The sequence below is a fragment of the Nelumbo lutea genome, chromosome 3 (genome assembly GCF_056320005.1).
Source record: "Nelumbo lutea isolate HS-2025 chromosome 3, American lotus-T2T, whole genome shotgun sequence".
NCBI classification, from domain to species: Eukaryota; Viridiplantae; Streptophyta; class Magnoliopsida; order Proteales; family Nelumbonaceae; genus Nelumbo; species Nelumbo lutea.
In genome coordinates this window covers 15,385,737-15,446,684 of record NC_142686.1, presented here as the reverse complement: position 1 = coordinate 15,446,684, position 60,948 = coordinate 15,385,737, and the positions used below count along the sequence as shown (strand labels likewise).

At 35.2% G+C, this 60,948-nt stretch overlaps 4 protein-coding genes across 6 annotated transcripts; 2 read left to right on the top strand and 2 right to left on the bottom strand.

The window, feature by feature from the left end:
• The first annotated feature begins 205 nt into the window (after positions 1-205).
• Positions 206-5,616, top strand: LOC148863142 (uncharacterized). 2 transcript variants are annotated; one of them, XR_016109424.1, is made up of 9 exons: positions 206-320; positions 868-1,182; positions 2,250-2,321; positions 3,439-3,506; positions 3,791-3,944; positions 4,729-4,812; positions 4,960-5,049; positions 5,209-5,418; positions 5,520-5,616. XR_016109424.1 is itself a non-coding variant. In XM_088975800.1 (8 exons), exons 2-8 carry the CDS (start codon positions 907-909, stop codon positions 5,329-5,331), a joined length of 867 nt encoding a protein of 288 aa, XP_088831926.1. In that variant the 5' UTR covers positions 206-320; positions 868-906; the 3' UTR covers positions 5,332-5,616. The 2 variants fall into 2 exon arrangements, 1 of the variants encoding a protein (XP_088831926.1); XM_088975800.1 differs by having other exon boundaries at positions 5,209-5,616.
• Positions 5,617-13,232: 7,616 nt separating this feature from the next.
• On the bottom strand, positions 13,233-17,374 carry LOC148863141 (putative arabinosyltransferase ARAD1). Its single transcript, XM_088981690.1, has 3 exons — positions 17,049-17,374; positions 15,382-16,788; positions 13,233-14,272 (listed from the first exon to the last, which is right to left on the bottom strand). The coding sequence occupies exons 2-3, from the start codon at positions 16,354-16,356 to the stop codon at positions 13,751-13,753; spliced, it is 1,497 nt and encodes a 498-aa protein (XP_088837816.1). The 5' UTR covers positions 16,357-16,788; positions 17,049-17,374; the 3' UTR covers positions 13,233-13,750.
• A 10,210-nt stretch (positions 17,375-27,584) lies between these two features.
• On the top strand, positions 27,585-39,841 carry LOC148863140 (putative CRM domain-containing protein At3g25440, chloroplastic). Of its 2 annotated transcripts, XR_016108996.1 has the most exons (6): positions 28,549-28,805; positions 32,058-32,532; positions 32,894-33,295; positions 35,075-35,229; positions 38,875-39,062; positions 39,314-39,841. XR_016108996.1 is itself a non-coding variant. In XM_088974534.1 (5 exons), exons 1-4 carry the CDS (start codon positions 28,699-28,701, stop codon positions 35,225-35,227), a joined length of 1,137 nt encoding a protein of 378 aa, XP_088830660.1. In that variant the 5' UTR covers positions 27,585-28,698; the 3' UTR covers positions 35,228-35,229; positions 38,875-39,148. The 2 variants fall into 2 exon arrangements, 1 of the variants encoding a protein (XP_088830660.1); XM_088974534.1 differs by lacking the exon at positions 39,314-39,841 and having other exon boundaries at positions 27,585-28,805; positions 38,875-39,148.
• Positions 39,842-41,455: 1,614 nt separating this feature from the next.
• On the bottom strand, positions 41,456-43,433 carry LOC148863139 (gibberellin-regulated protein 6-like). Its single transcript, XM_088974532.1, has 4 exons — positions 42,737-43,433; positions 42,544-42,579; positions 42,362-42,395; positions 41,456-42,091 (listed from the first exon to the last, which is right to left on the bottom strand). Exons 1-4 carry the CDS (start codon positions 42,806-42,808, stop codon positions 41,910-41,912), a joined length of 324 nt encoding a protein of 107 aa, XP_088830658.1. The 5' UTR covers positions 42,809-43,433; the 3' UTR covers positions 41,456-41,909.
• Between the last annotated feature and the right edge of the window lie 17,515 nt (positions 43,434-60,948).

Genomic DNA, 60,948 nt, shown 5'->3' with positions numbered 1-60,948 from the left:
TTCGCGAAAAAGACATATAAAGGAAGGCAACGCTAAATCAAGTCAACAACGCGGCAAAGTTCATTAGCGGAAACGGCAGCGGATTAACGTCGGTTAGCAAAGACTAAAAGAGTTCGAAACTTGACAAAATGTTACTTTGGAGCTTTGGACGGACGTTACCGAGCCTAGAGACGAGGTTCGGTTGAGCCGAGCCTAAGGCTCATATCGGAGCTATAAATGGAAGTCCCGATAGAGAATTTTCAAAGCAAAGTCGCGGAGGAGAGGATTCCTTTGAAGCAATTTGGACGCCCGAACGCGCTAACCAACGACGAACATATCAGGTACCCTTCCTCCCTCTTCCCTCTTCCTCTTCCTGTTCTTCTTCTCTTTTTCTCGTGCCTGATTTTGATTCATTTGTTTTCTTTTTTTGTGATTGTTTTGGCCGAAGAAATCCTTCGATGTGTTGAAGTTTTCATCGGCGTCTTTGATGCCTAGGGTTCGATTCTAGGATTATTCTGTGTTTAGTTTCTGCAAAATTGTGCTTTCCTCTCTTTAAATGCTGTATTTTCCGGGTAGGCTTGTTTAATTTTGTATGGATAATCGAAAGTAGTCGTTTTTTTAAGAGAAAGATGCTTTTTTTTTACTTTAATTTTGTCATGTGTGGGTTCAGGGAAAATGATTTTGATGGATTGGGGGAAATGTTGCTTAATCTAGAATATTCTACGTTTTATTCTGGTTTTTGAAGGTTTTGTCAGATTCCTTTTCTCCGTAAAATCTGAAAATCTTCTTATTTACACAAATGGATCTAGAGCTCTGACTTAGAATAGGTCAAAGTTGATCAGAAGGTCTTCTTTTTTATTTGATCTTGGTGAACTTGTGGTAAAGCAGGAGTTCTTATTTGAGCAAGGAAGGAAATTTTATCAAGGAATGGGGGATCACTTGGTTTTGTATGTTGATCGCCTCATGACACCTGCGGCTTTACACTCCACGGTAGGAGATGAAGCTCCGGGACCTTCCGGAGAAGGCCCTAGTGCCCAAATTGCAGTTTCATCCGGTTTTTCCAGTGAAGATAACAAAGTTGAGGAACATGAGGTCTCTGGTGAGGAGGAACCTCTTCTTCAGACCATCGAATGCCGCATTTGTCAAGAGGAGGACCACATCAACAACCTGGAAGCGCCTTGTGCTTGTAGTGGCAGTTTGAAGGTATCCATCTTATGAGTCTTTCTGCCCTTCAATTTCTAATATAAGAATATTATGCCTTGTTCTTGTTCTCCGTATTCGCTTGATATGTTGTTGCCTCTTTGATGTTAGATTGTAGAATGACATAAAACCCAATCAAGTTCTGTTTCCTATGTTGAACGACAGAGAAGAACATTTTATAGTAAAGTCAAAACCTTGCGCAGTGGTTAGAATAGCATGCAATTAGTACAAATAGGTCCTAAGAGTTAATCTTCTGTTTCATTCAACATAACTATTGTTCTTTCTATGAATCTTCTATTCGAAAATTTCTGAACTCCCACATATCTTTTTCAAGTAAAGGGTTATATGCTCACCCCATCTTTGAACGAAGTACTTTCCATGTATTGTAGAGAGGATTAATTTATGAATTCAAGAAGGATTCAGAAGCGCTTCTATGTTCTTAAAATCATGATTGGTTTCTATCTTTCCCATTGAGCTGATGAATTCTGCTATACTATTTTTTATTCATCAATATGCACAATTATTGATTTGGTCAAAAGGTATAAATTCTTCTTGATGCTTGCATTTAGGTTGTTCCTTACCTTTATGTCTTTTCCTCTTCGGAAATGAGTTGGGCATCTTAATATCAGAAGTGAAAACTGAACTTGGAGGAAATTTTGTAGTATTAAACTGTGATTTTCCCAAATCTTTTATCTGTTCTGGATAATAACAGCTTTGCTTTCGGTTTTCTGATAAAAAATGCTAATGAGGATTTATTAACATTTAAAATATTTAGAAGGGGAACCTTTAGCACAGTGATACCAAGTAATGATTGCCATTCTTCTTCATGCACAAGTAGTTCTAATTTTGTAGTCTTTCTATTATTTGGCTCTAGCAGGGAAGATATCATCTGGTATTTGCTTTGATCTCATAAAATTGTTCCGATGGCTGTTTTTCAAATGCATTTTTTTGTTGTCCATTCTTTTCCATTTTCCCATCTCTGTTTGAGATATGTTTTATTGTCTAGTTTTTCTTTCTGGGGGTTTTATCTCTTGGCTTGGACACTGATATTAGAGTGAGATATTATGCAGTATGCTCACAGGAAGTGTGTTCAGCGATGGTGCAATGAGAAAGGGGATATAACTTGTGAGATCTGCCATCAGGTATGACAATTTCTTCTTAATACCTTGACAAATGCTAGTTTTGTTTTCACACTTTGCATAAGGGGATTTCTCCTACTTCTTGGAAATATAACTCCTATTATTTTATTTTCTCCAATAGTGTAATTATAACTATATGTTGGTTTCCTCTTCTAATTTATTTATATGATTTTAGTTTACCTACCATATTGTCTTGCATAAATATCATAATATGCTGGGATAATGTTATCAGGAAGAGGCAATATTATTTCCTATTTAACTTTCATATGTGATAACAATTTTGCCTCTAGGTGGTAACATAGGTTTTGCTATGGTCGAATTTTTCTTAAGATGGCAAAGTTTTGTGATCTCACCGGCTTCTAAGTTGCTATGAAATATGGTCTTTTGGGATTGTTTGACAACAAATAGGCCATTCAATATGGTGTAGGTTGAAATAAAACTCTAAAATTCTTGGGATTATTTTCCACTTCATCCATCCCTTAATCAGCATGTATCTATGCATAAAACATGAACTTTGCCAGCAATACATGTAAGTGATCAATGATTTAATTTCTTGCAGCAATATATCATATACCCACACTTCTTTTAATTTCAAAATAATGTAAATTACATATGGAATGAAGTTGGATCATTCATTTATTTTTTAATTACTGACGAATAGTCTAGACAGATGAATAATCTATTTTTAAAGTACTACATAAATGGTCCTTATCTTGTTAGTGTAGAAACATGTTGTTACCTTGCTCATCATTGTTCTTCTCTCGCTCTATGTGTCTAATTTTGTCTATCTGTATGTCTGTATGTGTATATGCATTACCACTTATCTGTTTACTAAATAAAGTTATTTAATCATCAAACCAGATTTCTAATTGTATATAAGAATATTCTTTCACGTTCATCTCTGTTAGAAAATATATTGAGCATGAACATATGATAGCATTTGCCTATTTAAAAGGAAAACAATTTGCTATTTTATATTGTTTTATGCTCTGTCAGACATAAAGAAAGTACCTACCCTAGTTGATTCTATAGCCCATCTATTTTCATAATTTTTGCACGTGTATTGCAAAATGATTTTTTGTTATCTGACTGCAATTGTGGAACTTTTCTTCCTATACAGCCTTATCAACCGGATTATACTGCACCACCGCCTCCACCACAGTCTGAAGATACCACAATTAATATCAGGTAAGTTTAATATGTAATCTTCAGTAGATTTCTTGCATTTGGATGATGATGATTGGAGTTGTCACTTTGGAATTTGGAAATGCTACTAAGGCCATCACCCATTGTTGGTACCAACTATTCTGGTGTCTTGGTAGGGGTTGACGGGATACGTACCTGATCTTTGGCACTTTTTGCACAATATGGATATGGGTGCTCTTATTTTTGTGTTTGTGGCTTTGACATTTGAAGTTGGAATGGTTTTTAATAGTCATCATTTCTTTTTATCCTTTTTTTTTTTGTAATAGTGGTTGGACAATCTCTGGTGCCCCTGTGGAGTTGCATGATCCTCGACTCTTGGCAATGGCAGCAGCTGAACGCCATTTTCTGGAAGCTGAATATGATGAATATGCTGCTACAAATGCTAGTGGGGCTGCATTTTGCCGCTCGGCTGCTCTAATTGTAAGTAATTATAATAACTGTCCATCAAAAGTAATTGTAAGTAATTATAATTATTGTTTACTTGTAAACCAAGGGAGGTGGAATGATGCATGGACTACCAAAAGGTAAAAAGAAAATTTTATTTTATTTTATTTTTTATTTTGCTATTAATCTGAACGATCTGGAGCTATGATTTGTAAAGAAGAGAATATTTATATTTAGGAGGAAAACAATGCCATGCTGCTAAAGTGTTGTCAGTGTTTTCAAAACTGGACCGGACTGGAAAAACTGGGAACCAGTCACCTGACCAGTTCCATTTCACCCAAACACCGCTTTTTGGCCAAAAACCATTGATTTGGTCAGTGAACCATTGACCCAGGTGGTCGAACTGTCAAACCGGACAATGGTTTTTGGCCCTTTTTTGTTTTTATTTTTTATTTTTTATTTTTTTGTCAGAGTGGGCTGTCAGTTTGGTCCAACTCGGACTGTTCAACCTGGGAACCAGACCCCAGAACAGTTCCTTGTTCGGTCCAGTTGTAAACCTTGGTTGTTGTAATGCATCATGTCGATTGTAGTCGTTTTAAATAAAATAGAACATCTACCATTCTGAGGTGTTTATTGCATATATTGCAAAATGCAAACCAAAATGAAAGAAAGAAAAACAAACATCTCCCCCCTTCAACTTTTGTATATCCATCTATCGGGTTTTCCTCCTTTCAATTTTTGTCATATTGGTTGTTATTTTCATTAGTAGTTCTTGCATGTTCATACTCTGAATTTAAACTTTTTTGTTTTCCCATTGCAGTTAATGGCACTTTTGCTCTTGAGGCATGCATTATCTATCACCAATGGGGATGGGGATGAGGATGATGCCTCCACCTTCTTCTCTGTAAGCAGGATTAGCAACCCAGTCCATCTTTAAATGGGTTTATTTGTTTTTTCATTGTTCCTTGCCATAGTTTAGATGATATTTGGCTAGGCATCTTAATACATTTTTACCAATAAAAAGGGTAACTATTTTTTGTTTTCTCAACAGCTTTTCCTGCTCCGTGCTGCTGGGTTTCTTTTGCCATGTTACATTATGGCTTGGGCCATCAGTATTTTGCAGCGCCGAAGACAAAGACAGGTTAGTGGATCCCCCCAACATTTATACTTTCTTAGTGTATATAGGGGAGCGCATCCCTGTGGTGCTTCGTGTTTCATTTGGCAAGGAGAAATTCTTCTAGGTTACAAGATGTATGTTAGCTTGGTTGATATGGTAATTAATACCTACTTTGTGAATCAGGAAGCTGCAGCTCTTGCAGCAACAGAGGTCGCATTTGTACTGCAGTCGGGGCAACGTAGAGGTTTACAGTTCACCATAGCGCCAGGACCTGCAGTGACTCCTCATCAGGAACCACTGCAATAGTAGGGACATTTGAATGTTAAAAAGAGGATATTCGTTTACTGATGAACTAGTATGGAAGAGGCGAGAGAGGTTCATCAATTCTCATTTGTAATTTCTACACCTTTCACTCAGCTTTGTTGTTGTATAAACAATTAGATTTTTGCTATTTTCTCAATAGATATATGTACATAAACTTGTGATTTTCGCAGCAACAGTGAGATTCCCGTGAAACTGATGATCTGCGGGAAATGTTTCCCTGACAAATGAGAATTGAGAAATAATCATGGCCATGGGGCTATTTATGAATCATCCGCTCCAACCGGACCCACCCGGAACACAGTTGTAATTAATTATTCATTTTTCAAATTTATTTGCTTGCATGATCCGATATTGTTGGTCTTTGGTTCTCTATGGATACGGTAGAGATTGCCATTTTTTTTAGAGAATTAATTCTGATGAATTTTTTGATTCCAATATTTGTTTTTCTAAACTTTGTTATATGAAAATTGTTTAAATTATTTCTTTCATTTTTTTTATTCAAAACACGTTTTATGAATCGATTCTTTTGGAGATGAAAGATTTAATTTCAAAGAAGAAACCGATCCTAAGTTTCTCTATTTGAAGCAGGATTTAATTTCAAAGATTTAATTTTATTCCCGATGCAAGGTTACAAGAGACTGTTGGGACAGTATGAGCACAGGCTAGTCCTGACCGAAGCTGATCTCAGTAAATTCAGGTCCGCCTTTTTGAAGAAACTCAACCAATCCAATTAACATCCGGCTGGCCTAATTTTTTGTTGCTCTCATTTCCTCTAACTCCAATGCTACTAAAATGGCCATTCATCTAGGGCTGCAAATGGATCCAGTTAGATCTTATCAATTGGATTTTTATTGGATTCGATTGTAATTAGATATTCAATAGTATACATAAATTAAACTAAAAAAGTTCAAAATATTATATAGTATATAATAAAATGAACTAAAATTTGCTCTTTTTATTTAAGGTCTGATGAGGCAAGATTCATTAATTGGAGCTTAAATTACAGTCTTGAATGATACAAGAAGGAATCGAGGACATGAGGCCATGAGGCCCAAGTCTGTGGCCTAGAAACCTTCAACCCAAATCAATGCATTAATTGGAAATCAATTAAAAACGATATTGATATTATATTTTATGAACAAAATTAATTAAAAATTACTCGTATGAAACTTGAGCTATAGAAAATTAAGCAAAACAATAACATTAAAATCAACTTAATTTACTAATATATACAATATATACGTTTTAAGTATATATGAACATATATGTATATATTTAAATAAAATTGATTCCATTATATCATATTGGACGAGGGTGGATCTATTGGAATTCGGGTCACCCTTGATAGGATGGAAGAACTCAAATTCAAATTCGGACAATTGAATACTGTTTGCAATCATACAGTCAGTCAGGTTCACTTCTCTTGGTCTCCTACCACTAGAGAAACAATATCTACACAAGCCTTTGATTTGGCTATCCGAGTTACTGCCTGCCCCTACCCTATGTATTAAAGCTGACCTTCAACAAGGCTCACTGCATGAGAAAACTATAACCCTGTGAGCTTTTGGTTTAACAATTTCGTTCACACTTGAGGTACATAAGCTCTCGAAATTACATGAAGAATTGAATAAGCGAAGAGGATAAAAAATTAAAGTAGATTCCTCATCATTTTGGAGTGCACAATCTAGAGAATGTGTCCTTCTGGTACCTTAAGTCTTAAGGATCTATTAACTAACTTGGGGAAAAAAAAAGCAAGACAGCATATATTCTCCAAAAGAAAAATATGTAATATAGCCTGTACAGTACTACTGTCATTACTCTTTTTCTTAACATTATTATTTATGAGGGCCAAGGCATGGATGAATTAAAACAACCCCAAAAGCGAAACAAAGCAAACATGTTCTTTATGCTTTAACATAACTGTGCTTTTTGACATGCCATTTGCAGCCCATTACCATTGTGTGTCAACCATTACATTTGACATACCAAAAAACATTAAGTGGGCCATTAGGCCCATGACTAAACCTTGGGTAACTTTGTTGCATTTGTTTATTCGGTAAGATTTAGGGCTGCAAATGGTATAAGCATACATTAATTTAATTCAAATTCCGTCTATTTATAATTGGATCAATTATAAATCTACATAGAATTAATACGCATTTATTTTCAATTTTGGCTTAAAAGTCATAGGTTTAAATGTGGTAAAAGCTATTTTCAAGTCATTTTGTTTATGATAACACTATTAAATTCATTTTCAATTTATTTTTTTAGTGGCATATAATACCTTAATAAAGCTATTTTAGTTTATTAATTAAACAATATATTCAAAAAATGAATGTGGTAGAAATACATATACTGAGATGGATGGACAGAAAAACTAAAACGAACGAGATCAAAAGTGAAGATTTGAAGAACCTTAGGAGTGGCTCCAATAGATAATAAAATGAGAGAAGATAAACTAAGAAGGTTTGATCACATGTATAGAAGACCATCAATAATAACACCTTTAAGAGTGATTTATTGCAAGTTGAAGGGCTAGAAGGACTAGGTTGCTAGGTATAGACCAATGACATGAGTCCAACTACTAAGAGATGATCTAATCATCCATAATTTAACAATGGAAATGGCATTAAAGAAAACATGACGGCTAACAGGATTCATGTACCCGACCCCATATGGTTTGGATGATGTCATGGCGAAGAATAGAAGATGATGAACTAAACTCATTATCTGAATCAGATCCAAGTCAGATTGTTGTTGCTGTTTGGTATCGTTGCCGTTTTCTGGAACACCAGCGTCAAAATTGTTGTTGCTCCAGGAAACGTCCTACCTGGCAGCAACGATTTCAAGCAAAAATAAAGGAACCATTTTCTAAGAAAACGGTGCTCCAAGTGACACATCAAGAGCACCGTTTTCTCATGCAACTGTAGCATCAATGCTAAATATATACTTAATGAATCAAATTAACTTGCACAATGTTGTGCCAGCTCTTTTAAACAAAACCATACACGTTGGATAACACTCCCTTAATTTTTGTATAATTTCCAAATAATATACGATGCAAATAGTAGGGCTAACAAGAGTACTTCATGAGAGTGTTCCCAAACTTCCATGCAGACTTGGATTGGGCTGGATGCTCAAAACAATGCATGACCCAATGAGCTTTCTGGTTCTCTGTCTTTTTTTTTTTTATTTGACGGTTTTCATAGGCTAAATAATCGAGATCTTGGTAAAATCGTACTTGTGATGGAAGACAAGGTCGATAAGTTCCTAAAAGCTAAAACCATCACTTCTAATGTCCCTAAAAACAAACATGGTCACAGACGCCCCTAACACTACTCTGTTTTAAATCAGCAGCTCACAATAGCCAAAAGCATCTAACGAGAGAGAGAGAGAGAGAGAATAAGCAAATATAGAAATGCCAAGTGAGAAGAGAATAGTGCAAAGTTCAGGTAATGACCTGTAACAACAGCGATTGAGGGTTGCTTTAATTTCTTTTTCACTCTTTTCTTAATTCTTTCTCATATTCCGGGACTAATTTTGTATGAAGAGGTAGAACCCAGCCTAGGCTAACAGTGTTAGGGTAAGGCGGGAGCTGGAACCTGACGAAGTGGGTCTTTGTTTAAGTTTAAATAAAAGTTCAGAAGACTACAACTTTAAGACCAATCCGGAGAATCTACAAAGACCTCTCAAGTCTCAACTATAAGCCCCCATTATTTTCTTCTTCTTCTTCTCCTCCTCCTCCTTTTACAAATCTGTACAGGGCCTTTAGACTCCCATTCTCCTTAGAATAACAACTTTATGAAGAGGTAACTAAGTGGGGTATCCTTCTAAGTACCAAACCTTAAAAAGTACATAGCCAAGCAAGGGACCCACCTACACCTATCCATTTCCCTATTCAGCATATCCTCTGTTTCAATCTTTTGATAGATTGGCCCTTTTAAAGATATCCAACGTTCTATAACTCTACACGTGGCATTGTTCTTGCCATCTCCATAATACTCCTACTTCCCATGTTTTACTTTTTATCTCGACAGTCTCTACCACAATACAAAGTTAATCTCTTCACCTTTCATTTTTCTTCATTTTTCCTATTTTTTAATTAAAAAAAATCAGGCTTTGAGTGCCATTACTTGGAAAAGGTCCAATTGTTGGAAGGGAGGGGACATACATTCTGGATATCTAATTAAAAAAAATCCACAGAATTGGATAAATAAAATGGGCTAATTTGAATGATGAATATTAATTGTCGTGTTAATGGGTTAATGAATTTGTAAATTTCTTCATTCAAGCCTTACCAATATTCTTATTTTTATTCATATAAGAAACAGGATGGTCAATTAGTGAATTTCCTACATAAATCCACCAATTTCAACCACGCACACGGACGAATCCTATGGTTGATTGAAATCACTCATCAGATAGGGGATGAAGCAAAGATGTGGGGGACCTCCTTATAACTATTTTCAGTTGTACTCATTAGAATAATAATCAATATAGGAAAACCTAAATGCATTGACAGTAGAGAAATTTCAGGTTTTATCTATGGATATGCATGTCCACTAGAGATTGGCTACAACTCATATCAGTCATATTTCCTGCCTTGTATTGATGGTTCTTACAACTAATATTAGCCATTCGAAGTTTAATTTTGCAACAGGAAACCTAAAACCCCCACCTATTAAAAAAGGGCTTCTTTTACACGTGGCAAAGTCTTTGAAGGCAAAGCCTTTTCTATGAACAAGAGAAGAATGAAAGGAATTTTGGAGGCTCCATTTGAACTCCTAAATAATTTCCCATTTGAAAGATCCATGGGTCATTAAGGCAAGCTCATTATTCATTAGATAGCCCAACCCAACTAGTATTCATTTCTATAGTTTTTAATATCAGACCGGACTGGATGGTCAGACCAGAAAAATCGAGAACCAGTCAGGTGATTGGTTCCGTTTTACCCTAGAACTGTTATTCCCTAAAACCGTTGATTTGGTCAGCAAACCCCTGACTCAGGTAGTCGAATTGTTCGAACCATTCAATAGTTTGGCCATTTTTTATTTTTTTGTCAGAACAGGCCAACTGTTCGACCCGAGAACTGGACCCCTGACCAGTTTGTTGTCCGCTTCACTTTTAAAAACCTTGTTCATTTCCTTAATCTTATGAGGATTTTATGCGTCTCTATTTTTGGTATTGACATGTTATAAAGAATTTATACGTAATATTATTGAACTGATGTAATATTAACTCGAAATTTATAAACTAAGAAAAGAAGAATATGTATAAATGATGAGAATGAGGTAGAGTGGAGGTATACATACAATGCCAACGGATAATCTGTAGTAGCTCTTAAAGGGGGGAGTTGAACCTTGTGGCGTATGAGGAAGAGTAGAAAGCAACAGCTCCCCACTGTTCTTTTACTTTAATTGAAAGCTAAAAGCAAATGCCCACCTATTAATAACATGCTATCAAAGCCGCGGCATTCTGCTTGGACCACGACCAGTCCAATTCCACCGTCTTAAGACACCACAAAATTTAACCCTAAATTTAATAAAGTGTGAGAATCGATGCTTTTGGAAAATTTTTCCTTAGTTGCATGTGATTTTATAAATTAATAGAAGATAAAAATAAAGGGAAAGAAGGTCTACATGGATAACCGAGAAAACAAATTAAAGAAAAATAAAGAAAGAGATGGGGGAGGGGAGATAATGAGAATATGAGATGGTGAGAGGTGAGAGGTGAGATGTGGAGAGGCTTGTAGTGGGTCTTCTTTGAAACTTTGAATGTGGGGTTTGGAGCTGAACAATCCAAAGAAACAGCAAAGAAAAGCATAAAGAAACCCATTCAGCACACGAAACCAAAGGACTGTTATTTTGTTGCATGGAGAGAAGAGCTTGGAATTCTAAAGTGAGAGAAGATCTCAGAATGGCATAAAGCAAGTATTTGGTTTTCTTGAGGGGGTTCCATTCCCCACCCTTCCTCCCAGTTCTTCTCTCTACTTTATGGCTTGCTTGTAACTGTAGCAATCTTGATCTTTGGCTCATAGCTAGCTTTTGGCTTTCCAGCCACACCAGAGACTAGACTAGTCACTAGTATTTGCCCATTGTTTTTTCTTTTTCAATAACAAATATTAAAGGGTAATAATCCCAAGATGACAACAACGACCCACCTAAGTCCTAACACTTCTTAGTTTTTGAATCTTGAGTATTCCGATGACCCATTTCTTACTTTGATTATTTTAGTTTTTGTTGGAAAAATGCTCATCTATCAGGCCTTTACCTAGGAAAATGCTCAGTCACAGACTCATAGGCCGTTTATTGGACAAGACCCCCCCTGGCCCCTAGATATGAGATATCTTTGCTTGTCAAGCCAAGCCAAGCCAAGCCAAGCCAAGCAATTGAAGAAGCCAGAAGGGACACACCTTGCGAGCAGGAGTTTGGATAGAGAAGTATAAGAGAGGCTACACAGCTTGTACATGTCAGCATGGTCGGGTGATGTGGCAAGTCGGTCCAAAAGACCGGGTTGTCCTTGTTTACTGGACAAAAGCAAGGCCAAATGATAGGGATGTAGGGAACCAACGAAAAGATGCTTAGCTTCTCAAGGGTGGTGTTCCGAGCTCTTTATTCATAACTGTCAGAGACTTCTAAAACAGCCTTAATTTGCTTCGATTGCAGGCTTATGATTGAGGTGAATCTAAAATTTCTCTAGGTGTTATGGGGCCCTCTGCTTTACGCTTTTAAGCTCCCTAAATAACACATCAGATAAACCATAGGCTTATATGTACAGGAATGGGACACAAGCATAGAAGGATTACAGTCTCAGAGCCGCTTATTTTCTCATTACTCTAAACAAGAGATACTTCCATTCCTCTTGTTTCTGAGTGTTGAAACCATGGTTTTCTGTGCTTATAGGATGTTTGTCCTTGTTATCTGTATTGGGTTCTTGGTTGTTCAACCACAAAAGGTTTCTGGTCTCAGCAGTATAGACCTTGTCCTCAGATGGAAGAAAGAAGAACAGGCACTTACGCCCAAGAACTCACGTTTCCTTGTGGCTGTTGAAGTAGAGGAGCTAAACACCAAGAAGAAATCAGTGCCCCCATCCTCAAGGCTAGACCCCAATAGGTCAAGCAAAAGAAGAGTTCGAAGAGGATCAGATCCAATTCACAACAGGTGTTGACACGTTTATTGAAGTTCTTGCTTCAACTACAGAATCAAGCAACAATGAAGCTGAATGACAGAAAGTGATTGCTTTTCTCCATTCCTGAAACAAAGAGAAACCAGAGGGTGGTGGACATTTTCTGCTTCAGTCAGAGTTTTTATCCTGTGGGTTGGTTGGTTTTCTCTATTTTGTTTGATATTTAGAGGTTTTGTTACAGAGATGTGTATACATAGAGCTGCACTAGAGTGGCCCTTAAAGCCATACAGCGTTATCTCCATATTGTAAACTGAGATCCTAACCAATTATAGAAGAGAAAAGATACTGTAAGGATCATGATGCAGGTTATCGAAAGCAAAATTACAATACAGTGGGGTTTCTTCTTTTTCTTTGAAGAAAAAGACTTGTATCTGTCTGCATTTGCAACTCTAGTTTTGCAGATTATACTGAAATTCTTTCACATCATTCCAGATTTCAAATTTTTCTGTATAAAGAGCCTAAGTTGTGTCTTAACTTCCTCCAAGTACTGATCATTTTCCCTCTTCATGATCATATCCCCGTCCTTGATGAAGTTCTTTTTCCTGTCTTGCCATTTTCTTTTGCACCACGTGCTTGCAAATGTCCCTGAGTTTTCAGCAACAAAGAGTAAACTTAAATATCTCGCACTTCTTTTTCAAATGCATATTTTTCTTTTCAGGAACTTCATATTTATTCTGGTGGATTCTGGAATTCATTGCTTGCTTGTGCAAATGAGCAGAATGCGCATTTGCTAGAAATGCTTCTTTATAAGTGTTTTGAAGGGACAATGTTGTAGTACATTACAAGGAGTTCAAATGAAATAACAAAAAAGAGAGGAAAAGAGAAGGATCAAACAGATAAAGCTCTTCTTTCAATTTACATGTATCTCACTCAAAAACCAAGGAATCAAATAGATCTCTAGATGTATTGCAGATAAAGCTCATCATTTTGAGTATCAAATAGTTCTAGGAGCTTCATGACAGTCTGTCAAATAAATTCCACATTCAAGGAACGTTGCTGCTGCTGCTGCTTATACTTTGACATAGTTTGCTTCTACCAGATTATACACTGTAACGTGGACTAGTACTCCTGATTTTCTTGGGGAAAGTATCTTAAAGGAGTTGTACGCTGAATTGTGACATCAACTTTAGGACTTTCCAAAAAGAAACTCTAGGCAAGGATCCGCACTGGTTACAGGTGAGAAATATATAAAACTTTCATGGACATTCTTGTAATCCTATATAATCTTCCCAATGTGCTCAAATGGACGGAATCTGTTCTCACGGTGCACCCTAAGTCGAATTGATGGTACCTTACGGGAAACTGCTTTCCAAATCATTTCTACAGCATCCCCTGGCTGAGATGGATACCGATACTCAAAATGATGTTCAACCTCCTTTAGTTTTTCCCACATTATGTTCCAATGCTGGTGCTTAATTCCCCTGAGTAGATCAAGTAGGAACCCCTTCTTTAGAGCATCAGATTCCCGTACAAATATACAGAATTCTGAGTAGTCCAAGACATCCTCATATGGGAGCTCAATCTCGTCACTAATGATCACAGGGACACAGTGGCTTGCAATGGCATCAAAGAGACGATTTGAGGAAGGGGTGTCTCCAGCAATGTTCAGACAGAATTTGGATGATGTCATCCCTTGACCCACTTTACTGATCCCATTATCATGAACACTTCCATATGTGAAGTGAACATCCTTCTCATCTTTGAGAAGATGGTAGAGTTTTTGACGAATGACTCCTCCCTGAAACATAAATCCATCATAACAATGCAGAGTGTAGAAGCTCATAATGACAAGGAACTCAAATAAATCAATCTTTTGCATATTATGTGTAGACAAAATGTATGATTTTGAAGCTTATTGCAAAAAGTGGGGAATAGAGAGGGTAGCTGCTGATGAAAAGGCCAGGAAGTAGAGTATCTGAAAAGCTTATGTTGGATATTATGTTAGGGTTTCAAAATGTTTTTTTATACTTCATAAAATAGTAACTGTTTCCACTAATTTGTTAAAAGGACTACCACATTCAATACAGGAGTAACACTTACAGCATTTTTCATGCTGTAAACATGGCAAAGATGAAAGTTAAATCCAACCAGATTCAAAGAGTCTGACCTAGGAAATCTCTTAGATAAACAAAATAGAAATGCAGGATCTCTTATGACTTGTGAGGCCACAAAACCAAAGGTCCAAAGAGGCATTGTAGTTGGCCACATGATCTACTCCAGGTGGAGGGAGCCCTTAAAATTTTATTGGTGATCCAAAAAGGTGCAGACAATGTTGGATCCTTGTATAGACCCCATATGTAGAAGAGGATATGAAGAGAATTTTATAGACATAAAATTACTGCACCAAGTCTTGAGCTTAGAACCTATCATAAAAAGGCATCAATTCCCCGATCCAATGATCATTTTTTTAGGGGGGTAAAAGATCCTCCCTACAACAAACAAGAAAAGAGGATTTTTTTTTTGTCAACTTTGAGAAGAGTATTTACAAACTAAAATACCAATTACCTAACTTTACTTTTTGAATCTTCACTATTTCTTCCTTTCAATTTGATCTCTTGATATTGCTAAGAAACAAGAAAAAAAAGGATAAAAAAACTCCCATTGCCATTCTTTATCATACACGAGCATTTATCAGCTCAAGATAATCTCTCAGCATTTAGGTAAATGGACTAAATCAAACAACTTTTTGGTGGAAAACTGGAAAAGATTTCTGATGATGTACTTCATCACAGGTATTATCATTAATCCACAAAGCAGGGAGATCTTGTTTTTAATGTGATATAATAACAAATCATGAATACAAGCTGAGAGTAATACAAAACTGGATAGAAGAACAGAAATACTTACATCTTTTCTATAAATTGCTCCTTGAAAATACACCAAGGTTGGGCGTTCCTCAAATGGCACAGAGTTACCACCAATCCGCACAACATGCTTGTATGGAGCAATTATATCCTTATCTAAGTTTGCTATCTGAGCTGAATATCTCCCAAAATCTGCAAGCACAAACATGGCAGAACCAAGCTTCTTCCTAGAATCCAACATGCTATTTGGATGGTGTGATACAATTAGATGATCCTTCCCACCAGATCTCTTCCACTCATCACGATGCATCAGAAACTGCACCAACTTACTCTGCAAAATCTTGTTCATATTAACTTTCTCTGTTCCATGTAGCTTGGAATGTCTATTGTAGCTCAAAGATGAGAAGAAGGGCACAAAAATTATATCTGCCTGACTGACATTGTTCACTCTAACTGCACTACAAGGCCTTTCCACACCTGGGGTGCTCGATGAGAGAAGATCCAATGTGAGCCAATACTCCATACTGTGTTGTACGTTCAATCCACCAGGGTATGATGGGATGTCAGTGGGGTTGCTCAAATCTGGCCATATTTGACCAATTTTCCCATTCCAACCCAACAAACCGAAGTGAAATTGAGGAGGCAAGTCATACATAAACACCCTGAGGATGACTTGATTTGGGTCACAGGTTTTCTTGCTTCCTTGTTGCAAAAGTCTCATCTCATCATTATTAGAATTGCAATCTTGACAAACATTATTTTGGGTACTTGATTTGGGTTTTCTAATATTTGTTGGAAAAGACAAAAGAAGGTTATTAGGAAGCTCATCACTTCTACTAACACTGTTGGAATTGAAGTAAACTGATGTTTTATTAAGGACTATCCCAAAAAATGATCCAGGTAACGATGAACTGAAACTTGATTGAAGCAGGAAGACATAAGAAGAGATCAAAACAAATATGGAGACGGTTATCATGCACAAAAGGAACCTTGAAGGTTGCATACTCTTTTCAAGCATGGAGAAATCTTGAGAAGCCAGAAACAACAAGCATAATAAATTTTCAAGACAATTAAAACAAAATTACATTGCAAAAATTCAATGTGCATCTCACAGTGCTGACAGACTGATAGGTGTTTCAACTCCTACCAAATAACGATAGCAGCTTGTGCTTGGCAAAAAAGAGAAATAAATATACTACACATAGAACAAAAGGGAAGGCCATAACTACAATTGAAGTAGCTTAACCCAAATTCCTTTTTTTAGAACCCTAAAGGGGTTGTCCTCCAATAAGAAGACCTTCTCCTGGCATTGATTGATATTCTCAACATAATTCGATCCCCAAAAGGAGAACTTTCTTTTCTAAGGAAAACCTTCTCCCCCTGAATATTTGTCTGATTCTCTCAAAAAGCCAGAAGATTCTCTACCATAATCTGGACGGCAAAAATCAATCTACAGACAAAAAGGGAACATAATTAAATTAACAGTCTTCAGCTATTAAAACATAAAAGCAGCATGCTTTATGTTTTGTTTATTTCGAGCTTAAAAACAGTCTGAAAACTCTGTCAAACTGAAAATGGAAAACAGAGAAGCAAGAGAGGAGAACGAAGATAGAATTAAAAAAAAAAAAATTAATCAGAAGAGTTCATCTGGGGCGTTCATATTTTGTGAATGCTAAAAGCGGGTAGATAAAAATATTGAAGAAGAGGTACCTGATGAGCTTGAGAGTAGAGAGATTACGACTTACGAGCGCGTGCTGAAGCTGAACATTGAGAAGGCAATCAATGAGTGGGATTTGAGAATAATCATCTTTGTTTAAGACATTCTCTAGAGAAGGGTCAGAGTGTTTTAATTTGTCTATTGCTTTTGTTGCTCGCTCTAGTGATTTTATCTATTATTTTAATCGATTTTATTTTTACTCCTTGTCGTGTTCATGAGATGGATGGAGATCTACAAGTAGGTTTACCCTTTTCCGGAGGACGTTTCGTGTAGACTTTGGGATGGAACCGAAGGAGTTGCATCTCAGCAACTGTGCACCGTTTTTTCCGACAAGACGCGGAAAGTAAATAATGTATCTGTCCTTGATGGTCTAAAGCCGTTGGATTGAGGAGTGATGACCCAGGAATTGATAACGTCCACCCAGACCCAGGCTTTACGACTACGAAGACTACGAAGACAAAAGAAACAGCCAAACAGGCAAACAGTTAACAGCGGTAGGGGGTTGAGATCCGCTACCAATCAAACGCTCCCTACCCCCTTCTCAGTGGAGACCAGATCTGTTGTCACAGAACACTCCTCACACCAACCTCACAGCATATTATTCATGGCCTCATGGGGAGATGTTCGAGGATAGGATATAAAGTCTGGATATGGTCCTAACACAGGGTTCCAACAACCGATCCAACAGTCATGATATCTGTACATGTGTTAGGACTAGATATGATCATATGAGGTTGGTGTGAATTATGAAAGGTCTCTTGAACTGATACAATGGGAGTTATCTGAATTATGAAAAGTTTCAAATACCCCTCCGGCCTTAATTAGTGTGTGATGAAAGCAGATTTGGCCCTCCACTGACATCATGGTACATGTCATCTTGGAACAACTAGGTGACACCCCAGAACCACCTAGGTGATAATTTGCCTTAGCCAAAATGATGGAGTCCCAACTGGCAACTTGGTGACTTGGTGACCTGGCTACTTGCCCCTGCCACTGACCTGGTGACCTGGCAACCTGCCTTTGGTGCCGACCTAGCAGCCTGACGGCCTGCCTCTGCCGCTGACTTGGTGGAAACCTAGTTGGTGACCTCATCCACAACTCAAAGCAGCTAGCAGCACCTCGTCCAGGGCCGACCTATGGTACCTCGTCAGTACTGGCCGAAGCGACCTCAACATGAGGAACGACCTCCCTCAAGGGCTTGCTGACTTGATTGAGGTCCAGGTGAAGACTTGCGAGACGTGCTTGCCGATGAATTCTGCATGCATCCCATCACTCCTGGTCTCTCGGAAGTCAGCTCTCACACCGAATGTCTTGGAGGAAACCAAATAAGGCGCAAAGATTGGCCTACGTGCACGACTACCTCCGAGGACCTCGAAGCAGTTAGGCACGTCTTCCTAGAGATCTCAGATGCGTTGTGTGATGCCCACGCCAATCAATGCCTATATAAAGGCCTTACCTCCAACATCAGAAGGGACATGCGCAATTTAATTCTCGCAGCTCTCTAGCTCTCTTACTTTAAGCTCTTTCACAAAATCTCCGCATTCGCTAACTAAAGCATTGGTGCCCACCCCGGGCAAAGCAACCCGAGCACTCTGACATTGTTTCCTTGCATGTCGCATTAGAGTCACCTCTCCAGCTCGTCACAATCCAGCTAGGCATTAGAGCCACCTCTCCAATTCGTCACCATTCAGCTAGGCATCAGAGCCACCTCTCCAGCTTGTCACCGTCCAAGTAGGCATCAGAGCCACCTCCCAATTCGTCACCATTCAGCTAGGCGTCCAAGCCACATTCCAGGTAGGGATTATTTAGCTAGGCATCTGAGTCACCAGTCAACCAAGAGCTGCCAAAACGCACATCATTAGTGTGCACATGCTTTTGCATGTGGTATGTTTTAGGGATGCAAATGATCAAATCATGATCCAATATGATCCTATTTTGTTGGATTTAGATATCTTCATTCGAGTCTTTGGATTGGATTGTAATAGGATCCGATTAGAAATCAAATCGAATTTGGATTACCCCCATTTGATTTGAGAGGATCCAATTCGATATATATTATTTATTTATTTATTTATTTATACATATGCTATTTATATTGCATTTTTGTTAATTTTTTATATTATTTATTTTTATAAAAAACATGTATATATATGATGAAAATAGTTAAAAAGATACTTGCATTTTTTTTCTTTATTTAAATTATTAAATTTTATTTTTCTTTTAATAATTTATTAATTAAAAAAAATAAATCAAATTGGATCAGACTCGAATATCCGACTTCCTCATCAAATTTGAATTCAAATCAATGTTTGTGAGATCCGTGGATTAGATCGGATTTGTTATTCATGGTCAGATTCAGATATACCCTATTTTGAATCCAATCCAATATGTTTGCATCCCTAGTAACTTTATAGGATGATGAAGATAGCAATGATATATTTTCAAATTTCTCAAATTTTTGTGTATAAAAATGATTCTTATTTATCATCATTATTCTTGTTTAATATGATGAATATATGATATTAGAGATGCACTGAAATAATTTCTACAAAATTTATTCAATGTGTAACTTTTTTTGCATTTCTATCTTTTCTTGTCATTTTTATTATTTAATTATGAAACCAAGGGTTAACATATTTGCACTTAAGGTTACATTTGTTTGTAGTGAAAATGCCGATTCAATATATAAATGTATTCTAGTTCAGTTTTGCAAGCATTTTGGTAAGCATACATTTGTATAGTAATAATGACAATTATTACAACTTCCAAAGCATGTTTGTACTCACAATTGATACAAAGTTTGTATAAGAACTTTGCACTCATAGTTGGTTAATGTAAAAAAGGTGGATTTTGGTTTTGGAATCTGTGTTTGTAATCATTACAACCAAAAACCGTTTGGTTGAAATATATAATTTCTTGGTGCAACATTAAACCAGTTTGTATTCATAAACCAGTCAAAGTGATTTTTTGAAAGGTGTTTTTTTTTTTTTTTTTTTTTTGCACCAGAAACAAATGCAGCCTAGAGGGCTGAACTATTGTCCTACTACTAAACACTAGAACAATTTCACTCGGACTAGTTTTGAATTTTGTATTTCATTATCATCGTTAATAAAACAAATCTTTTTTATCTCACTTTTTTGTTAATATGTTTAATAAAATATTATCATCAATTTTCTATATTTTTTTTTGTTTGATATGATGAACGCATAATATTAGATATGTGCCAAATTTTTTCTATAAAATGTCTGTATTTTGTGTATTTTTTTTGCTTTTTTATGTTTTTATATTTTTATTATTTAATTATGATATAAAGGGTTGAAACATTTGTTTCAAAAGATTAAATTGTTGACACTCTACCAAATAGGAAAACAATTTAATTTTTGGGTCAACATTATATTTTGTATATTATTTTCATGATCATAAAAAAACAATTATTGGTTATTACATTTATTTTTATTTAATATGATTAAATAAAATATTAATAAATTTATTTATTTTTTCATTTTATGTGTTTCATATTTTATTTAATTTTTTCTTATTTAATTCTAACATCAAGGGTTAACACATTTGACACCAAGGTTGAATTGTTATAGGATAACAATTTCATTTTTGTGCTAATTTTAAATTTTGTATTTCATTTCCAACATTAATAAAATAATTATTATTTGGTGTTGATAATTTTATTTAATATGATTAATATAAAATATTAGAGATGTGCCCAATTTTTCTATATTTTTTACTTTTTATAATTTTTTGCATTTGTTTCCATTTTAAAAGTTTTATTATTTAATTATGACATCATGGGTTAACCTATTTAACTTGAATGGTTGAATAACTTATCCATTAGGGTAGAAGAATGGTGTCATTTTAGGTTGGTTTTAAACATGGGTTTTATATTGCTAAAAATATTGGATGTAAAAATTATTTGAAGCAAAAAAATAATAAAATTTATTAATGAGAAAAATAGATTAAATATAGGACTTAATGAGAGAGAATGGGAATTAATACCTTAAATATAAAACTTAATGAGAGGGAATTGAATGAGGTTATAAGTGGTTCAAATTACATTTTTCTACCCTGCCATCATAATTAGAGAGGCCAAATTATGATAAGGGCATTTTAGTCATGAAATATGATGGGAGTTAATACTTCAAATATAAGACTTAATGAGAGGTAATTAAATATGGTAAAAAAATAGTTGTTCAAATTACTTTTTCTATCCTTAAAATTAGGAAAGGACTAAATTAAAAAAATGGGTGTTTTAGTCAAACAAAAGTTTCACTCTCTCATTCATACAAAACTTTTTAATACAAAATTAAAATGCACATCAATTGTTCACGTTTAAAATCAAAAGATTGTGGCAATGGATGCATTAGTGAAATATCATTTTTCTCCTTCTATTTAAGGTTGAATAATAGTGTCAATTTTGTGCACCGAAATAATAAAAGTTGAATGCAAAATCTTTACAAATCATCTTCATTCATTACTTGTCCTTTTGCATTTAATGCTAAGACAAAATGTCCTTTATTATCATCACTCTTTTTCATATTTAAATAAACAGAAGATGGTAGTTTTATCCACTAAAGAAAACAGAACTACAATGTTAAAACAACATTTTTATTATCATCTTCTCTCATGTATTCAAAGTCGAGAGACGAGAACAATTATGTCTACTAAAAATTCCAGAAACAGGTGGAATTTATTCACACATTTTTTATAGTAGTATAGTATAGGTATAATATAGATTACCCTCTTTGGGACAATTCTAATATATATATATATCCTAAAATTTATTCTAAACTACCTCTCCCACTTTCTACAGAATTATCTCTAATTGCTATTTATCTTCTAAATTATCTCTAAATTCTATGTATTTCAATAATTATCTCTAATTTATAGAGAGTTTCTCTCCTAAATTATCTCTAATTCCTATTTATTCTCTCCCCTCCTTTTTATCTAAAGAAAATTTGGATTAAAAAATTTAAGAATTATTTAAATATTCTAACAAAATTATATAATAACTTTAAAATATTTATTAAAAACAAAAAAAAAATAATTTTATATTTTTATAAAATATATCACAAAATTATGTACTAACAATTTAAATTATGATTTTCCGGATTATCAATTTAAATGCTTTCCAAATATTTAGTAATATGTAATAGCTATAAAGAAATAAAATTCAAATAAAAATTTTAAATATTTTATAGATTATTTAAATATTTAAATAACTAAAGATTTATCACAATTATATTTTAAATAGTTCAAATAACGAAATTATCTAATAAATAATTTTATATTTTTTACAAAATATATCACGAAATTATGTACTAACAATTTAAATAATGTTTTTTTGGATCATCAATTTAAATGTTTTTCAAACATTTAATAATATGTAATAGCTTTAAATAAATAAAATTAAAATAACAAAAAAAATTAAATATTTTATAGATTGTTTAAATATTTAAATAACTAGATATTTATCATAACTAGATTTTAAATCATTAAAATAATGAAATTATTTAATAAATTAAAAAAAGTTTAAAGAAGAAAAATAAGTATAACATAATATTGAAATTAATAATAATTTAATATATTACAAAATGAATAATGAAATTATGTAATAATAGTATAAATTATGATTTAATGGATAATTAAATTCCATAAATAACTAATATTTTAAAATTAAAAAAAAATTCATATTATTTAAATATTTAAATAACTAGGTATTTTAAATAAAAAATATTTAACATAACTAGATTTTAAATAGTTAAAATAAAGAAATTATATAATAAATTTAAAAAAGTTTCTAAAAAGTAGAAAAATTACTATAACATAATACTAAAATTGATAATAATTTAATATTTTTAAATAATATTTTAAATAACTATTTTCACTTATATCAAGTAATAATTCGAGAAAATAACTTTCAAGAAATTAAATTTTATTAATAATAATTTTAAACTCTTAATTTGTATTTATTATATATTTATATATACTAAAATTAATATTTATTGTATTTCAGTAATCGTTTATTGTTTTTGTGATAAATGTTTTTTCATTGATTATGTATAAATTTATTTTGTTTTATTATTTAATGGAAAACTTTCAATAATTATTGGAGATTAAACTACTATTAGTGAAATTTTTAAATTCAATTTATTGTACTTATTGTATTTATTTTATTTTTGTATTTTTGTTATAACTTATTGATTAATATTTATTAGAGGTTAAACTGTTATTTGAGATTATTGTATTTATTGACTAGGTTAATATATTTTTAGTACTTATTGTATTTTTTTAATTATTGTAGTTTTTTCATTATCAATATATTTTCAATAATTGTGCACTTTTGCTATAAATTTTTAATAATTATTGGAGATTAAACTATTGCTATTTATCAGAGATGAGACTATAAACTTAGTTGAAATTATGAACGTTCAAGAGTTGGTTCAGTTCGGTGGTAGGCTATTTGGCCAACCAAATTGACTTGGTCATGTTAGGGAGGTGGTTAGCTAAAACCGTGTGACTAATATTTTTTGTGAAAACCAATCCACTCAAGTTGTATCAGTTTAGGTCAATTTTTTGGTTTAGTTAGTCGGTTCAAAAGATTTAAACTTAAAAATTTAATTTGATTTTAAAAATTAAAATGTAATTATTAAAAAATAAATTTAAAAATTATATTTATGATATAAAGCATTTTACATTAATAAATATGGGAAATTTCCCACTTTTCCATATTAAAATTTATATTTAAAATATAAAATGTTAATATATATCCATGGCTAGGTCGTTTGATTATGGTTGGTCTGCAAATGACCAAAGTGAAATTTATCCAACTCAATCAAGCTGGGAAATTTTTGAACCAAAGCCGACCTAAAATAATAGAAAATCGACCAACTTGGGTCAAGTTGATCGAGTTGGTCAGTTTCATTAATTTGATAAATAAACCCAACTGAAATTAATTATTGTTACTTTTGTATTATAAAAAAATATTAAAATTAGTATATAAAATATGAATAATTATTAAATATTAAAAAAGTTAAAAATATAAAACAATAATGTACTCTTATGTGATTCTATTAGGGTTATTTACTATAACACATCTTATAGTTTTACATATTTAGTTAAACATACCTTATAGTTTTCATTTTATTAAAACATCCCATATATTTTACTACTTATTTACTTAATCAACCTTTCATCAAGGAGTGTTTAGTTTTCCATTAGACCCATGGTTTTTTATTCCGAAAATACCCTTAACATTTTTTTTTCATACTGAAAACAAATATTTGTCATGACCCATGACATTGCCTATTGATACTTTGCTTGGGTGGTAAAGGATCATCCCATTCTTGTCATTTCATTAAAAACACTCTTGTCAGTTCTTTCCCTTTCTTGGGTGGTAAAGGATCATCCCAAATCGATTTCTTCTTTGTTTTTATTGATGGTTGAATAAAAAATTACCTGAAATATACTACCATTCCCAAGTTGAAAGTGTCGAGAGGTTGGCTAATGTTGGTTTTTGTGTTTTGTTGCAAGTTGTTCTCAAGTGCAGCAAGGCACAAATTCGTTCATCTCGGTTAAAATTCAGTCAGAATCCAGAATCCTCGGTGGGTATTTTTTATGTTTGTCTCCCGTTTGAGAGTTTGACCAATTAAAACCCAGTCTGTAAATTTTAATGAATTTCTGATCTTAATAGGAGCCCTAGTCTACTGCTTGCACCAATGTGTATTTGCAATTTTGGAAAGTCAGTCATCTCTTTTAAAAGAATCTTAGAGTTGATTTGCAAATTAATAAACTCATCAAGAGTTGATTTGCAGGAACATTCACTACTCTTTATTCATCCAAACAATTGTTTTCTTCGAGAAAAGATGTCGTGGAAAAGATTTTCACTCAGAAAGAGGAATAATGCATGGGATGGTTAGCAAATATTAGCTAATATCTTGGGGGGTGCTTGCCCGTTGCCACATATTGTGCATAGTAGAAGTTTATCCATTGTTAATAATAATAAAAAAAAGGAAGCATTGAGAATACTATAACAACAAACTTAATCTATACCCAGTTTCTATAGAGCCAGTAACAATCTAATGCAGTATCAACAAGTGAGTTGATTGTCTTGCTTTGTCGGCTAATGCCAACTGTCCCTTAGAAAATTAATATTGAAGTTCTAAATCTCCGATGTTGTCTCTATGAGATTCTCAAGAACATGTGAATGCTTTCCTTCTCTGTCTCTCATCATCCAAATTGTCAACTCAATGACAAACCTCATCACTCGCGGAACTCTCATATGGGGATACTGGTAACATCATAGAATCTGTACAAGCTCCTGGGCTAAATCGCTCTTTCTGATGCTTGTTCGATCAAACACTGTATCTGCTTCTTGAGAATCTACCAATCTGAAAACCTCTGCTGCAAGTCCAATCATTACTTCCTGTATTGCCTTGAGAACCTGTCACTGAGATAGATGAACAAATTAGGATATCTTATTTTGTACTCCGAGAAAACAACCTAATTCACTGTAGGCACATAGAGGTTGCTCATCAAATTTCTTGCTGAATGTATGCAAAGTATTGGTTCCCCCAGTGCCAGAACAAGCTTATGCAGTACCCCCAATTTCAATATCCGATGACAGTTTCTCTTGCTCTCCAATGCCAGCATTGCAAGCGCTTCTCAAGCTGCAACCCTCACAAGTCACATCTTTCTGTCTTTTTGCAGTAGGAATTTGTTACTTGAGAAGATGTGTAGTGGTTCTTTAATGGTTCCACCTTGCTTCCAAGTTCCAATCCTCTCTGTTGCATCCTCCTCAAAGGCCAAACTAGTTAATATTTCTATCCCCAACTTTTTTGCAGCTCTGACTGCTTCTCACCATACTGTAGAATGTCTCTGATGTTACTAACTGCGAAAAATCTCCGACATCTCTCGCCAGAGAAGCTTTCCTGTGTCTCCTGTGGTACTGGCAAGCCTCTTCATCACTTGCGGGGATAGCTTCACTGTCTTGATTTGAGAATCTGGTATATGCTCATCCCTCAGCCATCTCTCGTAACATGTGTGAAACTCAAAAATTTTTGGTAGGACACCTCTTGTGCTCCCTATCTTTCCACAGTTATCATGGTCTCCGGCAAGCTTCTTCAGAATACAAAGACCAAAGTGACTGAAGGCTGAAAATTCATAGTTTTCATGGTCCAAGACTACATGTCTCTGGCAGAATTCATCGGCTGTATCATTGGAACTCCGACCAGTGTGGAGCAGCGATGGCATTGATTCCATCACACCAGGAATTCCAGCAACACGGAGGGAATTTTGCTTTTTCCCTCCTAATTCTGACAATACATCTGCTGCAGCTCGCCTGATCTCTTCTTCCTGTGGATGTCCAACATCTCCATCAGTCTCAATTACTGATATAGATATACCTATTTTTTGCAGTGTGTCTTGAAAACTTGAGATTGGTTGATAACTTTTGAAGAATCCTAGCTCCAGTGAACTGCTCATCAGAGGAACCAGAGGCTAAGAACTCCATGGTAAAAGAAACCAGATCAATTGTCAAGCCATCAAAGATGCTGCCATTTTCATGCATTTTTTTTTTGCAAAATTTCTACATTTTCTGTAGTTTTATGCATTTTCTTTAATTTCTACAAAACTTGTGCAATTTCCGCTTTTTTTTTTTCATTTTTAACAGTTTTCTTTAATTTGTTTTGCAGTTTTTTTTGATTTTTTTCTGCCTTTTCATGCATTTTTTTTGCAAAATTTCTGCATTTTTACAATTTTTGGATATATGGATTGATCCAACCTGTATCTGTCACGTGACAGTCATGAGAGTAAAGTGGTTCTCTCAAAATTGATTTACATGACAGGCATGAAAAAGGATGAATAGTTCTCTAAGATTTGTTTTCAGGTATATGGATTGATCCGACTAAGTTGCAGTTTTGATAGAGAAATCGTGAAAAATAAAAATAAAATAAAATAAACAATCATTTTTACATGGTGGAGTTTGGATATGCTTGCTCCTCGAACATTCCTTACACAGACCTCACAGCATATAACAGTCATACATTAGAAACATCTCTCAACTTGTATGTTGTGTGTAAACCTCTCAGTGAGGAGGAGATCCCAATTCCAATGTAGATGAATAAGTGGGTCAGTCAACATGGATGGATCAAGTAGGTCGGACCTTTGAATAAAGATATCATACTTGCTTGCCTATGTTCTGTGATGAAACGCCCGCCATGGAGGAGAGCTTGTGAACTTTGTGGAGGGTAAATTTGAAAATTTAAAAATTAAATCATTAAGGTTAAATCTCTTAAATTACCCCTACCATTTGCAAAATCGACTAATTATACTCTTACTGTATTGTCTTGCACTATTGATACTGTTTCTAACAATTGACGTCTACCCTGTTGTTAATATCAATTAATGTTCTGTTGAAATTATACACGTTACATCATGTGACATATAAATTTTCTTTAAAATCCAATTTTACCCTTTGTCCCTCTCCTCCTTATTCACCATCCCTCTCCCTGGTGGCTGCTACAGCGAACTACTCCTCAACGGCCATCACTGGTGCAACCATTCCACTACAGCAATCAACTACGTTCTCCAGCATCGTTCTGGCATCTGAACCCAATACAACAAAACCCACGGTCTCCGTCTCCAGCAGTCCACAATCTTAAGTTAACGTGAGCTCTTTTGTCCACATCCACTATAGTGAGAGAGAGAACAAATCTACTGAATATTTTGAAGAATAAATCTACTGAATTAGACTAGCACACTCCCTCCACCACTCAGTACACTTCCTAACCCAAACAGACCACACATTACTTCAAAATATTTTGCTTTCATCAATAGCAAAAGAAGATTATCGGTGTTTTTACCAATGAAGGAGTTCTTCATCACTTTGGCAGAAGCAACGCTTCGCTCAATCTGCGTCATCTGTCCAATCTTTTCTTCTGAAGTCATCGTGCTCAAAAGATCTTTGACCCGAACATTCAGTGGCAATTGAGGGTCGTTATACTTGAGGTACTCTGCGTCTGCTATGGCTACCCAGGAGCACAACAACAGAAACCCCATTTAAGGGGGTTCAAGAATCTTCCCATCTTCTGGACCCTGTTTGCCTTTGGGCTGAAACCATGCAATAAGGAGAATCAGAATGCATGAGAAGCCATAAAAATCCTAAGATGAAGTAAATGTAAGAAAATTCTAAATAAAACTAGAGGCGTTGCAAGACCGATAAGTAGATAACCAAAACAGCAAAAAGTAAGTAAAAATGCATATTGTATATTTTAAAGATGAAGAGTAAGAAAAAACCTGTCAATTTAACACGAAAAGCCCCAATTCACATATTCAATAGCTCGAAAAGAAATTCAAGAAAATGCAAAGTTAGATCTCTTTTAATAAAGAAAACAGTTGGAAGTTGCAGGTCTGAGAGTGACATAGAGAGACGGAAGCTCGTATCTTTCTTCGCACATGGACTAAGGGAGTCCCGTGTTTAGGAGAGGTGGCTTTCCCTAAATGGGAGGACGCTGATGGCGGACAGAGTGGGAAGACAGACGATTCCATCCCGAGTCCCCTGTAGTCGTTACGCAGCAGCTAATGAGGTTTTTCAGTAAAATTTCTTTTTCGTGAAAAACATAATCTGAGTTTTCCATGGCGTCTCTGGTTCGATTCGTTAGTCATAAGAGGCTTCAATCCATACACTCCGTAATGATTTCTTTGTATCGAGATACTGTATTCGATCACTCTCTTTCATCCAGGTATTGCTTCTTCACCTCTAGGTTCGTTCTTTTTCAAGGATTTTGTAGTTTAATGTTTCTTTTTATTTTTATTGATAAAAAATGTTTCTTTTTTATTTTTGTGGTTTGGATATCACCTTGCATCCATTTCGTCGTCGTTCACTTTCAAGATTTCATTTTGGATTTTATAGTAGCGAGATAGTTTATAATTCTTCCACTTAAATATTAATTAGATTAATTAGGTTAATTACGTATTTTAGCATTTATTTCAACAATTAGTACAATGGGCTAGTTTCTTTCCGGTTGCTGTTTGAGGCTAATTATGGCGGCATAATGTTAGTAACATGATCTGTGAGTTGCAGACTGTGAAGTCACCAACTAAAAGTCTGCTGAACTGTCAGCCTCGACTAGATTTGCCTGATATAGTTGTAACTTCCATTTTCCTTTTTTCTCTCAACTCATCCTTATCTGAATGCACCTTCTCTAGAGCTGAGAGCTGGTCAGACCTTACACGTATTGCAGTTTGTTATGAATGTCAACCATGCAGATTCCCTTTCGCATTGGTGGTCGTTCTGATTTTGCCAGTGGCTAGGTCTGTTTCTACAATCAGCAACTTTGAGTTGCAAAAGGGTTTTGAATGAGAATGGTTTCTCAAAAATAATGATCTTTAGTTCTTTACTAGTGTTTTCTTTCATAGTTGAAGAGAAGAGAGAACTTTCCAGTCCTTTTTATCTTTCTCCCATTCATTTTCAAGTTGACACCAACGACCAATCCATGATGAAAAAGAAAAAGAAGAAAAAGGAATGGCTAACTATGAGTAGAAGAATGGGTTTTAGTCTCATTCAAGCATTTGAAAGAGACAAGTGGAAAAATAGATGATTCTAAGATAGAGAGGATGAACTAGGGGTATAATCATTTTAAGATACAGAGGAAGTCCTTAGTAAATTCAGCAATGAAGCCTGTATAATTTTGGTGAGAAATTATTGGGTATAACAATAATTCTTATAACTGACCCATAGACTACAAAGTGAAAAATAATGTCCACGCTATATTACCTTTTGGATTCATATCTGCTAAGTGCTAACCTTTTGAATTCTGCTAGTAAATATTGAAAACTCCAGAAAAAGAAAAAAAACTTATCCTCTTTTTTTTTGAAAAGTGGATTAGTATGGTTGATTGAGTAAGGTGATTGGATTGGATGGATGTCTACATGTTCAGTTGGCCCTTGGCCCCAGAGGCATCTTATTTGAGAAGCTGAATCTTTGGCATATCGCTTGAACAGCTTGTTCATGTAGATTTGTAGATCATCAGATGGCAAAGAAGGGGGTAGGTAGAGCTGACTTAGTAGGCCTGGGATTTCATTTACTAAGCCTTCGATATAATTTTATTTCTTGAGAAATGTCACTTTAAGATGTTTACTTGTTCCCTGCATTCATTTTATTATTATTATTATTATTATTATTATTATTATTATTATTATTATTATTATCATATCATTATCATTATCATTATCATTTGAGGATTGGTATAGTATTGTATTGAAAGAAAACTTTTCACAAAGAGGGCCATGTAAAACAAGGGACTGTACATTGAGGATTTACAAAAAAAAAAAAAACAACATATGTTTAAGAAACTGAAAGAGTATATCTGTGAAAAAAATTCGCAGTAAAAAAAGCACTGTAAGGCTTTCCTTTAAACAAACCATGCATATCTGCTCAAGACAGAAGCATTCCTGATTCTCTTGGTTACCGCAGCTTCTTCACTTATACTGTTTTCTAAAGATACATGCATTTCTTCCTCACTCATTCTATTATATATTACTATTAATAGTGTTGTGTTGTGAATTTGTGATTGTTGTTACTGATTAAAAATGAAATGAACTGAGATTCAATTTTGAGAATGAAATTTTTGATGTTCTGTTTGGACAAAACAAGTATGATGTTTAAACATACCAGGATTAGAAATTTGTTCATAAAATATATTTTCACACACGAAGCTAAGGTGGCATCTTTTTTCCCCCAATCCACTACTTTTTCCATGGAGATAGTTTAAAGCTAAGGTGGCTTCACACATGAAGCTAAATGAACAATGTGTTTGTGTCAGACATGTATTCACCACAGTCCATGGATTATTGATGATGATGATGATCATCATCAAAGCCTTATCCCTAGTGGCAGAGCTAGGCACTTTCTTTTGGGGGGAGCAAGTTAAATAAGAAAATGAGATAGGGAGTAGAGGAGGTAGGGTTTGGAGAGAAATGGGGCAGGAAGGTTTGGGTCTGTTAACAGTTTTTTTTTTCTTTTTTTAAAGAAAAATAAACAAAACTTTTAGTTTTGTGAATTGGAGGGTTAGAGAGTGATCCTTAACATTTTAGTGGGACTTTCAAGGTTGGGGGGGGGGGGCAAGGACCCACTTAATTATGCTTCTGACCCTGCCTCTACTTACTAACTATATAAATAGTGGTTTTAACAAAAATGTTTGGGGGACTAAGGACCCCCCACCAATATGCTTTGCTCCACCCCTGCTTATCCCAACTATATGGGCTTGGCTACATGAATCCTGTTTTGCCATTCTGTTCTATTTAGTGCCATATCCATTGTTAAATAATAAGTGCTTAATCATTTCTTGCTACTTCAAACCATTTCCTTTTCGGTCAGACCCTAGCCCTTCTAGCCCCTTCAACTTGCCACAGATCACTTCTAGCTCCTAGCCCTTCTGTCTCCTAGCTTATTTGACATAAATGAACAGACAATGTAACAAATGTGACTTAGTAATCAAGGTAACATTTTTTGCAGGTATATAATCTTAGAAAGCATAAAATATGAACTATTTTAATAGTATAAACTTTTTTCATAAACATGTCCGCGAGTCCATGTTTTATTATCTTGCTGAGTCAGACTCCTGGATGGATATGTGTCAGAAACCCTTATTGTTTAAATGAACTTCTAAAAAACCAAAATGGCCAAATTCTGGTAATATTGCCTGAAGTAGCATTTGTTGTTCTCTTTCTATGGATTAGTTATCTATGTATGTGTATTTTAGATTTATTTATTTGTTTCCTATTCCCACTTTTAGTCTGTGTAGAAGCTCGAATGAATAAGAAAACAAGTAAATTTCTTCTTGGCTTTCAAATCTGATGGTCTTTCAAGGCTAAGCAAGATCCTCTCCTTCAACAATATTGGTTTTTAGGGACACTGCAGTGTTTGGTAATAATGTTTATCTGATGACTTCTTTGTACTACTTTATGATTAATAGGTAGCATTCTTTATGCAGGGGTTCTCTCGTCTGTTTCTGCTGTCCAATTCAAGCCATGCCTAGACTCTTATATTTGCAGAGGACAGTTTCCTTTAAATGTTTTTTTACTTATGTTGCATGTGCACACCAGAGAAGCTATGGAGCAACTAGCTGTAGCTTAGAATCGTTATGCATGTCTACTCTGTTTTCTTCTTTGTGCTCAAAAAATAAAAATTTGCATGAAACCCATAATGCTCTTTTAAAATGGCAACAAGTTAAATACATGAGCAATGTTCCAGTGATGCTAAAAACAGACAATGATATGGTTAGATTTTGCCTTGATAAGTTACCGCCTGACGAGAATGGGTCCCAAATAAAAGGGAAGAAGATGCCCAAACGTGTGAAGATGTCCAAAAAAGCAAAACTAAATGAACTCAGATTCTACCGACTCAAGGCCAAGAAGAAGATCAGGTCCCCAAATCCACAAGTTAGGATTAGATACAAACTTGAAAAGGTTGGTATACTTAATGCAACTCTTCTTTCCCTGTTTAAGATTCCACTTTCTTTCTATCATGTAGATGCTCTAGACAAGTTTTAAATAAAAATTATATGAATAAATTCCTTATGTACATTCTCATTCTTTTTGGAAATCCTTAAATTATCTCTGAGCTTGAACCTTTATATTGGCCTCACTGTAGGATTCACTATTTTCAAGTGATTTCACTAGAAGGAGAAGAGGGGGATATCACATATGCCATCTTGCATTAGTGTCTTTCTTCTGTTTTCAGAAAATATATATATATATATATATATATCTTCAGTAATGCAAAATATTAGATCAATATCACTGTCAAATTTTATTTTACCTGCCACAGGCTAAACGGAAGGAGCTGTGGCTGATTGAAAAGCTGAGGAAATTTGAGGTTCCTAAAGCTCCGGATGAAACATATGATCCGGAAAGTTTGACTGAAGAAGAAAGATTTTACCTAAAGCGTACTGGTGAGAAGAAGAAGAATTATGTCATAGTTGGAAGACGTGGAGTATTTGGAGGTGTAGTTCTCAATATGCATCTCCATTGGAAGAAGCATGAAACAGTGAAGGTTGTTTGTAAACCCTGCAAGCCTGGGCAGGTTTATGAATATGCTGAAGAACTTGCACAGCTAAGTAAAGGCATTGTAATTGATATAAAAGCCAACAATACTATAATATTCTACCGTGGAAAGAATTATGTCCAACCACAGGTTATGTCACCTCCAGATACCCTATCCAAGAACAAGGTACTGCTCTCCATCCATCCTCTATTTCATCTTGGAAAGAAAAGATTCAGTAGCTTTATTTATTCACTTGCATTTTGATAAAGAAAAAGGAGCATAATTAATAAGAACCCTGAGAATCTGGGAAAGAGTTATTAGAGGTGCATAATTAATAACAGATGTTATGGACCTTGTCATCAGCACCCTGAGAATCTGGGAATTTCCAAACCTTGAAAGTAGGGTTGCTCATGGTTCAGTTAACTTAACTGTGGGCCTATTTTCCAAACCGAACCGGTTATTGGAAAACCGTGAACTCAAATCGAACTGAAGCCAATCAGTTAACTGATTGATCAGTTTGGTTCGTCTATTTTTCGGTTTTTTGATATTTATAATGTATATTATAAATAATATACAAATATATAATAAAAATACTAGAAATGCATATAATATATTATATATTATAAAAATATATATTTATATATAATGCATATATATATATATATTCATTTATATATATAAAATATTCCGGTCGATTCAGTTAATTGCTGGTTTTTTGTATTGGTTAACTGAAACTGAACCAGTAACTTTGGTTGTTCAAAAATACTGAACCAACTGGTTCGGTTAACCGGAATTTTTGGTTTGGTTTTTCAGTTTTTGATGATCACCACTACTTGAAAGGAGGAAAATCAATACTTTGTTATCTTATATGAGGGGGGTTGGGCACTTGGGCAGTCCTTTTTGTAAATCCTTATCTTCTTTTTAAATCATGTTCTCCCATGTTAAAACTAAGGAACACCAAAACCTGTTAACTTTGAACAGGACAAAACCTAGTTGACCGACAACTATGACTTTGACTTACATAACTTTTAATGTCATAAGTATTACTATTACAACTAATCTAATATAACAATAACTTCCAAATTTTATACAAGCTCAAAGTAAAATAAAAATGACCATATAATCAGAAAATAGCTACTATTTATTATAAAAATATCCCATGTATCTATCTAGTTGACAATATCTCCATATCCACAAATCAAATTGCTATAAAACTTCATGTGATGCAATAATGTGCCAAAGTCAACTGTGGATTAAGTTACTTTCTGATCAAATGGTTGGGTTTCTCAATATAAGAATTGTTTTCAAGCTGGGCATCCTGGGAAGTGCAGCACTGCAAGATTTCCTTGTTCCTTCCTTTAGATTATTTATGTCTTTGTCTCTATAACTGATAGCTCTTTATCATTTCTCCCCATCTTGAGTGAACTCAACTCTGATGAGTTTATGCCTGATACTGTTCATATTGCCTGCCTTTTGTCCACCATGGTATCCTATTTTTTTCTAAACTCATTTTATGGATTTGTTGCTTCTTGATTCTAAATATTTGCTTCAGGTAACATTTTCACTTATAGCTAATGACTGGTACCCAATGTTGGTCCCAGATTTTTTTGGGGTGGGGCACAAAGTGGCTGCTCTCTGACTTGAACCCATTTTCTCTTGCTTTCAGCCTGAGATTTTATCACCACACCAAGCAGTGATCCCCATTTTTGCTCTTATAGATGTTTTACAAAAATAGAATTGTTATTGTTGTTGTTGTTGTCAGTGAAGGCTTTGAGTTTCCAGATATGGGAAAAGATGGAAATTCCTATTTTATATGTGTATTTCTTCTTTTATACCTGATTAGAATGTATCTGTCATTTCAGATGTGACTATTTTTTATACTCTTATCTTGCACATATACGGTGAAATCTTAGCTTCAATATGCTAATATTCTCTTTCTGCTTCTTATTTCTCTGAATGTTGCAGGCCTTGGAAAAATATAGGTATGAACAGTCTCTTGAACACACAAGCCAGTTCATTGAAAAATTGGAGAAAGAGCTAGAAGAGTACCATAAGCACCTTGCTAGATACAGAAAGGGAAAAGAGACTGCATCAGATGATTCTACATCTAATGTCTGATGGTATTTCTGTTTCATATAGCTTTTATATTTCTTAAATATTGCTAAAGGAAAAAAAATAAAGGGAAATCTCCTATAGGGTTTAGTAATATTGGGGTGCTCTTGTTTATTGGGCTTTTTCTTGCCCTGAGACCACAAATATAATATTTAAGTTGAATCCAACCATATAGGTGGCTGAAGCTCTGGATCCTAGTCCAGCATCTATCTGGTTATGATTGTCATGTCCATGTAATGATTAATGAAATCTCAGGCAACGATTTTTATTTCTAAGCTAATTAAGTTCAGGCAAGAACATAATCCTAGCTGGCTAGCTGCATTCAAAATTACAAGAAAGAGTCATGAATCATCATGTATTAAAGCATCAAGTGCTCATCTCTAATCTGAAGGTGGAGAGCAAAGTTTGATAAGGAATCTGAAGGAGCTGGTGAAGAATTTTGAGCTCATCTCTAATCTGAAAGTCAACCTTGATAAGAGTTGCATAGCAGTAATTAACTTAGAGGAAGAGGAACTGAACTTTGCTGTAAATATTTTGGAGTGTTATATCGCTAGTTGGCTCTTGACCTACCTAGGACTTCCTCTAGATGCAAACCCCAAGGAAAGTAGATTCTGGAACCCCATAGTGGAGAGATGTGCAAAGAAACTGGCAGCTTGGAAGAGGAATTATGTATCTCTGGGAGGAAGGATTGCCCTGATCAAATCCACACTTGCTAACCTGCCAATCTATTTCCTATCAGTGTTTAGAATTCCCCAAAAAGAAGCCAAGAGAATTGAGAAGATTATGAGAGACTTCTTGTGGGAGCTGGATGATGGAAGGAAGGATCATTTGATTAAATGGGAGGTGGTTTGTAGAAATCTTCAACAAGGAGGATTGGGTATTGGTAGTGTGGATAAAAAGAACAAGGCATTGTTAGGGAAATGGCTTTGGAGGTGGCTGGTGGAAAGGGATAGATTGTGGCATGAAGTAATAGCCAGCATACGGAAATGGTTGGGAAGTAGGTGTATCCAACAAAGCTACTCTGGCCTCGCCTTGGAAATCTATTCACAATATCCTACCTCACTTTCTCCGCTTTGTCAGGAATGATGTTTGTTCTGGGATTTCTGTTAAATTTTGGGAGGATATTTGGCTTGGTTCTTGTCCGTTAATGGAACTTTTCCCCTCATTATACTTGGTTTCTTTGTACAAAAATGAGTTTGTATCAAGGTTTGTTGTTTCCCCTTCAAATCCTATGGACCTCAACTGGGACTTTGGATTTCGTAGAGGTCTTAGGGATAACGGAATTTTGGCTTGTTTGGACCTTCTACAACTCCTTCAAAATGTTTGCTTGGCACCTGGTAAACTTGGCAAGTGGATTTGGGCCCCCAACCCTAAGGGCTTGTTCTCTTGTGCTTCTTTGTTCAGACCTTTTGTGATTCCTCAGTTTCTTCCTTTCCCGTCAAAGAGTTTTGGTGTAGACCCATTCAACCAAGGTAAGAGCCTTCTGCTAGGAAGTAGTTCATGGGAAGATAAATACTATGGACTTGCTTCAGAAGAGAAGACCTAACTCCTGCCTCTCCCCGAACTGGTGTGTCTTGTGCAAATCCAATAATGAGAGTTGTTGCCACTTACTGATTTCTTGCCCCTTTGTTGAAGATTTTTGGCTTTGGTTTTCTTCTTTGTTTGGGTGCAGGTGGACGTTACCTATGAAGGTTACTATGTTATTTGATCCCTCCTGTTTTACTTGACCAAAGAAGAGAGGGAGGATAACGTGGAGATGTGTTAGAGCAGCCTTGATTTGGACCATTTAGGAAGAAAGAAATGAAAGAATCTTCTTAGAGAAGGAGAGAAGCAAGGAAGAAATCAGGTTTCATGTGATGGTTAGAGTCATCCACTGGATAAAGACTCTGGAGTTGTTCTCCCAGTTCTCCTTGAACGACATTTGGAGGAATTGGGAGATAGTTGCTAAAAGCTCTAAAGAGAAGGATAGAGTGGAGGTGGCCTGGACACCACCGATTGAAGGTTTTGCTAAACTGAATTTTGATGGCAGTTGCCGAGGTAATCCAGGCCTTTGTGGAATTGGAGGGGTGGTGAGAGATGGAGAAGGTAAAATTATAGCACTGTTTTCTGGTCCTGTGGGTATGGGGGACTTTCTCAAAGTTGAACTGCTTGCTACAATTCAAGGGGTGCAGATAGTTAGTGAGCTAAACTTGACAAATGTGGTGATAGAAGGGGATTCGAAACTGGTGGTAGAATGGCTAAGGAATCCTGAGTCTATAATTTGGTTTTACAGGTGTGAAATGAAAAAATTTACTTGGCTAACCAGGAATATGAATTTATGGATACAATGGGTGGGTAGATCAGCAAATGGGATGGTGGATGCTTTGGCTAAATAGGGGTGAACAGGTCTAGTTGATTCAGGGCACAGTTGTAATATGTTTTTTTTTTTTCTTTGTATGAGGTAGCAGCTCGTGCCTCTCTAAGGGATGATTGTAAAGCCATTACTTTAAGAATTTTAATACAATTCTAATTATTCATAAAAAAAAAAATCACCAAGCACTCTAATTTTGTGAAATAACCTGTGCTAGTGAGACTATCACCTTGCCCAGTTTCCAGTAGTTGTCATTGAAAGAATTTTTTTTATGGAAAAACATATTTGGACACCAGAATTGGTTTTTTCAGAAACTGGGCAATTATTTGGTATTTTGCTGAATGACAATGGGTTCTGTACCACATTGCATGTGGGCAAAACTTTGGAAGTCTATCTAACAGCATTGAATGGTCAATTGCTTGGTCACTGTTATGCATCTTTATTCTTCTTAATATAAAAGATTTTTATTTAAAATAAAGAAAAATGAGATCCCCCCTTCCTCTTCATCCTCCTCCTAACCCCCCTCCTCTTAAGGAGGCATACGCCTCCTTGTGTTCGGGAGGCTTACGCATCTTGCGTCCTGAACTACGCCTCATGCCTCTAGGTAGTGGAACGCCTCGCATCACGCCTCCATGTTTTAAAACATTGGTTGCGTGTAGGCCAATTCAACCTGGTTGGACCTTTTCTTCCCTTCTATGGTCAAACCATTATGACGGCCATTACCCAATATTGGTCCCAGATATCTGGGGTCGTGGGAGGGGTAGATTTGGTATGCCCTCAGATTCATACCCACATTCTTAAGCTTGCCAGCCTGGGATTTTACCATTAACCAAATAATGCCCCCCTTATGGTGAACTGTTATGAATAGGATAATACTAATTACAATAGCTACACTTAAGAAAATATGAAAAAAATCTTTTGCCTGTATCAAGGAAACATGAATTGTTTGTCATATATAACGTATGTCTTAAGACTAAAACATGGGAAGTCAGTCCAAACTGGTTGGACAATCGAGAATCAAATAAATAAGAGGATAGTTTATGAATTATGATATATTTTTAGGAGTTGAGAGTGGAGTGATGGATGGAATAACTAAATATTGTTATGGAAAAAGGTAATTCCCTTTGTCTTGGTATGGTAGTGTAGTTTTGTCACTTTGTTGAAGGCATTCCTTCGTTTTTCCAAATGCGTATTGCATCTCGATGTTTTAATAGCTTGATCTTTCCAGTCGTACTTTAACTATACTGTGTTTTGCACTTTTTGTTTTCTTTATTGCTTCATTGAATTGTGTTTGTGCTTTCAGCTTCAGGTATGAGAAGCATGGAGGAAATTTTACATGGTAGGGAAAGAGGAATCAAGGGCTACAACATGCCAAAATTAGGGTTATCCCATCCACAATAATCCTTGATGATATTGGCCAGCCAGCTTTGGATTGGAGTCCAAGACAAGCCTCATCAGCCAATCAGCTGCAGAAGTTCCTCCATGAAGCGTGTAAGAGATCTTTAACTTGGGCATTATTTGAACAAATTATCACTAAAATATCTATAATCAAAGCCCAAAGACAAACAATGAAGATACACCTTGCCATAAATGCATTTCACCACCACATTGCAATTCCCTCGATCCATAAGGTTCATGCCCTTCATTTAACTTCTCACATTTTACAAGTTGCCCAGCCTTTTGCATATCAGAGTTCATGGCATTCTAATCTTTCATAGCATGGATTTTCATATGCAAGACAGCAATCACGAGCTACAAAACTATTGGACCACCTCTCTTAACGGAAGCAAAGTTAGTTTTACTCAAAAGGGTGCCTTGGGAGAACAGTTTCACCATGGAATGCTTCTTGCACGCCTGCATCAAGGAGTGAGTGTCTATAAGCATCAAAATTTTATTCAACACGGAGTTTAGCATGCTAGGTGGTGGTTTCTATCTTTCTCGAGGGATCTGCTTCTGTGTGTGCCTGTGGAAAAAGGTGCTATATTGCCTGTAATATAAAGTATTAAAACAGAGACCACAGCACTTCGTTTAACTTTATACACTTAAATGAGGGCTTAACGGTTGGTGGGATCCCGGCCCACTGCCACCAGGGTTTGGGCGGGCGGAGTTAAGGGTATGGGGATGGGCTACCTTCGCTGTGTAGCCCCAAGAAGACGAGTACCAAAAACAAATAGAGAGGAGGGCTTGAGCATTTTAACTCCGATCAATCACTTTCACATCTATACTAATAAAAAGGCGAATGCCCTTTCTTTCTAGAATTTTCATTGGACATTTTTTATCCATGTGTCTAAGCATACAGTGGGCATAAAAATGATCTTATTCTCACTTTAAAAACTGTTCACTTATAACCACTGTCCATCAATTATAAATAGTTGTGTTAAAGATACTGTCATGTAACGAATTATAAATAATTGTCTTAAAGATACTGTCATGTGCAAATGTGCGCACCTGTTTACTAGTTTCACAAATAGTCGCTTGAACTCTAAGCGGCTCCTACCCAACAACGAATGTAAGAGATCTCAGTGACAAACGCTTGATATGCCACATTTGAGAACGTCTTTGAAAGATGCCTGAGATCGTAATTTGAAGAGATGTGCGGCAAATCAAGCTCATAATTTGAGGCTTCTAGAAGATAAAGTAGATTAACCAAGGTTTGTCTGAGGCTCGTTAGATCTGATTGTGGAGCTATCTCAGTCGTATTCTTGGGGAGATGGAGGGAGGGATCTTTTAGGCCATGTTTGGTTTGAAAGAAAGGGTAGAAAAACCTATACAAACCTTGTATACGTTTTCCTACCTTTTCTTTCAAACCAAATACAGCCTTAAAATTTTTCTTGAAGAAATTCTAGTCTACAGTTGTATACCGAGGTTCTAAATTTCGGTATTGAAAAGTGTATCAGTATAGTATAGATATGGTGGGATTATTCAGCAAGTATGAATATCGAGAATGTTTCGATAAATCTTGTAATTACATTAATAATACTAAATCTAAGTTTGAAATAATTATAAATAAGATATAAATATATTTTAAATTGGGGATGTTTGGAAAATGAAAGAAGAATGAAGTATTAAAAATTAATTAATGATAACTTTTATTAATACTATTCTCTGAAGTATTTGAAATTAGATTAAAGGTTAAAAAGTAAAACCTTTATTGCTTAAGCAAATTTACTGTGGTTAAGTGATAAAGTTCTTGTATTTGTATTTCACACACATAGGCACGAGTTTAATCCTCCACGCTTCAATGTAATTTGGACTTTGGCATTAATTATGAATTTTAGTTGGTAATGTTTATAATTAGAATTGTCTTCATCATCTCCTTCGTCAGCCGGTCTTTAGCCGTATAGTTTTCGGTTTTGGTGGGTTATCTCCTCCATGGATGTGACATTGACACGATGGAATAAAAAAATGCAGTGTGGCACAGCGGAGTGAGAGATGGAAGATGCATGCATCCAAGGAACTTGTAAATTTTAGCGTCGTCAGTCCTACAAAGTTGAATTTGGATTTAACGGATATTAACGATATAAGATGGTGAAACCAACTACACATGGCACACGGGCCCTGGGGGGAACGACGGAGGGTCATTCCTCATTCATGCTTTTCCACTTCCCACCTTTTATCTATATGCGTGATTGGGAACTCTTGAGTTGGGTTAAAGCGTAAAAAAAGGACATCCCCCTCGTTGCTAGTGTTAGGAGTCTGGTGACTGACCACTAACCACCGACCACTGTTAGTGGATTACCGTTTTATCTGTTAATCCTAAAGTGATTGACCCCACTTTGGGTTCTACTTTTACACCCAGACCCAGGCAGCCATCAATCTTAATGATGTTCACTGTGTTTTGATTTGTATAATATCACAGTGACTAATGAATTGCAAACTGTAGAAAAAGAAATTAAGCTTTTTTTTTTTTTTTAAATTTAAGATACGATTATAAAAAGTAGTCACTCATACAACCATCATTGCCTTTTCTTTACTTTGGCCCCGCTCTCATTTGGGAAATACAACACCCTTGAAATTCGAAACCCAAAGGAGCGATTCACTCCACTCCAACATTTGAGACTTAACATTAACAGTTACAGTAATTGAGGAATTAAGAAAGAAATAAAAAACAAATCATCATCTGCAGTCTGCACCCACTACTACTAGCAGTACGTACTAGTATTTAGTATAATAAGTAAAAAAGGAAGAGACTAACTAGCAATTACTTTGGTAGATTAACGTACTAATGCCTATTAATCTTCATCTTAGTAGAACTAGTAGTGGTTGTAACCGTGTCTTCTCCCCCCTCTCTCTCTCTCTCTTATGATCTTATCTATATATGTCAATGTATTTGAGTCATCAAGGGCATTTGGGTCCTCCACGCTTGGTCTTCCAGTTGTTGTAGCAGGGACATACGCCCTTGTTGCCGTAAAAACCCGGAGGCACGCACAGGCATTTGTTGCAGCACTTCTGACAGAAGAACATGCATGGCTTGTGGTACTGTGTCTTGCTGCATCTCCTCGTGCATTGCGATGGGCATTCTGATAATTTTCACACACATCAAAGTTCAAAGTTCAAACACAAACCAACGTCAATCTATGATTAATGTCAAGTTCAATCTCCCAACAATTCCCCCCTCTCTTTCTCAGTCTCCCTTGAAATCCTTCTTTTTCACCCTCAGATTAAATTGGTTTGACTGACGGGCTATAGCGCATTTTATGCACTGGTTTGCGCGATCTTGGTTTAGTTAGCAGGAGAAAGTAGAAACAAGAAGCAAGAAGCAGAAGAAGAGGGTATAGATAGAAACTTACGGTATGATTTCAGACTCCCTGGTCCAGATCGGTGCTGAAATATACAAAACATTGATTGTGTTTAGTCTATAGAACCCGTTAAAGCAATTAAGTCCAGACGGAAACTATCCATGAATCACTTGTATATATTTCCAAAATCGAAAAAAAAAAGAAAAACAGAGAATATGGGTAAGAGGGCTTACACTATCCAAGTGATATTCTGCCTCTCTGGCTGATACCTGCAATAAACCAGGAAGGAAGAAGAGAATAAGTAAAATGAACATCCAGGATAAATGCTTTTTGTTTTTGGTAATAGTAATGGTAATGGGGTTGGCTTAATCTAGGCTAACGTGAACCGCGTGGGGCTCAACCCAAGCAAGAAATTAAAGCACTCACCACAGTTCCATGGAGAACAGAGATGGCAAGCAGTACCAACAACATCACACCCACAAACTTAGCCATGGCCATTCTGCTACCAAATTACAAACAAACGCAGCAACAAATGAGCAAACAAAGAGGAAACCCCTTCCCTCCTCCCCTTTCTTGTCCAAGGAAAGAAGACAAGCGAGAGAGAGCGCTAAAAAAGAAGGATGAGGAAGAAGAGGATTTGGTTGCAAGGGTCGTAGGAAATGGAGTATAAATAGGAGTGATGTGCTTTGGACCCCACGCCTAGTCCTAGAGGTAAGAGGTGGTGGTGATGGGCTGGTGGCGGTGGCGCCATTTGGAATCTGGATAAAAGATATCACTAGCCTTCATCTTAATACAAAGCTGTCCAGCATTCATTTTCATTTTCTAATAATGTAATCATTTCTCAAGTACATCCAGTAGTAAAAATACACTCAAAGAGTCTAAGGTTTAAAAGCTCAAAATAATTTAATTCTCAGTTATCCGACATGCTTGACCACTGTATGGTAGGATCTGGACTCCAGTGTTTGGACCTAATTGAATAATCGACTCTGCTCGGGGTCCATATGTCTCGACTCTGAACTTGGTTAATAATAACCTCTCAGCTTGGCTCTGCTTCCAAATTCCAATCTGAGCATGTGAATACGTTAGCCGGTGGCAAACAATTATTGTAGTGCATGAATTTCACAAACCGTCGAGGATTTAAACAGTGTTATTTATTTTAGTTTTATATTTGGTTATTCGTAAATAACTTTTCCAAATTGCTAATTGCGGAATTTGATTCTCATCAACGCTGGATTAACACACCAACGAGGTTGGTGGCTTTGAACGACTCAAAGCGTAAAAGTAAATAGCACTGTTTAGAGCCTCAATGCTTTGTGGATTTGATGCCCTTGGAGTAAGGACGGTGGTTTTTGGTGATTATAATGTTGCAGCTGGCGTGGATGCAACTTTTACTACTAAGTCATAACTCATGAAGTCATGATGGGCTGTTTCCCATGTGCTGGCTCTGAACGATGCACATGACCTAAAGCGGATTCCAAGGGACAAAAGTGCATTCCGTGCGCTGTAACCCATCCCTTTCATATTGATCGCAGTCTGACCCTATTCTATTCATAATCATATCATCATATTAATTTCAGTTGTACGACTAATCCATCATTAATCTAAACAGATTTTATTGACTAAATCTTTATCTCTCCCCGGCCACTTAACTTAGCCTTAATCTGAAACACATTAATGCATTCGTTATTATAATTAATGATTTATCTCCAATTTGAGGTTAAAATGTCCCTATTGCAAACAAAGAATACTAAATATGGCTTAAATAGTGAAGCCATAGGATAGGAGTTGACGGAAAAACGGCATAAAGAACAACGCCATAAAGAACGCTTCTAAGAAGAAGAAGAAGAAGGAGGAGGAGAAGAGAACAGTGGTGGACTTCACGAGATTAACCTATCGGAAACATGTTGATATCATAAACCTACCTCTATCGAAAAGATCTTTCCTTTGCAAGCAGTTTATAATGATTCCTTTCAGGCTTTCAGCTTCTATAGATTTGAATCTCCTTCGATGATGATGATGTAAGTAAAATAAATACATGAATGTTTACAGTTATACTACACTTGCCATGTTGCTGTTTACCGAAATCTTCAATCTTTCAGAACGGTCGGTGAGGTTGCAGCAGGCAGGAAGGTAGGTTGTGATTCGTAATTAATAATGATGATGTACGGTACCTATATAGCGGTGGTACATATACACAACACTGTCCTGTTTGCTGTTTCCGATCTTCTTCCCGTAAATGGGGCCTTACATATTTAACCCCAACTTTTGATGTGTAATAAGTAATGTAGGAAGATAGATGCTGCATGGTGACCACTGGGTGGGTGATGGGTCCCAGGCCACAGGCTACAACGTGATCCGACCCCATCTCATAAACTTTGCCACATGTCCTCAATCCCCTGTTTGTCGAATCTAGACCCACCACATGTCACTTAAGAAAATTTCTTAATTGTCTTATTTAGGTGGGCTTCGGTTCGGTTGGGATTTTGTTAAAATTTAAATGGATCTGGATCTGGCTCAAAAGACCTGACTGAGCCCGATGCAGTGTGAAATGAGAGTCATTTAAATATATTCAACTTAGGTCACATTAATGTTTTACATGGTTAATCTAGGCAGTGTTTGGTATGAGAGTCATTTTTCCAAAGTGTTTTACATGCAAGTATTTTGATCTTTCTCTCAAATATTCTTGTTTGGTTGAATATTTTTAAATTGTGTCAAGCAAATACTAAATGAAATGCCTAATGTTGCTTAACTGGCACATTATGTGCTAATTAGAGAATCTATTGTTTCAGTTACATTTGAGAAATGGTTAGAGTCCATCCATGTGAGTGCAATTGGAAAATCAGATTAAGGTGAAAGCTAAGAAAATAGTACAAACCTATGTACGTAGAAGGTGGACAAGTATTGAGCTGTCTCACCATGGGCATGTGCAAAGGCAATGATCAACATCCACATTGAGCCCCAGCAACTTGCCTTGAATGAGTTTTAAACAGGGGTCCAACACAAATATATATATATATATATATATATATATATATTAAAAAGAAAAAACAAATAGAGATCCCACACCCCATTAATAATATATGAACCCTAATGTCCCCATTACCACTTGGGACCATGTAATAACTAAATATTTTTTTACAATAACGTTTGCACTTCTTTTATAAACAAATAAAAGAAATTGTGCAATTAGACTTGTATCATCCAAACCTATGAAGAAAATCGTTTAGGGTGCTGCAGACATCCTAGAAACGTCAAACTGGAATCCATCTGAACGGTTAACCGTATTCCCTACTAATTGCCATGAATTCTTACATGGTTGAATAGGATGAATTTGAATTTGAATGAAGCTGAAATGCGTATTTCTCTTGTCGAAACACAAGTTTCTATTTAATGCAATGTGGGAATATGCCCTGAATGGTGTGGATCGCACAAAGAGACGAGAAGGAAGCTTAATTATTGCATACTAGGAACCAACATGTGGGCATGTTTCAAAAACGGCCAAAACGTTTGTACCTCTATTTATAGTAAAGTACATAATTGCCCAGTTTTTACCCCAACAAAAAAAAAAAAAAAAAAAGATATTTGCCTCATTTTATTTTAATAAGGGTTATAAAAATTAAATCCAAATAGCTAATGCCTATTTATATAGTACATCCTCTTACACTAGTATTTATAATGGCATAAGTACTGGTATTATTGGTGTAGTGCAAAAATACTTTCACACGGCAACTTTTGGCCGTAAGGTGAATCCCATATAGAAAGTGTAAAAGCTATGTTTGATGAAAAACCCAAAATGCCCAAATATGCTTTATTCAGCCAAGAAATTTACTTTGTGCTCAAACTAGTTTTATTATCTTCTTCAAAATGGCTCAATGAAAACAGCTCAATCAAAGCTGAAATAGGGCCTTATTTTCCTATTTACAATTGTTAATTGTAGCAGTCAGCTTCAGTCTTTGTACACAAATCAGCGTGTTGGGATCTCCTACCAACACAACACGTTGTTAGCTTCTTCAAAATGGCTCAATGAAAATAGCTCAATCAATTCTGAAGTCTTGCAAAATGGGGCCTTATTTTCCTGTTTACAGTTGTTTATTGTATTAATCTGCTTCAGTCCTTGTATACAACCAACAAAAACATGTTTGAATTCCCTTCCAACATAATCTGGCATTGTGCATCTACAAATGCAAATGGGATCAAATCGGATTCGAATCAATATATATTTGAATCCGATCTGACATTGTTCATGTCAGATCCGATCCGACTCGAAGATTCAATCAGATCTGATAGGACTCGAGCTGAATCAGGGGGAGTCAGGAATTTTTTATGAGAAACTAAAACTTATGCATGGGCCATAGGAGAGCCAAGCGAGGGAGGATACTTACATAGAAAAATGTATTCAGTGTGCAGATCTCTAGACCAGGGGGGGGGGGGGGGAAGGCTCCCTGGGTCCCTCCTAACTCTTCCCCTGATCTGAATTCAAATCCTATCGAATCTTTGGATTTGATTTGATCCATGTGCATCTCCCCATGGGATTAGGATCAACCATAAAACCATGACTCGCCATGTATGTGATGTGCTGAAGGTTACTTTTAATAAGATGAACATAGCTGTTTGGCAAGTCTTTTTAGGTAGATCTTTCAACAGCCAAATAGATAATAAGGCACACTGAAATTTGTAAATTAGGGGTGATAATTCTTGGTCTGGCCTAGCCTGCAAATTTCTGGGCCTGGGCCCAGGTTTTTGTTTACAAGCCCGGCTTAGGCCTGCATCAAGCCCAGAAAATTCTGCACCAGGCTTGTGCCCAACATATTATATATATATATTATTTTATATTAAGTATTTACTATTTTATATAAAATATAAAAAAAAAGTTTTAACATAAAAATATTAATATTAATAAATTGACACATGTCAACAATGTGTGAACACTTGAACTAACTCAAGTATGAGATGATGGCAAGGCCTTCATTCTCATTGCGTAAGCAATGTGAGACTTAGAAAAACATTCAATGGTAGCATTCACTATTTAGTGTTGCTCTAAGTCTCACATTGCTCAAGAATGGGAATGAAGGCCTTGACTTCAATCTATAAAAGGATAGGTAAGCCAAATTAAACAAACTCTAGGAATAAAATGAAGCCCATGCCTTTTTCTTATGTTTAAGCCCAAAGCTTGGCCAAACCCTATTTAACTTGAGCTTGTGACATATTTTTTTTTGCATGTATTACATGCTATTTAATTACAAAATTAAAAAATTAAAAAATTAATTTTTTTTGTTGAATGTTAAAGGCCCAAACTCGTTTCTCATTAGGCCCAGAAAAATCCCGTAAGCCTGACTTGAGCCTGGGCTTAGGTTAAAGGCCTCATCATGGGTGCTAAACCCAACTTGAGCCCAAACTCATTTCTCCTTGCTCCATTACCCCAACCCTACATTTTCCTTGACTCTCTCTCTCTCTCTCTCTCTCTCTCTCCTCTCCCCCTTCCCACCACTCTCTGTATGCCATCTCAGCCCCCTCTCTCTTCATTCTTCTCACTTCCCATTGGGTTCTCTCTCTCTCTCTCTCTCTCCCCCCCCACCCCCCCCAACTCTTGTCTTTGACTTTCTATAAGAACCTAACTTCTCTCCTTCATTAGCTCAATATATGTTTTATCCTCTCATTCACTTCCTATGGGATGTTTTAATGCATAGGATTTATTAAGCAAAAGCTAAATAGTAAAAATGGTTATTTACTAAAATACCCCTTATAGTTTCATGGATTTACTAAAATCTACCCTATAATTAAATTTTACTAAAACACCACTTATAATTTGCAATGGATTTAATCAATCTTCCATTAGATGAAAGTGGAAAATGACAATGTTGACTCTAATGTTCATTTAAATAAATTTAGTCAAAAGAAAATAAAAATAAAATACCATATTTTCCCTTTACAAGGCACGGGTAACCACTCTATTGGCTATATTTGGTTAACTTTGTTTTCTGTGCAAAAAAGAAAGTGTTAAGGGTGTTTTTGGAATAAAAAATCATGGGCCTAATGGCAAAATAAACACTCCTTAATGAAAGGTTGATCAAGTAAACAAGTGGTAAAATATATGGGATGTTTTAATGCATAGGATTTATTAAGCGAAAGCTAAATAGTAAAAATGGTTATTTACTAAAATACCCCTTATAGTTTCATGGATTTACTAAAATCTACCCTATAATTAAATTTTACTAAAACACCACTTATAATTTGCAATGGATTTAATCAATCTTCCATTATATGAAAGTGGAAAATGACAATGTTGACTCTAATGTTCATTTAAATAAATTTAGTCAAAAGAAAATAAAAATAAAATACCATATTTGGGCAACCACTCTAATGGCTATATTTGGTTAACTTTGTTTTCTGTGCAAAAAAGAAAGTGTTAAGGGTATTTTTGGAATAAAAACTCATGGGCCTAATGGCAAAATAAACACTCCTTAATGAAAGGTTGATTAAGTAAAGAAGTGGTAAAATATATGGGATGTTTTAATGCATAGGATTTATTAAGCGAAAGCTAAATAGTAAAAATGGTTATTTACTAAAACACCCCTTATAGTTTCATGGATTTACTAAAATCTACCCTATAATTAAATTTATTAAAACACCACTTATAATTTGCAATGGATTTAATCAATCTTCCATTAGATGAAAGTGGAAAATGACAATGTTGACTCTAATGTTCATTTAAATAAATTTAGTCAAAAGAAAATAAAAATAAAATACCATATTTTCCCTTTACAAGGCACGGGCAACCACTCTAATGGCTATATTTGGTTAATTTTGTTTTCTGTGCAAAAAAGAAAGTGTTAAGGGTATTTTTGGAATAAAAACTCATGGGCCTAATGGCAAAATAAACACTCCTTAATGAAAGGTTGATTAAGTAAAGAAGTGGTAAAATATATGGGATGTTTTAATGCATAGGATTTATTAAGCGAAAGCTAAATAGTAAAAATGGTTATTTACTAAAACACCCCTTATAGTTTCATGGATTTACTAAAATCTACCCTATAATTAAATTTACTAAAACACCACTTATAATTTGCAATGGATTTAATCAATCTTCCATTAGATGAAAGTGGAAAATGACAATGTTGACTCTAATGTTCATTTAAATAAATTTAGTCAAAAGAAAATAAAAATAAAATACCATATTTTCCCTTTACAAGGCACGGGCAACCACTCTAATGGCTATATTTGGTTAATTTTGTTTTCTGTGCAAAAAAGAAAGTGTTAAGGGTATTTTTGGAATAAAAACTCATGGGCCTAATGGAAAAATAAACACTCCTTAGTGAAAGGTTGATTAAGTAAATAAGTGGTAAAATATATGGGATGTTTTAATGCATAGGATTTATTAAGCGAAAGCTAAATAGTAAAAATGGTTATTTACTAAAATACCCCTTATAGTTTCATGGATTTACTAAAATCTACCCTATAATTAAATTTATTAAAACACCACTTATAATTTGCAATGGATCTAATCAATCTTCCATTAGATGATAGTGGAAAATGACAATGTTGACCCTAATGTTCATTTAAATAAATTTAATCAAAAGAAAGTAAAAATAAAATACCATTTTTTCCCTTTACAAGGCACAGACAACCACTCTAATGGCTATATTTGGTAATTTTGTTTTTTGTACAAAAAAGAAAGTGTTAAGGGTATTTTTGGAATAGAAAATCATGGGCCTAATGGCAAAACAAACACTCCTTAATGAAATGTTGATTAAGTAAATAAGTGGTAAAATATATAAGATGTTTTAATAAAATGAAAACTATAAGGTATGTTTAACTAAATATGTAAAACTATAAGATGTGTTTTAGTAAATGACCCTAATAGAATCACATAAGAGTATACAATTGTTTTATATTTTCAACTTTTTAAATAATTAATAATTATTCATGTTTTATATGTTATTTTTAATAAATTTTTTATAATACAAATTAACGATAATTAATTTTAGTTAGGTTTATTCATCAAATTGATGAAACCGACCAACCTGATTAACTCGACCCGAGTTGGTCGTTTCTCTAGTATTTTAGGTCGGCTTTGGTTAAAAAATTTCCCAATTCGACCAAGTTTGATCAATTTTACTTTGGCCATTTGTAAACCAACCAAAATCGAATGACCTAACCATGGATACATATTAATATCTTATATTTTAAATATAATTTTTAGCATGGAAAAGTGGAAAGTTTTCCATATTTCGTAGTCTAAAATGTTTTATATCATAAACCTAATTTTTAAATTTATTTTTTAATAATTGCACTATAATTTTTAAAATTAAATTAAATTTTTAATTTTAAATCTTTTGAACCAACTGACCAAACAAAAAAAATCAACCCAAAGCGATACAACTTAAGTGGGTCAGTTTTCACAAAAAGTCAATCGGTTTCAGCTGACCAACTCTCCAACTTGACCAGGTCAATTTGGTTGGCCAAATAACTACCCTATGACCGAACCGAACCAACTCATGAACACTCATAATTTTAGCTAAATTAATAGTCTCATCTCTGATAAATAACAATAGTTTAATTTCCAATAATTATTGAAAACTTATAGCAAAAATACACAATTGTTGAAAATATATTGATAATGAAAAACTTAACTTCTCATGAACACTCATAATCATGTCTTTGACTTTCTATAACAACCTAACTTCTCTCCTTCGTTAGCTCAATATATGTTTTATCCTCTCATTCACTTCCTATCTCTAATTCCCCTCTATTCTCTCCACTTTCCCATAAAAATAGGACCATAATTTATTTTGGTTTTCCAAATCAAATAATATTTATATCTATAAAGGTGATTTCAAGCAAAGAGAGAGGAATAAGGGGAATTCAGTGTTTCTTATATATTCATGTCATCTTCCATTATTGTTAAATAATCCATTAGTTATGAACATTATTAAAATTTTCTAGAAAAATATTATACCAAAAATTATGAAATAATTATTTCAGAAATAAGCCATTATTAATAAAGTTTGGTTATTAACAAATATTCAAAATTTCAACGTTTAGAATAATTTACATAATTATTATTATTCAACTAAATAATTATTAAAAAATTTAGGAAAATTAAATTAGGAAATTAATCTATCATAAATTGCTTTATAATTATTCAAATAAAAATCCATTATTATTATTTCAATAAATGATTATTAAATAATTTAGGAAATTATTAAGTCTATCCACACCGATCTAGACCACTTGGTTGACTTCGATCATACTTGGTTTTACATTAATTAACAAAAAATTATTTACTTTTGATTAAAAATAATGTAATTTACCATAGTTACATTAATTTACAATAATTATATTTACTTTGACTAATAGTAAATAATTTAGGCTTAAAAAGCAAATAATTTACATTAACATATTGTCATTGTAAATAATTAATTTACTATATGTTACTACTATTCAATAGCAATTTCAATAATTTTTTTGGAAATTATTATAAAATATTATAATTTATTGTTATTTAATTTACTATTGGTTAATTGGTTATAGAAAATTATTAGAATTGTAGGAGTGGCAATTTTCCCTGTAAACTTGGGGCCCTACGGCCCTACCCTGCCCCACCCTGAATGGGGCAAGTTTTCTTAAATCTTAAACGGGGGCAGAGACAGGGTGGGGATAGGGGAAATGTTTTTGCCCCAAATTAGGGGTGAGGTTTGCATATAATTCCCCAAATTAAAATTTTTAATTTTAAAATATCTCTAAGTTTTTCTCATATTCTTTTAATCCTACGTAGGGGTGTCAATTGATCGGTTTTGGGTTGGATCCAATCCGGTCCAAACCTTATCAAATCGGATTTGGACAATCCTTTATAATTATTGGATTAGGCCAATCCAAAAGAAATTGGTCCATATTCTTATTGGTCTAAATTGGACCTAAACCAAATTTCCAATAATCTGATCATGAGGCCAAACCTAGGGATGCAAACAAATTGGATCGAATTCAAATAAGGGTAATTTGAATCCGATCCGACATTGTTCATGTTGGATCTGATAGGACTATTTGAATTCGAATCCTATCGGTAAGTTTGATCTTCGGATCTGATCCGATTTGACTTGTTTTCTATAAAATTAATAAATTATTAAAAGAAAAATAAAATATATTAATTTAAATAAAGTAAAAACAAAAATACAAGTATTTTTTTAATTATTTTCATCATATATATATGTTTTTTCTAAAACAAAAATACAAGCACTTTTTCGAAAGTACTTTTATAAAAGCACTTCTATGGAAGTACTTTTATGAAAGCACTTTTACAAAGTGCTTTTTCAATGCCAAAAGGGTATATTTTTTGTAATTTTAATATATTTTTGTAATTTTTTATATGTTCTGTTTTTTTTTTTTATATATAATTTTTGATATTTCATTCGGTTGGATTGGATCCATTCCAGTCCATTTACATTTTAACTGATTGAATTGGATTTGATTTGTATTGGATTTGGGCTGTATTGGGTCCAGTCAATTTCTAAGTGGACTCATATGGGATTGGATCGGGTTGGACCAAATCTAGTCCAATTGACACCTCTAGTCCTAGGATACCATAATTTCATTTATAAAATCCCCCCAAATTATCATAATCCAATTTCTAAAATACCCATAAATTTCTATAATTCTATTTGTAGAATATCCATAAAGTAGATTTTTTAAGGTGGTTGTCTCAAGGTGGAGAAAACTTGGGGATTCCCCATCCCCGAAAAAAAATGAATGCCTCGTCCTGAACCCACCCCGCCACTAGGGTTGGGGCGGGGATGGAATAGAGTATCTTGACTTAGAAGGACGTGAGGACAAGGACACTGGTTCAAATATAATCTCATATCTCATGCATTGAATTCATAGGATAATAAAATCACATTAATGCATTAACGTCAAAAGGATAATATTATATATTATTGATAAAAAGTAAATTAAAAATTAATTTGATCCCGTATATTACTTGTCGATATTTGAGACCCACTTTCCAAGAGAAGAGGTAATTCTTGAAGTATTTAAGGCTGTTTTTTTCACTTGATGTATAAAAGTAAACTAGTTTTGATTTTTAATTGAATAACGAACTTGATCTAGACAAAATGGTGTAACGTCTTCAAAGCCTTAAAGGGTTCATTGCCCGTTGATCATGCACTCTTCAACTTTGAACACCACTGATGTAGTGATGTTATATCCTTGACTTGGATTTTGGATTTTAGCTTTTTAAGGTTTGTGGACATCTTATAATTTTTTAAATAAGGCCCACCACACTCACGAAGATATACTTTAAGAATCAGGCCAATCCTTAACTGGAGGCCCTAATTCAAACCTACTCTTGAGTCTTGATGAGGAAGGAATTGTTCTCTTAGCATTTACACGCCCAAGAGGCATTATAGATTGGCCAGGTAACAAGCCCATACAAGGACTGAGCTAGCCATTGATGAGAATCTATTAAACCCATTGCACCATGTGGTTCTACTTCTCACGATCCATTTCCTCATCTCAGAAAAAAATCACTCAATTCCCTATTGGTCCCATTGTTTTAAATCCACACACTACCTCGCAATCAGGGCTAGGGCCTAGGGGTGGAACCTGGGTTGGGTTGAGATTTGTTAAGTTTGCAATGGGCGGAACCTAAATCTGAGCACAATGTAATTAAAATTCTTCAAGCCGGACAACCCGATTTACAGCCCTAAATTCAGAGTTGGCTGAGTATGCCAAATTTCCAGGTAATGTTGTAAACGCATGAGCTCTTGGAATGTCACCGACGCCATCCATAAATAGTCCTCTCTAAAGGAGTCTGGATCACCTGCCAACAAAATATGTTCCAACTCTCTACCAAATCATCTTACACCGCACATCTTATCTATAGCAGGCCCAACATTTATGGTGGGTCTCAGTCTCATAATAAAATCTGCGATGTTAGATGGGTTGGAACTATTTTATTGGTAGAAGATCTCAACTCCCTCTAGAGTCTAGACTGACTGTATGGGACGTAAAGATGATCCAAGCAGATTCGTGAAACCCGGCATGGGCTTGATGGCTTGTTAGTTTGAAACGAGACTTAGTCTCTAGAGTCTCGCTGCCCGATGAAACCTGTAGCCCAGCCATGGGCATTCGGCAACGAGATTTCTGCTGAAACCTATGGAATCCGTTTGGTATTGTAACCGTTTATTTAATAAATGTTTTATATGAAATTTATCTTGAAATATATATATATATATTAATGTTGTTTGATAGTTAGGCGCCATTAAACATAATTAAGCATTACATAGGCTGAAACAGTAAATAAACTTCATGGTATTAGGGGAACATTAAAATAAAGCTTCATATTGGCTTTCATATAAACTGAAACAAATGTTTTATCAAATATCATTTCAGTATGACCTCCTATATGATAATGAACTGAACATTGTTTTTCAAATAAATGGCAACAGAAGCAAACACCATCACAATCTTGTGTGCCACTTGAGTTTTAGAATCTAATTCCAATGGCAACAGTAATTGGCACCTGGGAGCTGGGTTTCTCCGAGACAGACAAAATTCGGCGTTTGGAAATGGAAACCATATAAGACTATAAGTGCAGATCAATATCACATAGCTCTTTGGGGTAATACATCACACACAGGTGTCACCGAGATTGCTCGGACAAATTGGACATGAAGATGTAGTTGATCTCTTGAACTTTGTTGTTAATTTCTTTCAAATTGTCTAATGAATCATGTGCCCGAGGGGTCCTTCATGTGGAGTATGCTTCAGTGGAGATAATTGAGAATCATAAGGAAAGCTGAGTCATCACCAACTCCCATGCCTTCATGAAGTATTGAGCCACGCTTGGTACTTGGTAGGGCAATGCTCTGGGTAGGTGGGAGAGAGACTAACTTCTCCACCAACTTTACATTGGAGGAGTTAAAACAACAAATTAAAAGCAAGGACACCATATAATATTGTTTTCAAAGTTTGGTTCAGGATTCCTTGGGTTTAGAAAATCCAGTAAACAGCTGATTGTGCAGTTGAACATTTGTTGTCAGTGCCCCCACCACTTCTTACAAAGTAATACAAGTGGCGGGGTTGAGAGTAGTGAACCCATCAAACAAAGGTGGGGTAATGAAATTTGAATTACTCGTTATTTGTTTAATGCTTAAGCATTGAACTGAATATTGATGGATGTTTAGATCTCATCTGACAAGCGAATGGGGATTTTGTTAAATTTTCAGTCTGGAGTCTGGACCCACTTGGGACTTGGGAGGAGTTGCCAAGGAGGAAGAACCTGATTTTGAAGGTAGGAATGAAAGAAGAAGTCGACCCAAACTTTCATTAGTGATAAAAAGTGGTTTTGGAGTAAGGAGGGGTCGGAAATTTCTGCGCAAATTCCATGCTTAACACATTAATAGACTGGAGTGGTATAATTATCAAAAACACGCGCAGCACGGCAATCACTCAATCTCATTAGTCATTACTACCTACCAAAGGGATTTTCATTTTTTTCAAAGGGAAGGAAATAAAGAATTGAAGAAATTGAGTTCCTAGGAAGGACGGGACAGACTAGACACCCTTCCCTTGAAGAATATAGTTGATCTTTGGCCCCATCAAAATAGTCACATTTGAAAGAGGAGCCTCAGCACAGCAGTCCGGACTCAGGACTGACTGACTTCCTCCTGTGTATGTAGTACTACCACAAACAACTTTGTCTGTGTCCTGATGGTCATGATGGTCTGTCTACAAGGGTTATGGACAGAGCTGGGGGGAGGGTGGTTATCACTTATCAGTTGGTTTTTTTTTTTTTTTTCACTGAATTTTCAGGCAAATGTCAAAATTTGGGCCTTCGGTGGATCTCACCGTACCCCAAGCCCAATTCATTGAATGGGCTTCACCTGTAGTACCTCTTCAGCCAGATTCCAGAATTAGGCCAAACCTAAACTTAACGTATGGCAGAGGATGACAATGGACCCATATCCAACAACATATAAACGTAGTGGCGAAAGTCGCTCAGCCCAAGATGGCAGTTATTCATATCCTACACGCAACCATTCACCCACCGTTGTGTCTATAGTCTATACAATCCCTCTTGCAGTGATTGCCCTTTTCTGTATATGTGTTTTATGGGTGGGGTCTGTGGGGTCGGAATATTACATCAAAATCGCGAGTCAGGGTGGCTCGATTCAGTTGATTTCAGTTTTCACCCTATTCAAAATCAGAATTTCCATTCTTAAGAGTGCCCACAAAACAGCACCATCAATTTAAACTTTAAAGAAAGGAGAGGAAAAGGGATCGATCAAGTTGATACACCAAATAATGTATTAAATGATTTAGATCTCTAGAGCAAATTTGGAGGCAGCCGAGTTACAATTGGGTGCACTATAGACATGACATGCATGACATACATAGATAGGGGTCATTGTGGGCCCTATCAGGCCTGTGGTGGGTTAGCTGCCTTCTAGTCCATTCCTCTAATTTCAAAATGTGACAGGCCTATATATGGCCATTTCATCTCAGTTTGGCCCATCTTGCAATCTTAGTAGGGGTATAACTATTGACTCAAGTGATATTTGGTATCAATGTCGTTTTTTGAAAAAACATTGCCATGTAGATGTCATATTAGAGAAAGCAGTATTTCAAACAATGCCCTCTTGTTTGATACCATTTTTCAATAAAAAATGTTGCTCCAGACCATGCTTTGAAAATCGAGAGTGTGGTCTGGTGCAATGCGTGCAATGCCAAATTTAATATAGACGTTGGATAATATAGATCAATGTTGAAAATGTTGCTGTCAGTACTAGTACCAAACAAAACCAATGTTGTTTTCTCAGAAAATGCCATGTGATAGCACCGATTCCAAACAAAAAAATAAGCTTTGTTTTCTTACAACTCTACATGTCCAACACCATTTTTATGAGAAAACGATGCAATATTCCCGGTACACATTATACAACTTTTTAAATTCTTTTTAACTTGTAATTGTTTCTCAATACTAGTCATGTGGCACATGAGTAGCACATGTAGCTTTAGTAGAAAAAGGAGAGAATAAACTGTTTTGAGTTGAATTGAGGTTGGGTAGAAGCTAATAAAGGATGAAGAGTGATGGAGGGAGGGAGATAGGAACCGAAAAAGTATAGGGATGTTAGGCTATGTTTGGTTTGAAGGAAATAATAGGGAAAGGAAGGGAGCAAGGTTTGTAAAGGTTTCTCTACATTTTCCTTTCTTTCCCTACTTTTTCCTTAAAACCAAACATAGCCTTAATAGAAAGAGAAAAAACTTGACAATCTCAACTCTCAACCAAAGGCAGGGGAATGTCCCCCCCTTTTTTTTTGAAAGATTCATTATATTAAACAAAAGCAAAAGAAACAAAGTCTTCCACTTTAGGTATCCCTTCGTGGAAATCTGTTAGATAGAAATAAGATTGACAATGCTTTTTTGCTATCTGGGATACCTTGTGGGCTGGAAAGTTATATTTTCTATTTACATAACTTATATTAACATGTTTGTAATAAAAAATTAGAGAACTGATCCTCAACAAAAGCCAATGGCAGGACCAGGCTATGGGTGTCTTCTAATTGATTGCATTGATGACTTGTTGAGCGTCTAAAACATCATTGACTCCCCAATGAGAGATTTCTGAAAGTGCTTGCAAGATAGCATATAACTCAGCTTGTAACACAGATGTGAGACCGTTTATTCTTCCTCATATTATTCTGACATAGGATACATTTTTTGATACAAAAACATCACTAGAATATAAAGTATATGATATTTTACCAGCACCAGTAAAAATAATATCTACGGAAGAAGATATATTCAAGGAGATCTTATCTAAAAAATATATATCACTATGGTATCTTGTACTAGTTTGGTATTGAAAAGTATCGTAAGAGCTATTAATTTTGAGGAGATTTGTAGGAGAAATTGATCTTTTGTTAAAGATCTTTTCATTGCGAGCATACCACATGTAATAGCAAACTGTAGCTATCCAGCTGAGGGTGTTCATGAATTGTGAGTCATTTTGAATTTGGGTATACAAGGTTTTTAGGCAAGTACTCCATGATTCTTGAAAAAGAAGATGGAATTGAATATTTCAAGGATTTGCAAATAAGACTGCTTGCATGAAAGTGTAGTTCATAAATAAATGATTTATGTCTTCTATTTATGTATTACACAGAGATCAAATTTTTTGCCGGTTATCCTAGAATATTTTGTCTTTAGCAGGAATGAAGGTATTTAAGATTCACCAGAAGAAAAGTTGAAAACGTGGAACTATCTTTACTTTCCAAAGTTTTTTTTTTTTAAATAGAAGGCCAAGTTGGGGTCCATCTGGTTATTTAAAACACTGAAAGCTTTTTTATAGTCTTCCTTTACATTGAATTTACCTAAACTATGGCCAGTCCAAATCCAATTATTAAGTAAAACTTTGGGAAAATTGGTGTACTTGTGATTTTTAACATTTCTTCAGAGTCAAAGAGAAGTTGAATAGGGTCTTGATTCCAATGACCTTGGTAGATAAGCTGATTAATATTGATATTTCTAAGTTGAGGAGCTATCGACAAAGTTATCCAAGAAAAGAGGTTTTGGTTTTGTATCCAAGATCTTTGAGTAATTGGAAAGTTTAAATTTTCTTTCACTATGGCTCCGCATTCTGACGAGAGTTCCATTAGACTTGGAGCTATTGATTTCCAGAAGAAAGAGCTTGTATGAGTAATGGAGTAGGGGAACGGATTTGGATAAGTATTTTGATCTCCAAAGTTGAGCCCATAATTTATCTTGTTCATTTAAAAATATCCAAGCTGTTTTCTTAAGGAGAGATTTATCGGTTAATTGGAGATTCCTCAATCCTAAACCTCCCTGGGTTTTAGGTAACATTAAGTTGTCCCAGTGGTACCATCAGTAAGGGTGAGGTTTAGACTGAGAGGTTCCCCACCAGAAATTTTTTATAATTTTTCCCATTTGATCTATGGTTTTTTGAGGGAATTTTACTAGAGCCAAGGCATGAACTGGGATGGCTTGTAGGATAGATTGTATTAGGATTTATTTACTTGCCTGACTTATAGTAGAGGTCCTTCAGGAGTTTAATTTTGATTTTAAATTATCTAGGACAAAAGTTAATTTGGAATGTTTATTTCTGTTCCAGAAAATGGGTAGTCCTAGATACTTGGAATCTTTGTGAAGAGGCTTTATTTTAAGCTATCTAGATATTAATCTTTGTAGCCTAGGATGAATGTTTTTACTGCAATAGATTCCAGATTTTTCTATGTTGATTAATTGGCGTGAGAGGGATTGAAATTTGTTGATGATTTGAATGAGATTATCTATTTCTGCTCTGTATGCTCTAATGAAAATCATAATATCATCTACAAAGAAAATATGAGAAATTTTTGGAGTAGATTGGGAATGGGGATACCTTGGATTCTTCCTTCTTGTTCGGCTTGGTGCAGGAGTCTTGACAGACCTTCCATTACTAGGATAAAAAGGTATGGGGATAAGGGATCCCCTTGTCTTAAACCCCAAGAAGGATGGAAATGGCCTTCAGAAGTACCATTAATAAGGATTGAGTAGGACACGATTGAAATACACTCATTAATTAGTTGACAGAAGTCAGGAGTGAAACCCAAAAGAGACAGGATTTGAAGGAGGAAAGGCCATTCTAGCCTATCATAGGCTTTTGACATGTCTAATTTTATTCTTAAGTAGCATGTTCCTCATTTTTTGTGTTTAAGAAAGTGAAACATCTCATGGGTTATGACTGAATTGTCAGACATTTGTTTCTCAGGAATAAAATCAGCTTGATTAGGGGAGACACACTTATCTAAGACTTTCCTGAGCCTACCAACTATGATAGGTCTATAGTCCTGTACTTTGGAACAATCCACTTTTTTTGGAATAAGACAAATAAAAGTGTGGTTTAGTCTTTTAAGCATCCTTTTGTTTTGAAAAAATTCTTTTACTAACAAAACTAGATCTGGTCCCATCAAGTCCCAATATTCCTTAAAAAGAATGGCAGGCATACCATCAGGACCTATGGATTTTAGACTCCCAATACTAAAAGGTGTTGTTTTAATTCCTCAACCGAAGGAATAGTTATGAGCATGTTATTTTCTTCCTCTGAATTTATTGGATTAAATAAATTAGATAAATGTTCTAATTAGTCATTGGGTTGGGAGGAGTAAAGATCCGAGAAATAATTAAGGAACATTCTAGTGATATCAACATGCTCAGTTTTCCATTCATTTTGATCATCTCTGATTCTTTTTATAGTATTCCTTTTCCTTCTAAAGAGAGTACTCTTATTGAAAAAAATTGTATTCTTGTCTCCCAATTGCAATCATGTTTGTTGGGAGGTTTGTCTCCAATAGCTTTCCAGCTGGTTGGTTGCCTGATTTAATTCCTTATAGATTCTCTCGACCTATGACTCCTGATTGCTCTATAAGAAAATTTTGATCTTCTAATTTTTGAATTTTGATTTTTGGATCGATGAATTTTGATTTTCTCCAATTGGTTAAGAGTTTTTTCAGGATGTCTAATTTTTTTGTAATACGATAGGCTGCATATACTTTGATAGATGTATGCCAACTGTCTTCAATAATTTGTTTGCAAGAAGATTCTGACATCCACATTTCAAAGAATCTAAAAGGTTTGGGGAGATT

Bases quoted from the DNA above. Each gene is read 5' to 3' on its own strand.
- LOC148863142 (XM_088975800.1), top strand. From the start codon at position 907: ATGGGGGATCACTTGGTTTTGTATGTTGATCGCCTCATGACACCTGCG. The intron at 4,813-4,959 runs GTAAGCAGGATT...TTTTCTCAACAG, and splicing joins ATGCCTCCACCTTCTTCTCT to CTTTTCCTGCTCCGTGCTGC. The intron at 5,050-5,208 runs GTTAGTGGATCC...TTTGTGAATCAG, and splicing joins AGCGCCGAAGACAAAGACAG to GAAGCTGCAGCTCTTGCAGC.
- LOC148863141 (XM_088981690.1), bottom strand. From the start codon at position 16,356: ATGCTTGAAAAGAGTATGCAACCTTCAAGGTTCCTTTTGTGCATGATA. The intron at 14,273-15,381 runs GTAAGTATTTCT...TTTATGTTTCAG, and splicing joins GAGCAATTTATAGAAAAGAT to GGAGGAGTCATTCGTCAAAA.
- LOC148863140 (XM_088974534.1), top strand. From the start codon at position 28,699: ATGGCGTCTCTGGTTCGATTCGTTAGTCATAAGAGGCTTCAATCCATA. The intron at 28,806-32,057 runs GTATTGCTTCTT...TTCTTTATGCAG, and splicing joins GATCACTCTCTTTCATCCAG to GGGTTCTCTCGTCTGTTTCT. The intron at 33,296-35,074 runs GTACTGCTCTCC...TGAATGTTGCAG, and splicing joins ATACCCTATCCAAGAACAAG to GCCTTGGAAAAATATAGGTA.
- LOC148863139 (XM_088974532.1), bottom strand. From the start codon at position 42,808: ATGGCCATGGCTAAGTTTGTGGGTGTGATGTTGTTGGTACTGCTTGCC. The intron at 42,580-42,736 runs GTGAGTGCTTTA...GGTTTATTGCAG, and splicing joins CTGTTCTCCATGGAACTGTG to GTATCAGCCAGAGAGGCAGA. The intron at 42,396-42,543 runs GTAAGCCCTCTT...TGTATATTTCAG, and splicing joins CAGAATATCACTTGGATAGT to CACCGATCTGGACCAGGGAG.